Raw genomic sequence first — 72,089 nt, 5'->3', positions numbered from 1 at the left:
TTGTGAAACCTAGTATGTCACAAAGTTAAAACTATCATCGAAGAGATTTTAGTCTAGTGGTTAAGATCAAAATCCCAACAACTAGATACTCTGTATTCAAATTCTCCTTCTCCTTTTTAAATCCCATCTGTTTCCCACTAGAAAAAAAAAAAAAAAACTATGGTAAAAAGATTTGAAGTCTCAACCTTTTGGCAGGCTCAAAACTCCTTTGTGACTCATTGCTAGGCCAAACCTAAGATGAAAAACCTTATTAAATCTGTCAGCTAAGTAATTACAGAAATTTATTACCAAATTTTTGGATGAAAGAGTCTGTTTGTGTCTCTAAATGCTAGAAAACAAGTGAAAAGACTAAATCGGACAAAAATAAAAGATCAGGGACTCAAGATATTTTAGATAAAAAGTTTAAGAATTAAATGAGTTATTTTTTTCGGACATAATAGACCTATATTTACTCTATACTAGGGGGAGGGAGGACTTGAAAAGACCAAAAGAGAATTTGGATGAGACTGAATTACTACCGGCCTAGATAGGTGCCTACGCACCTGCTGACGATATTTTTAGGAAAGTTTGGATTTTTAGAATGTAAGCGAGAGGATTCCCACCAAAAACATGAATTATGTTGTATAAACTTCCTTTTTTTCTTTTTTAATTTTAGGTAATTTGTTACCGATTTCTACAGGTTGATTAAGGCCTTTTGATTATTTCAAACTACTAGTTTCTTTAAGGATTAACGATATATCAAAACAACTAGTTTAGTTGGCTATGTGACATTGAATTTTGGTAAATTGAACTTAAATGGAAGCACGACGAGGGTTGGGTTAGGTGATAAAATAGGAGAAATTGTAAATAAGAGATCTTAAATTCAAAATTTTCCACTTAAAAAAAGGTTAAAAAAAAGGAATGGAAGCGTAAATGATTGACTTATCAGAAATATACAACAATGAGTTATTGGCTTATTAGAAATATACAACAATGAGTTAGAAATCCCCGTATTATCAAAAAGAGAAACGTTGGGAATTGTATGTCCTTATCATGCATAGAGATTTAAATCCCCGTATTTCCTATTTCTTAATTTTGGTACTTGGGGACTTGCTTATATTCCAACGAGTCAACTTTTACTTGTGATCAAATGTTCTTCGATCAAAGCAAACTAAGAAAATTGATTTTATCTACAAAACAATACCAAAATTAAACTAGGGTGTAATATAGGTAGAATGTCTCTCAGAAATCAATTGTCATTTTATGCAAATTCTTAATTTGGAATAAATACGGTAAAAGTGTCTAATTAAACTTAAGACCATGTCAATTACTCCATGCACAAGCCTTGGCCACAAAAAAAAAAAAAAAAAGAGTAATTCAAACAGAGACTTTAGATTTTGCTTGGTTCCCCAGGAAGAGGGAAAAAAATTTTCCTGCAAGTTTTCAAAGGAATTTTTGGGGTCCACCACATAAACAATCGCTTCTTTCCCTGCAAATTTTTCTATAGGAATCAATATGAAAGTGAGTCATGGGAAAGTTTCAACCAATTGGATTTATTTACAACTCTTTCTTTCTGAACTATTTCCTCCATCCTAAACTCTACAAATTAGAACATCTTAGAACTTACAATTCAAATTCAAAAACATGCTTGCAATTATACCTTTTCTTCTTAATTTATCAAATTAATAAATTAGTAATTTGTTGAATTTTATATGATTTTAATATTTTTGATATGTCTTTGTATGTGTGAAATAACTTTTTTGTTTTTAAAATTTTTCTAACAAGGGAAGGATGGAATTTAAAAAGTGAAAAGGGGGTAGGGGAATTAAAAAGTAGAATCTCTATAACCTAGAGTTTGAACTTTAACCACTAGAGTCAAGGCCTTCTTGATATGTGAAATAACTTATACACACATAAATAATATAACATACATACACTTGTGTGTGTGTGTATGTACGTACATATGTACATATATGTGCATATATATATATATATATATATATATATATATATATATAAACTTATTATTAAACAATGTGATTAAATTTGAAGAAAACAACTCTTTTAATTTGCAAAACTTTATATTTGTTACATGTTTTAATATATTTTAAATAAAAGTAAAAATTTATTTTCTTGCATCATCAACAATTTATTTACTTGTATAATCAATACATTTTTCAACCATCTTTTTATCTCACATACCTTACATCAAAAAAGTGTTTCAGTATTTTTTTTCAAAAAATTATGTCAAATAATCTACTATCCAAACACAAAACATGTTGGCCAATTTTTTCGTGACTTTTCAACTAAACAAACACAAAATTTATATTTTGTGCATCATTTTCTTGTTAACCAAATGCACTTTTCCAATGACACACTTTCAAAACATTAAAAAAGTAAAAAAAAAAATTGAAAAAGTGTTTTTAATTGGTACCTAATGGGCATTTATTTGCGTGCCTAAGTTACACCTAACTTACTATCTATACTATATTAAAAGCATCAATATGATTTAGCTAATTCAATGATTTAATCTTGTCTTTCCAACAATACCTTTATTACATATTTTATTGACTTTGCTGTCCCTTTCTTCTGGATGTCTATTCAGTATCTTTCAAGGGTCTTTATGTAATGTCAAGTTTATTATTTGAACATGCGAATGAATTTTAAAAAATTTAACATTTTGGTTACTCAATAGTAAAATAATTTATTAGTACTAAAAGAAAAGGTGCAACTACGGAAATTAGTGCTAGATAATATAAATGTTAAATGGTTAGAGAAATTAGTGGGATGCTTTTCTTATGGACGCCGATTCAATATCTTTTGAGGTTATTTATGTAATATTGATTTTGACGTTATTTTAGGAATAGAATTTTGTTAGAGTGAATTTTTGAATTTGATTTGGAACAGGCTTGCACGCGAATGACTTTTGGAAAATTTAATGTTTTATTTATCCAATAGTAAAATAATTCATTAGTAGTAAAAGGAAAGGTGCAACTACAAAAATTACTGCTAAATAATATAAATGCTAAATGGCTAGAGAAATTAGTGGGATGTTTGCATAAAGATAGCTTAGCAAAGTATTCGAGGACTTTTGCCAATTACATGTTTAGCCCGTCATTTTTCTCAATTGCTTTCCTTAATATATGCTGGATAATTTGGAAAAGTTTTATAGATGGTTTTTAGTAAGTAAATTAACTCTTTTTTATAACTCTTTTTGAAGGAAGACTTATGGTATAAATATATACTTCTTTTTTGTGAATATTTTTTAGCAAATATTGGTTTATCTTATCCAGACATTGCCACTATTTGGCAACAAAAAGAGAGTAGGCCCTTTTTATTTTCATCATCTTTTTGTCTTACTTTTTTTTTTTTTCGGAGACGATAAACCTAATCTATCCTATACTAAGGGCAAGGGGGCGGGCCTAAGGAGGCCCAGGAATAAGCCGGAGGGGACTGAACCACCACCGGACCAGACGGATGCACAGCACACCCGCCTGAATTTTTTGGAGACAAGCCACTGAATTGTGGCATTTTTTGGTGGGAGGCAAGGTTCATCATCTTTTTGTCTTACAATGGATATAAAACTTCTACCATCCTTTTATGATTAAATGTTTCCTCCTTAGGCTATTTTGTTTTTTCCAAACTTCAACTTTACTGAGTAGAAAGCAACGTGGTGTCCTGCTGGAGTAGTGCTCATTCCAACCCATTTCCATATCAAACTTCTATCCACCAGCTGCCTGAAAGAGGGGTCATCCCTGAAATTACCGGTTTTCAATTTTGGTTGTTCTCCTTACTCTGCTCTCTTAGCCCATTCAAGAGCCCTACCCAAAACTCCCCTAAGTCCATCTTAGTTTAGGTCTAACTCAAAAAATTGTGTAAGTGAAGTGGAGACGGGTTGAGCTTAATGGAAGTAACTCTTCCAATAGAGCTACTGCCTCTCCTAGCCAATGATTTTAGACAAATTCCCGGGTTCTTGATGCAGGCAAGGAAAGGATATAATTCAACGGCGAAGGGTCTTTCAGGGAGAGGTCCAAGCGCTTGTTAGAACTTAGACTATTTTGTCTTTTTCCAAGCTTCAACTTATGAGTTCAATGTTGAAATTTAGAGCATTAAAAGTTTAAAGTGGAGTGAATTTTGTGTTCCATCTTCATTGATACTATTCAATGTCGAACAAAAGTTTTTACTACTACAGTTCTTTACAAATAGAGTAAATTTGCTTTATTTTTTCCCTTAAATTTTTTTGGTATAGTAAATGTATATTAGAATGCATTTATGATAAACTTTTATGGTCATTCACCAATTATATATTAAACAGTTGTTATTTTAATTGTTAAAGTATATATATATTTGATTGATATCATTCAATATTCCTTGATTGGTTATAAGATATTTTAGTGCCATAAAATGTTATTCCAATATAGAACTTCAATATTGGCATTACATAAAAATCCTCAATAATGTTAGAGGGCATCAAATTTGGAGACACAATATAATCTTAATTTATTTATGATAAGGGCAATGTTGAAAAAAAATTATAAACACTATGTACTCAAATCAAACTTGCTCTTCATTTTCCATTGTTTGATAGGCAACAATGACTAACTTATTTCAACCTTGTATTTTATTAGTATAGATTCTTTATTTTTTATATTTCCTTTTTTGGGTAAAGAAAAAAGTTTACAAAGAGGGGAAGATTACCCTATCCAAGGTATGCCATTGGTACACTTTTAGTGTTGGTAATAGTTTTATAATTAACTACCACAATTACCAAAACCTCGACATAACTTAGCATAATATGGATAGGTAACCAATAGGATTATTCATGAAATATCTTGTATAAAATGAGACAATCTGAACTCTCAAAGCATGGTTTCTGTATTGATATTATCCCCTTGATATTGAGAACGAAGAGTTGCTTAAATCGATGGCGGGCCTTAATAATGTCTATCTAACTCTGAAAATAAAGAGCAAAAAGATTCTAGATTTTGATTTAAAAGGTTTTTGAAGACCTAAATTGATCAATCCTTTGTTTTGATAATTAATAGCCCAAAATGATGATTTGGGCTAATATATTTTTGTGAGAATTTGCTAGAACAGATGTTCAAACATTTGGGAAAGAAAGGATGAAAAATAAGAAGGAATGAAAATTGTCACTCAATATTAGATGTAGATTTGGACGTATAATTACTTGATTGGACATTCAAAGCACCGCAATGGAGATATCTCCCATGATTGGACGAAGAGTCGGTCACTCAGTCACTATATCAACCATCCAATAGTTAAATGCAAAACTTGAAAAACTATTAATCTCTTTTGGACGCGTTTGTCGGACAGTAAATATTTGAATTGACCATTTGATCAAGTGTCGTACACATGTTTCGATTAGACATCTGACAAGTCCCGCGACTAGTTTTCTTAACAGCTAATTTTTTTGACCATTGGCGAGATTTTTAGGGCAGAAGTTCACTATGTATAATTACGCCTAATCAGAATATTTGAAAGGCTTTTGCCTACATCAATTACAAGATCTCTGGAGTGATTTTAACAAGAAAAATACTCTCTCTTGTTAACTTATAATTTTTGTGAGGTTGTAAAGTAAGGGTAGTACTTGATTGGTGAGCTTTTAATTGTAGGAAGTTGAGCATTGACGTGAAATTGTAAAACTCTTTGGCTCAACTAAAGTGTTTAGCGTGAGCAAAGAGTGAGTTATCATTTGTACAAGATAGTTTGCTCCACCATCAACTGAAGAAACGACTTGTGGATTCAACATCAAATTTGAAAGAAGTTCAGGAGTTGGTTTGGTTTGCAAATTTTCTTTATTTTTATTGTCCCTTTTTTTTTTACTACTTGTTGATGTGGTTTAATTGCTTTATCTTTATTGTTATTTTGGCTTGCTTAAGTGTGTGATCACTTATGTAATTTGGGTAGTTTAAATTGGGGTGAAAATTTGACATATTTTGCTTAGTTGTTCATCAACATAATTCACCCCTTCTTGGGTTATTTTGGGCCTTGCAATTGGTATTAGAATTTGGTCTCCTAGAGATTGAGCTCAACTAGTTTAGAAGAAAAGATCATAGCAACCAACTTTTTATTCAGAACATCTATAGATGAACCAACGACATTTAATAATAAAAATTATGGTGTATGGAAGAATGAGATAGGACCCTTTATTAAATCTATATATTTTGATTTATGGTACATTATTGTAGATGGTTCTTATAAAGTTTTAATCATAAAGAAAGGAAAAACTAGAGAAAAGACCAACAAAGAATTGAATGAGAATTACAAAAGAATGTTAGCACAAAATATATAGGTTATGAATATTCTTTGCAAAGTTTTGGATGAAGATGAACAAAAAAAGAGTAGAATACTATAAAAGTGCTCAAGAAAAGTAGAGAAAATTAGAAGAAACTTATGAGAGTAAAAATCTTAATTGTAGTTAAAAAAAAAAAGAAGAAAAGTTGCACAACTTCAAATGCAAATGAAGAAGAGAATGAAGATAATTTAATTGGCAAAAAGATTGTTAGAAGTTTGTATGAAAAGTTAAAAAGAGCTAACAAATTAAATAAGAGATTAAAATCTCAATTAGATGAATGTATTTTATAGAAGACACAAATTAGAGAAGAAAATGAGAAGTTAAAAGTCACTATGGATAGGTTAAAAATTTCTCACAAAGAAGTTGAATATTCAAACAAAGAATTGAAGAAAGAAATAAGAAGTTGGAAGAAAATGTAAAAGTTTATAAATCTTTACGGATTGAACATATAAATATTAAGAAAAGAATGAATAGTTTGAACTTGTATTTCATTGAATTGTAATAAAGAAAATATTAAAAGTATAAGTACAAAAGAAAGAAAAACATGTTGTAAGAATAGAAATGAATCTAAGGCATCCAAGGTATGTCATTGGTACATTTTTAGTGTTGGAAATAGTTTTATAATTAACCACCTCAATTACCAAAACCTCGACGTAACCTAACATAATATGGATAGGTAACCAATAGGATTATTCATGAAATATTTTGTATAAAATGAGACAATCTGAACTCTCAAAGCATTCGTTCTGTATTGATATTATCCCATTGATATTGAGAACGAAGGGTTGCCCTAAATTGATGGTGGCCATTAATAATGCCTATCTAACTCCCAAAAAAAAAGAGGAAAAATATTCTAGATTTTGATTCAAAAGGTTTTTGAAGACCTAAATTGATCAATCCTTGGTTTTGATGATTAATAACCCAAAATGATGATTTGGACTAATATATTTTAGTGAGAATTTGCTAGAACAGATGTTTAAACATTTGGGAAAGAAAGGATGAAAAATAAGAAGGAATGAAGATTGTCACTCAATATTAGATGTAGATTCGGATGTATAATTACTTGATTGGACGTTCAAAGCACCACAATAGAGATGTCTCCCATGATTAGACGAAGTGTCGGACACTCACTCACTATATCAACCGTCCAACAGTTAAATGCAAAACTTGAAAAATTATTAATCTCTTTTGGACGCATTTGTCGGACAGTAAATATTTGAATTGACCATTTGATCGAGTGTCGGACACGGGTTTCGATGAGACCTCTAACAACTCCGAGGACTAGTTTTCTTAATAGCTAATTTTTTGACCATTGGAGAGACTTTTAAGGCAGAAGTTCACTATCTATAATTACGCCTAATCAGAATATTTGAAAGACTTTTGCCTACATCAATTACAAGATCCCTGGAGTGATTTTAACAAGAAAAATACTCTCTCTTGTTAACTTATAATTTTTGTGAGGTTGTAAAATAAGGGCAATACTTGATTGGTGAGCTTTTAATTGTAGCAAGTTGAGCATTGACATGAAATTGTAAAACTCTTTGGCTCAGCTAAAGTGTTTAGCGTGAGCAAAGAGTGAGTTATCATTTGTACAAGATAGTTTGCTCCACCATCAACTGAAGAAACTACTTGTGGATTCAACATCAAATTTGAAAGAAGTTCGGGAGTTGGTTTGGTTTGGAAATTCTCTTTATTTTTATTGTCCCTTTTTTTACTCCTTGTTGATGTGGTTTAATTGATTTATCTTTATTGTTATTTTGGCTTGCTTAAGTGTGTGATCACTTATGTAATTTGGGTAGTTTAAATTGGAGTGAAAATTTGACATATTTTGCTTAGTTGTTAATCAACCTAATTCACACTTTCTTGGGTTATTTTGGGCCTTACAATTGGTATTAGAATTTGGTCTCCTAATGACTATATATTTTGATTTATGGTACGTTATTGTAGATGGTTATTATAATGTTTTAATCATAAAGAAAGGAAATACTAGAGAAAAGACTAAGAAAGAGTTGAATGAGAATTACAAAAGAATGTTAGCACAAAATATACAAGTTATGAATATTCTTTGCAAAATTTTGGATGAAGATGAACAAAAAGAATAGAATACTATAAAAGTGCTCAAGCAATGTAGAGAAAATTAGAAGAAACCTATAAGAGTAAAAATCTTAATTGTAGTGAAAAAAAGGAAAGTTGCACAACTTCAAATTCAAATGAAGAAGAGAATGAAGATAATTTAATTCACTACAAGAAATATATTTTTCAGTGACAAAAATTTATGTGACAACAAAAATCTTGTCACAGATAACCTAATTCAGTGACGACATTAGGTGTCATCACAGATGAGTACAGCACAAGCATAATCAGTGACAACATTGGAAGTTGTCATTCTCAACTCGTCACGAAATAGTTGGCGCGCATCTCATTTGATGCCGCGGGAAATGAATTTATGACAACTCAAGTAAAGTCGTCACAAACGCTCTCTCTACAGTGACAACATAACTTGTTGTCATTGAAAGTCTACCCGATTCCAATTTTGTGACAACTTTTTGCATCACTGTATACTACAGTATTTTCATCAACTTTCACTAATTCTACTATGACACCCTAATTTTATTTTTTAGCCCCCAATTCTTTTATATGAGCAAAAGCACCGAAGATATGACACCCTAATTTTATAATTTAGCCCCTATTCATTACGTATTAGCAAAATGCAAATGATATAATAACAAACTATTTTTAGATATTTGTAATTTTTGCTAAGTTGACATAATAGACATGTCTGAGCATAAAAATTTTTTCACGAATTGTTTATTATTCCTTATAACAACCCCCAAAAATCAATAACTGAAATAATTTGAAAAAGTGTAATTGAATATAATTTGTAGTCTAATGTTAGCACTGTGAAAGATTAGTATAACGTGTAATACATCATAAGTAATAATTATTTTCATATGGAATGGGTATATACGAAATTAAAATTATTCAGTAAAATATCTGTCGTGCAATAAGATTGAGAGTTGTAACACATTTAACAGAATATTTGATTACATGTTTCTTTTAATTTATTATAAAAACTAAGTAATAGACAAAGAGTAAGATAAGCATGAGTAAGAAGTGCTATACTGTATATAAGCAATTCTATAGTATTTTCATCAAATTTCACTAATTCTACTATGGCACCCTAATTTTATTATTTAGCCCCCAATTCTTTTATATGAGCAAAAGCACCGAAGATATGACACCCTAATTTTATAATTTAGCCCCTATTCATTACGTATTAGCAAAATGCAAATGATATAATAACAAACTATTTTTAGATATTTGTAATTTTTGCTAAGTTGACATAATAGACATGTCTGAGCATAAAAATGTTTTCACGAATTGTTTATTATTCCTTATAACAACCCCCAAAAATCAATAACTGAAATAATTTGAAAATGTGTAATTGAATATAATTTGTAGTCTAATGTTAGCACTGTGAAAGATTATTATAACGTGTAATACATCATAAGTAATAATTATTTTCATATGGAATGAGTATATACGAAATTCAAATTATTCAGTAAAATATCTGTCGTGCAATAAGATTGAGAGTTGTAACACATTTAACAGAATATTTGATTACATGTTTCTTTTAATTTATTATAAAAACTAAGTAATAGACAAAGAGTAGGATAAGCATGAGTAAGAAGTGCTATACTGTATATAAGCGATTCTATGCATGTTAAATTTTTGAAACATGTTTTATTGTGTAAGTTTTATTGTAAGGTAATTTCTTAAATAATTTGTATATTGAGTTGTCCAAACCCAAAAAGATGTATATAGACACAAACAAGCACACATATATATACATGCACAAAAAAGAAACCAATATCAAATAATTTATTTGATATTTATAGATGAGATTAAGGAAAAAAAAAGAGATTAAGTATGAAAAAAGAAACCTGAAAAAAAAATTTGGCTAAAAACAAAAGAAAAAAGATGTATGAAGCTAAAGGCGTGAATCCTGGAATCTCAAAGACGTGCTTAGATGCCAAAAAAAAAGAGCGCCAGTCTGAAATCTGAAAGAGGCGCGAGGCGGGTGGCTGAAATCTCTACAAAACGACGTCATTTTGGTTGTTCACACACAAACAAAAGTCTCGCCGCTTCTCTCTTCCAACACTTAGACAAATTTCATTCTCAGTCTTTCCTTCCTATGGTGAACTAACCCTTCCTTCCCGTAGATTCGAAATGCCGCTCGCCACCGTTAGCCGCTGAAGTCCGCCGCAATCCACCACCATCAGTCGCTGAAGTCCGAGCTATCCAGCACCATAATTTATTCTTCAGCATTTCCTTCACCACTGACGATAGCCCTTTCTCCCCTCTATTGACCCGCAACCGCGTCGAGCTCTTTAGCACCAGCTCAGGTGAAGGAAAATAGAGGAGGGCTTTGGCAGTAGAACAAAACAGAGGGAAAAGAACAAAACAAGAAAAAAAGGACAAAATAGAGGAGAAAAAAAGGGCGGCGCACAAGTGAGCAAGAAAAGTTGAGGGGGAAGCCTGAGAAAGGGCGGCTAGGTTTTAGAGGAGAAAAAGAGAAACAGAAGAGCAGAGAAGCAGCTAGGGTTCTTGGAAGGGAGGCCTTGAGCGTGAAAAGAAAAAAAACAGAGTGAAGGAAGAGTGGCGGCTGACGGGAAGATCAGGAGAGAAAGACGCGGCAACGGACAGAGGAGGAAGAACCAGGTCACCACCAGTCCGCGTCCGCTCTGCTGCTGTTTGCCATCGCCAACACCGCGCACAACCTCCTGGGCTGCTGCCGTTCTCTGTAACACTAGATGAAGGCTCTCGGACGAAGTCAGACCTAGTCATCTTCCAATTCCAACTCACCGTCTTCGGCTTCGTCATAATCGCCGTCGCCACCGCTCAAGTAAGAGCACTATAAGTCGCCCCTTTTTCTTTGAATTTCAGTTCCTTCCCAAGTCCTCTAAGCATGTCTGCCATGGCTTCGTTTATTGTAATTGCCCCGTTGATTGTTCAAATTTTAGCATGCGCATGTTATATCATGATTGAATTTGAAATCCCTTGTACTTCTGATGATTTTGGGGCTAACCGTGGCTTCATTTGAGCAAAGAATTGCTGGAATTTTTCATGTCCGTTTACTGTTTGTTGAAATGCCCAAGTGGTCTAACAGCAGGCCGTAACAGGGCATTCGTTCAATGCTCATTGCTGCATTTTATCTTTCCCTATCCCTGTCTCAAGTTTTGGTTGATGAACTTGTAAATCTGATTAGCATATCAGGACTGCCTCTGAATTTCATAGCTTTCTTTCTAATAACTACACATTGTGAGATTTTTTTTTCCCCCGAAGGGTATGACATGCTCTGCCCTACAAAATGGGAGAAAGTATCAACTTTAAGGCCACTTTTGAAGCGAACATATATATAGTTGTAATAATTTCAAGTCGGTTGCTTGCAGTTTAACATGATCACGGTATAGATTTTTGGCAACCCAAACGCCAGATTTCAAGTCGAACCACTCCACAGGCAGTTTGGGCCGGCCACAAAAGGATTATTTTAAAGTTGGGCAGTCGTAGTGAAGGGTGCATACACTTTTCAGCCAACTCATTAGTTCTGCTGCTCAATCAGTCAACCTCCAAAGACTGGCTAACTTCATTTTAAACTGTAGATAGGGTAGGTCAGTTTAAGGGTAAAAAAAAAAAAAAACTGAATTTAGATACTTATAGTACTACTGTACTCTAACATGGCCAGATTGCTGAGTTCATTACCAATTACTTCACAGTCACTACTGAGTTCGAACAGGTGCCAAAACTAGAATGTCGTCCCAGGGCATTCGTTCAATGCTCATTGCTGCATTTTATCTTTCCCTATCCCTGTCTCAAGTTTACGCATTTGAGTCTGGTTGATGAACTTGTAAATCTGATTAGCATATCAGGACTGCCTCTGAGTTTCGTGATGTTTCTGCTTCTTGGTTTTGTCTCATTGGCTGGTTTGATATTCAATCTGATAGGGAATCCGCAATTGAAAATGAAAATTGCAGCTAGTGTTGTCGAAACCTTCAGTTTGCCGAAATCTTCTTCCATTTCTTTTGCATGAAAGTCTCATAAAAAACTTGTATTCTCTTTAGTTTGATATTACAAAAGTATTTTGCACTAAAGGCTGATGTGTCTATATCTAGGACATGGATAAAACTTGGATGAAGATTAGCAATAGGAAGGACAAGGCTTATGAATGAAATAAACCATATGCAATTGAGCGCACAGAACCACTCCTACATTTCACACTTTGTTCTGGGAGCCACTCAGATCCTGCGGTAGTTTTCCATTATTTTAAAGGATTTTTATCTACCACAAGCATGGCTTTCCTTGTGCGACGTGCCAAAATCTCTCGGCCTTTTGTGTTGTATATAATTTTGTTTTAATGATTACGGAAGGTCAATCCTTGGTGGGCTGCAGAAGGAAATGATAGTGAGAAAGAATATGTTAATGCATTAATGCTACCTATTGACTGAGGAAGGATTGAAAAAGTTTTGATGAAGAACATTAGAAGCCGAGTGTCCTTTTTCTTTTGCCCTTAGTCCTCACATCCCCTTCCTTCCCGTCTCAATTAAATATATCTCAAGAAACTGATTTCAGTGTCATGTGTGTACAGGTCCGAGTTTACACCCCCAATAGAGTAATTCCAGAGCTGGAAGAAGCGAAAGAGGAATATATTAGGGCTACCTTTGGTGTTAGGAAGGATCAGAAAATCGTTTTGCCTAAACTAGTAGAGGCCTTTGCCAAGGACTCAGGTCTGTGTCCTGCTGCAGTGCTGGAAATGATCCAAAAGTCTTTACCGGAGTCTCTGAGGAAAAGCATCAAGAAATGTCCGCTTGGGAAGTCTCGCAAGTGCATTGAGTGGGTTGCGCATAATTTTGCATTTCGCACTTTTGGATAAATCACTAGTATTGTAACTGAATGGCTTATTTTGGATGGTGCATGGTTTATGACTCATTTGAGGCAACATTTATATATATATATATATATATATATATATATATATATATATATATATGTATTTGGGTTGATCTTCTATTGGAAATGAATGTTGGTTTTCTTTTCGTATGTTGGCTTTTTTTTTCTCCTTGCTACTCAATGAACGTTTTGTGATTGTTGGCAGCTATGTTGCGTAATTAACATTAGCTTATTGCTTTTTACAAAAAATAAATGACAATAAAAAAGTTGTCACTGCCAACAAGTTTTACTAGTGACACTAGAAAGTCGTCACTTTTTATGGATGGAAAACAATGACAACAAAAGTCGTCACTGAACGGAAGCATAATGTGACAACTCCAAGGGTTGACTATGACAAGAATTTAGCCAGCTTAGTGACAATAAAAGTCGTCACACAATGTACAACAATGAGTGACGACAAGAGTCATCACAAAAGCGAAATCGTTTGTGACGACTTTCAAAAGTCGTCACATGGACCCCCTTTTGTGACATAGAACTAGTGACAGCTCTGTGACAGCAGTAAAAGTCGTCACTGACTTTTTTTGTGACGACTTCTGAATTTTTAGTGACGACTTTCGCCTGTCACAGAAACGCAATTTTCTTGTAGTGATTGGCAAAAAGATTGTTAGAAGTTTGTATGAAAAGTTAAAAAGAGCTAACAAATTAAATAAGATATTAAAATCTCAATTAGATGAATGTATTTTAGAGAAGACACAAATTAGAGAAGAAAATGAGAAGTTAAAAGTCACTATGGATAGGTTAAAAATTGAAACAAAGAAAGAAATAAGAAGTTGGAAGAAAATGTAAAAGTTTATAAATCTTCAAGGATTGAACATATAAACATTAAGAAAAGAATGAATAGTTTGAACTTGTATTTCATTGAATTGCAATAAATTAAATATTAAAAGTATAAGTACAAATGAAAGAAAAACATGTTGTAAGAATAGAAATGAATCTTAAGTGCCTAGTGATAATAAGAAAAATTTTGTTGAACTTAGAATAAGTTGTTCCTCTAATATCTCTAATCATTTTTATGGAAAGTTTAGTCATTAGATTGATATATGTTATAAGAAAAGAAATTCAAATAGAGGACTTAAAATGATATGGATTAAGAAGGACAAATCTACTACTCACAAAGGAGAACAAAATGTTTATAAAAAATGATTTAAAGAAGATTTAACCAAGTTATCTCAAAGAAAATGTTAAAAATATAAGTGCAAATAAAAGAAAAACATGTTGCAAGAAAAAATGAATCTAAAGTGTCTTGTGATAATAAATTTTTTTTTTGAGTATAGAATAACTTGTTTCTCTAATATCTCTAACCATTTTTGTAAAAAGTTTGGTCATAAGATTGATACATGTTATAAGAAAAGAAATATGGATAGATGAGTTAAAATGATATGGGTTAAGAAAGACAAATTTACTCTTCACAAAGGGGAATAAAATGTTTATAAGAAAAATGATTTTAGAAAAGTGCCTCTAAGATTTAAAGTTCAAAATGATAATACAGTAAAGGCACATTCTAATTTTAATAACAAGAGAATGTCTTTCAACCATTTTAAGGGGAATAAAAAGCATTTTATGTTGTGTTTTAGTGTGTAATAATTATAGAAAAGTTACAAATATTTATGAAAATATTATGAATGTGAGATCCATGAACTATTAATTTGGTTTCTATTCATGGACATGAATGCACTTACTAGTTATCCTTATTAGATAATTGAAATGTTTTTATTTCTTGAAAATATGTATGATTGTGTATGATCTTATATGAGGAAGATTAGTTAAATAACAAATAAATACAAAAACAAATGTTGGATGAATTGATGCACTTACTTGAAATTCATGAAATGCTTATTTGCTTAATTATCTTATGAGTTGAAGATATGAATACATTGGCTAATGAATGTGGATGAAATTTCATAGTAAAAAAAAAATACTTTAGAGGACTCAAATGAGTTTTATCAATTATTTTATGATTGTGTTGATATTCTAATGTCACTGAGTTGAGATTGATGAAGAAAGGGATAAAACAAGAGTATGAAAAAATTTGCTTCGAAGTTGCAAAAAAGTGGAAGGAAAAGAAGAAAAACTGCTCCAAAACTTCACAAATCTCTTGAAATAAAAAATGATCAAAAGTGAAGAAGATGAGCAAATGAAAACAAGAACTAAACATTTCATAGTACTATATGATGAGATATTTTCTCAAATCAAGACAATCTATCCTCAAACTACTTATGGAAACTAACTACTCACAAGGTTTGATGGTTTGAAAACTTGAATGGATTGGATCTTATCTACCAAGTTCAAATTCACACCACTAACCATACAGTAGATGAAAAACAAAAAGAAGGGGTCAAACTAGTATCTACATTGAACAATAAAGATGATAACTCTTAAAAGTAGATGGAAAACTATGGCTACAATGAGCTATGTTCCCAAAAGTTAAACTATGATACTTACCTCAAATCTTGAGTGTTGCCAGGTGATGTTTCTATGTTAAGTTATATCATGTGTTCTAATTTGCACTTTTATGAAAATAGAACACATGTATTAGAATGTTTGAATTTATATTGATGTTCTATTCATATATGTCCTATGTGTGAAAAATGTTTGAATATGACAACCCCTAATATTTTTTCTAAATTAGTTTATTACTTGCAAAAGAAAGGGAAATGATTCATTTTTCAAAAGAGTTTATGTTTTTGAGAACCCTTAATGTTATCTGGAATGAATTTTATATGTGGACTATGCTAGTTATCTAAGTTTTGTCATAGTTTAATCACTATGTATGATGTGTCTTCTTTGCATTTGAGAACATTGTTACCCAAATTTAGATTAATCTAGTTTATGGTTTTATTCATTTGTGCAAGTGAAAAATTTTGAATGATGCTAATTGTCAACTTTATGTTTTAATATCTCTTTCTATATATGTTGACATCGTATTAGGAAAAAGAAATAGGTATCCATCCAGTGAATTTCATATTTTCAATCATGATTAAATAGATGAGACACACTAGCATATTCTTAGTCTTGCAATAAATGAAGAAATTGTATCACATCTGTTTAATTGCTGATCAACTCTGTCGCGCCCCATTTTTTGAAAAAATAATAAATTTATAGGTTTTTGAGAAAATTTGAGTTTATTTGAAAATGATAAGTGAAAAATGAGTTTTTTTTATTCTAGAGAATAAACAAAAGAAAAAGAGCCTAAAATGGGACTTAAAAAGTGCGATGATTTTGACCCAAAATATTAGTCTAAAAAGGATTGGATTTGTTTGGACAAGCCAAATTTGGTTTGCAAAATTTGTTTTCACAAATCCCAATCACCTTTTTATCTTCCCAATCACCTTTTTATCTCACATACATCACATCACAAAAAGTGCTACAGTAAATATCTCAAATAAATCATCCAAATAAACTCTTATCCAAACAAACTCATTATTTTTTTGAAAAAATAATAAATTTATAGGTTATTGAGAAAATTTGAGTTTATTTGAAAATGATGGGTGGAAAATGAGTTTTTTTGTTTTAGAGAATAAACAAAAGAAAAAAGGCCTAAAATGGGACTTAAAAAGTGTGATGGTTTTGGCCCAAAATATTAGTCTGAAAAGGGCTTTTAGGAAAAAATAGGAGTCACCACTTGGTATCGAGTTTAGGTGTATCAAGTCATCTAAAAATGTATTTTTAATAAAAAAATTAGATAAAACCCTTTTTAGATGACTCCAGATCTTTGAAAATAAGAGAAAAGAGTTCGGAAGTCATGGTTGAAAAAAGGGAAGGCAAAGATTTGATAGAATCAAACTTAAGGCACCATTTCAATCTAACCAAGGCTAGTTGCGAGATTTAGTTGAAAGTTTTCTTAATCTAATTTATAAAACTTATGACATTTCGATGTTTCTATATGGATGCAAATCTAGACCTAAAAGAAATCAAGAGATTCAAAATATCTCTTCAAAATTTAATTGGTGCGAATCATATTAATTGTGATGCCTAAAATGATTCTTAGAAAAGGTCACGAGTATGCAAAAGATGAGACACGAAAAAAAGAAGAATTATAATATATAAATATACGTGACCTAAAGAGAGGAATGTAACATAACGGGTACGGGGACTAAGATTCGTGACTCAATTTTCCTTTTTATAGAGGAGATATAAGCGTGCTAAGGTTAAGAAGCCATACTTGTCCATTTCTCCTATTTGAAGAGTGACTCCCCTAACCTAATCAAGCAAATAAACTAACCTTCTTCTAATTTCCTAAATGAAATGCAAATCTAATGTCATGTTTCTCACACATAGGGGTAAGGGAGATAATATATAGAAGAAATATCATGCACGATGAGAAAGACCCTAAAATGAAAAAACATGTATGAAATGCGATTAATATCACGCAAAAAATGTGATTCTATTGCGAGACGGTCTAAAGGGTCTAGCATTGGACTAACTCATTTCTATAAGTTTTCACTAGCATTGGACTAGTGAGAAATCGAGGAGAAAGGCCACAACTAGCATTGGAATAGTGTGGTGACGTCATGCATTTATTATAAACAAGTATATCATATAAAATGTAATTAAAGCAAATAAACACGTAATGCACATAGAACACATAACATATAAGCATAATTTTTAGATGCAAAACCCTAATGAAAGCGAATAAACATGTAAACACACAAGTGTGCAAGCACACAAGCAAATAAACGTAAATAAAAGCCTAACTATTACATTCAGGGCCCTAATTACAATCTAAGGGAAATTTTAAAAATAATAGCCTAACTATTACATTTATCTAACTAAATACATTTTTAGCAAAAATTAAAGCTTATCTATTACGTAGGCTAGCTAAATGCATATATTGAATGCCTATCTATTGCAATTTGACATTTAAATGACTCACAATAATCATCAAAATTAAATAAAATAAATGAAATTTAAAATGAATAATTAAAATTAAAGCACTCAAAACATGCAAGTACACATAAAAAAATACATTGGACCACATAAGAAGATTTAAACTAGTAAAGGTATCTCCCTTGAAGTAATGATTAAATGAGATTGGATTTGTCCTATTTATACTCCAAAATCAACAAAATGGTCAAGACACCAATTTAATTAACAAATAAATTATAAAGAATTGGAAATAACCATGAAATCTACCAATTAAAGCATTTAAATGAAGTATAGTTAACAATTAAAGAAGATAAACAACTCTATTTAAAAAATCAAAATTATTAGGGACTTAATTGCAAAAATCAATAAAGTTTTTGAGGTCAAATCAAATTATTATAAAAATTAGGGGTTAAAAATAAAAAATACAGTTCAGGGATCAAATTACAATTAAATTAGGAATCTAATTGAAAGAAATCAACAGTTTTTAGGGCTACAGTGAAAATACTCAAAAGTTAGGGACTGAAAAGCAATTTTTGTAGTAGGGTTCTTGGTAAAAAAGCCATTGAGCCATTTTTATTTCTTATTTGGGCCCAAAAATCCTCTTAACCCAACCTAAAGCCTTAAGAAAATATGCAGGTCAATCTGTCTTTTTAATCACTCAAGCCGATCGGAAAATGCATGGGTTTTGGCCTCCAAGCCCAAGTTAAACCCAATTAGAAATAACTAAACGCTTCCAAAAAAAACTAAACAAAATAGCCAAATCTAATTCTTCTCTATTTCACCAAAACCCAACAAATTAATAAGTCAACTAAAAATGATTCAAGTCTAATTATACTCTAAATCTCATAAATCATTTGCTGAACAAAACATTCTAAAATATGAAAAATAGGATTAAATTTAAAAAGGGGCGAAATTGATTTATTTTTCCAAGTGTTTGGGCCATAGTGTAATTAGGCAAACGTTGGGGGTCAAATATGAAAATTTCAGAAATTATCATGCAAAGCTCTCGAAGTCATCTTCTGCAACTTTCTGGGAAGACTTCCTCCTCAACAAACATTGGAAGCTCTATGGTTAAGCCTTTTTCAGTGAATTTTGAAATAGTTTTTTACATAAAAATTATTTTTACAACATCAAAAGCATGCTTAAAGTTTCAAACAAGATCTCAATCAGCATAAATATCAATCAAAATCAAATTTTGTAGTCCAAGAACAAGGCTGCAAGTTTCATAACATGTCCGCATCAAACATCAAACCAAAACTCTTATGAGACCCTATCCAAACGTATAAACGAAAAAAAAAATCAAGGGGTCTTCCCACACCCAAGAGTTGGAACATTAAGAAAAAGTTGAGATCTTTAATCTATTGAACAAGTTTTTGTTACATTTGCCCATTAAAAGAACCCAGCATGGCACGGAAATCCCACAAAACCGCATTCCAATGAAACAAATAAAGGGGCCAAAGTTTAGGAACATCTACCTGAATCAAAACGAACGAACTTTGAGGCTGCAAATTTGATTTCAAACTCCAAGAACTTCGGATACCAGGATTGGTTTTCTCCCAAATTTGGGGTTGAATTTGGTAGCGTTAAAGTTGTTTTCTCAAGAAACCTTCAACATGAAAGTTCTTCTTCTATGTCTATAGGGTATGCAGAAGAAAGGAATCGATGAAAAAAAAGCTAAAAAGAAGGAGAAAATGGCATCCAAATACGGCTACTCGATCAGCCCTGCGTTTTTCAGCAGAAAATTTTCTTTTCTTTCCTCTCTCTTTCGTTTCTCTCTCTTTTGCTGTTTTTTCTTTCCCTGCCGCCCTCACTCTTGTTTTCTTCCATTTTAGGGCTGTGTTTTTGTCCCTTTTATAGCCACAAATCCCCCCCCCCAAAACCTAGAATTAAGGGTGCAGATGATGGCTGGTTTTCTTGGTCACTTTGAGCCATTAGATTGGCTTGACTCTAGATTTTTTTTGGTGTTTTGGATCAATGCCAAGTGATTTTGTACTGGAGCGATCAAATGGAGGAAAAAACGGAAGAAAAATGAGTGGAAATGGCCAAGAAATGGCCCCAGCAAAATCCCTGGTACTATGAAGAAATTGCTGGTTTTATACCAGTTTTTGATGAAGAAAATGCGCGCGTGTGAAGAATTTTTTTAAAAAAAAAAACTGATTTTGATTTTCTTTTCTATTCTGCTTTTCTTCATTTTCCTACAAAACAAAACAAAACAATTAAAAAATGAATTCATTTAAACAACAACAGCTTCTTTTGTTTTTCTTTTTTTTTTTAATAAAACATAACAATAAAATGAATTGATAAAATTTTGGTCTCTACAAACTCTTAGTTTGATGGTACTTTTATGTATTTCTTGGTAATTTATTAATACTTTTTCGAAATATGAGGAACTTTAGTGAGAATGAACAAAAGTGTCTTGAAAATGATCTTTTACATAAATGTTCTTGTACGTACGTGATGATATGATTTGAAGGGAAGTAATTCCCTGAATTTGATTCATCCCTTTGTACTTGATTTATATGCTTATTTTAAAAGTGAGATATTTGATAAAAAAAGAAATAATGAAAATCAATATTGTCTTAATTTTAGGGGGATTTTCTTGCAATTCCTTTTTCACGAACAATATCCCTTTATGCTTTTTTGTTTTTGATGATGCAAAAAAAGGGGAAGAAGAAAAATAATGTGCTTGATCTTAGAGGGAGTTATTTGCAATTCTTTCTTTATGAGCAATTTCTCTTCATACTTACTTACTTTATTTTTGATGATGTTAAAAAAGGGAGAAAATTGAATGATTTCTTTGAACGTTGGGCTTGTACTTAGGGAGAGTTTTACTTGAATTCTATTTTGAGATAACATAGAAAAATGGGGAGTCTATTTGAATTTATTTGATCAAAAAAATCATCCTTTTGTTTGTCATCATAAAAAAAGGGGAAGATTGAAGACTTAGGTTGATTCCTTGATTTTGATGATTAACAAGCCAAAATGATAATTTGGGCTGGTATTTTATAGTGAGAATTTTGCTAGAACAGATGTTTAAACATTTGGGGAAAGAAAGGATGAAAAATAAGAAGGAATAAAGATTGTCGCTTAACATCGTACGCAATTTTAGACGTACAATTACTTGATTGGATGTCCAAAAGAGCAAATACTCTCATGATCGGACGAAATGTTGGATGGTAACTTACTCTATTGAAAAGTTACTAACCTTTTTCAAATGCATTTGTCGGACAGTAAATATTTGGATCAGCCATCCGAACGGGTGTTCGACGCATGGTTCAAATGCAGAACTTTTGGATTGAATGTCCGATAGCTTCAACAGCTAATTTTTTTATCGTTAGAGAGACTTGTGGGACAAAATTTCTCTATCTATAAATACCCCTAAGTTAGAACATTAGAAAGACTTTTGTTTAAATCAATTACAAGGTCCCTAAAGTGATTGTAGCAAGAAAATACTCTTGCTTGTTCACTTGTAGTTTTTATGAGGTTATAATGTAAGGATAGTTCTTAGGTGGTTGGTAAGCATTCAATTGTAGCAAGTTGATGGTTGATTTGAGTGAAGTTGTAAAACTCTTTAACTCAACTAAAGAGTGTTTAGGGTAAACAAAGAGTGAACTTTCATTTGAAAAATCAAAAGATGCACCAATTTCTTAAGTTTATATTTTGAAAAATATGTAGAAAGGCTAAAGATATAATAATAAACAACATCAAACACATCTGGTCTAAATCCATAGAGCTATTTGTGGCTCTTAAATTTCGTAGGTCATTATGGGCGAAAGTACATTTTTGAAAAGACATAAGTTCAAACAAAAATGACCAACAACGTGCAATGCACGTGTTCCTATACTAGTGTAATTAAGTGCACACAATCACATGTATTATATGAGCTACATTTAGATATTTTTCCAAATTAATTACATTTTTCTCAAAAAGTAGTACATGAGGCTCGTAAATGGGCACCCATTAACCAAAACCTTTGAGAAAGAATAGTATTTCGTGTATCTTTAAGTCCCCACCCCTAAAAGCCACCAATTTATTAAATTACAAGACCTTTTACGTTAGGGCGGGATCCTTCATGCTATAAATAAAATATATCGTAATGCGCAAATATGTTATTTTTGTGAAATTCGCTTCATTTAGTCCAATTTACGGTGTGTGTGATAGAACTGAAGTCTGAAAATTAAAATATGAAATCTAACAGCAAAGCCACCATGGCTATGCCCCTTTTTGCTATGTCATGCTTCAAGCTAACAGCAAAGCTATGCAAGGATATCATAGGATTGATGGCAAATTTCTAGGGGGAGAGGCAGAAGAAAAGAAAAATATGCACTAGTGCTCTTGGACAAAAATGGCAAGATAAAGGAAAAAAAGAGGTCTGGGCTTCAATACAGCACTACTTGGGAAATAGGTATGGAGGCTGATAAGAAACTCAAATCTATTGGTGAGTAGGATACTGAAAGCCAAATACTACCCAAAAGACTCCCCATTTTTTACTGCAAAATGCCTAAAAATATTTCATGGTTCTGGCAAAACATCATGTCAGCAAGGGATATAGTGAAGGAAGGACTAATGAAAGGAGTGGGCACGGGGAAGAGCATCAACATCTGGAGGGATAGCTGGATCCCTAACAATCCCCATAAGAGGCCAACAATAGTTAAACCACTGAATTGTGACACACAGAAGGTTTAGGAGCTCATGAATAATCACAGATGGAACAAGAACATAATCTTTAGAACCTTCAATAGGCAGGGTGCAGAGAACATTTTGAAGATACCAATTAGCTAGTAAGGGAAAGTTGATAAACATTATTGGATACACAACAAGCAAGGTGAGTATACAGTGAAATCTTGCTACAAAACCTTGATGAGAAAAGAAGAGGAGAAACAACAACAAGACTCAAGAATAGGAGGTACAAGCTTTGATGATACGAATGCGTATATATGGAAAACCATGTGGGAATTGAGTATAAAACACAAGATCAAGATCTTTCTATGGAAGAGAATATGCAAAGGAGATCCAGTTTGTGCAAGATAAACCATAGAACATGCATTGTTTCACTACGAACAAGCCAAGAGGGTGTGACAAATAGCACCAATCCAATGGGATAGAGATCAAAATCAAACAGATTGTTTCAGGAAATGGTGGGCTACTATAATGCATGCAAGGAGCAGGAAGGAAGGAAATGAGCACTTGGCACTAATAGCTAACATACTTTGACAAATCTGGAAAGACAGAAACAATATGGAATACAATGGGAAGCATCAGGAAGGGATCAGGACAGTGCCAAAGGCAAGGAATAAATGGATGGAATTTGGAAAGGCAACGAAAAGGAAGGAAGATAGCAGCACAATAGAAATAATCAAAGCAGGAAGAAGATTAGAGAGTGAATACCTGGAACAACATGTCATTGAGATTCAGGTAGCTACTATAGAGAATACAACTATAAGTAAGCTGGGAATTGGAGTTGTAGCTACCAAAAATGGATCTCAAACATTGGCAGAATGGGTACTAGTGGACTGAAACTTGAGTCAGAAGATACAAGATGAAGTGAAGCAATAAGGTTAGCACTAATCAAGGCAAAAGAACAGTAGTGACAAAAAATCAAAGTAAACTTGAGTAACAAATAGTTAATCTCAATGATTAAACCGGGGGGCAGCAAAAGACATTAGAATGCTGACACTAGTGAAAGACATTAATAGCCTAGGAAGTCTATTTGAATTGTGCTCTTTTTGTGTAGCAAATATCGTTAATATGGATTTATGTATTAGTATTAATGGAAATGTAGTAGGCATACTAATAGATGATGAGGGAATCTATGTCTTTTTTTAAATGTCAAGGTATACTTTTGTAAAGATGCTTGAGCCGTTGCTCAAATACCATACGGTTTTGGCTTATCAATAAAATTTCTATCGTTTTGGGAAAAAAAAAGAAATTTAAAATTTGAATCCGTTATGTTATTGAATTGTTAAGTACTAAATTTGGTATATCTAAATGTATATCATATTAAGTGATAAGTAAATGATTTATCACTTATTTTTGGGAGCAAGTTTTGTTTAGAAAATTCAATACCACTTAATTAATTTAAATATTCTATTTTTGGTTATCAGACACATCTGAATATTTAAGATCTAAACCCATCAAAATTAAGTGTTGAATTTAATTATCAAATAGGATCTTAGTTTTGTTTACATTTAGGTTTGAAAGTCATCAACTAGTAATCAAATAATAATAATAATAGTAATAATAATAATAATCATTATCATCATCACCACCATCATCATCATTATCATCATCATCATCATCATCATCATAATGATAATAATGATAATAATGATAATAATAATGATGATAATAATAATGATAATAATGGCACTGATAATGATAGTAATCATAATAATCATAATAATAATGATGATAATAATGATATGATGATAATAATAATGATAATAATGGCACTAATAATGATAATAATGATGATGATGATGATGATGATAATGAGAATGATAATGATAATGATAATAATAATAACAATGATAATAATCAGAATAATAATGATGATAATAATGATATAATGATAATAATAATAATGATAATAATGATACTAATAATGATAATAATAAAAATGATAATGATGATAATAATAATAATGATGATGAGAATGATAATAGTAATGATAATGATAATGATAATAATAATAAAAATGATGATGATGATGATAATAATAATAATAATAATGAGAATGATAATAATAATGATAATGATAATGATAATAATAATAATGATAATAATAATAATAATGATGATGATGATGATGATGATGATGATGATGATGATGATGATCATAATGATAATAATAATAGTGATGATAATGATAATAATAATGATAATAATAATAATAATAATAATAATAATAATTATTATTATTATTATTATTAAATTTATTATTAGGGTTTCTTTATGTTGCATTGTACAAGTGATCTCTGTTCCACACCAAAGTATAACTTGATTTGAGTTATGATTACTATAACTTGATTTAAATATTTTTAATTTGATTTACGCTAAAAACCATTCGACCGACCAATATCTAGGGTTTATAGAAATGGACCTTATTCCAAAAGAATATCCCCATTCCCCCTCCCAACAAAAAAGAAAAAAAACCAAAGGTGTGGTTTATAAAATTCCAAATTTTGGATTATGATATTTCCTGGGGCTTTATCAATCTATCCCTTACAAGTAAATACTTAAAAATTAGAAGGATTTTAGCAAATTTACAAAAAAAGGACTTTCTTGCAAACATGAAATTTATAAAAACCATGTACAAAAAGGATGAAATTTACACCTATACGATAGCATCTACCAAGCAACTTATTTATGCTAATGATGCAAGATGAAATATACCAAACATACTATGCAAGCATATTCGTTAGGGCACACTTCATATTTTTCAATAGAATAAATATTTGTAAACAAAGAGACAAATTTTTTTCTTTTGCTTCTTAAAAATAATTATTATTTTTTTGTTATGAATGATAATCGCATCACATATTATGCAATTTTGAAAGATACACGCATGTGAAATAACTTCAAATTTTCAACTCATGAAACAAGACTTTAGATAAACGGAAAAAGGTTACAAAATAGGTTGAATGCACAATTCTAAAATTTAGTAAAGAGGTAGGGAGTAGAGCATTCAAGCAATTCACTTAAATGAGGAAGTATCTCTAACTTGTTAGATAAATTGCCTAAAAAATAAGAAAAAATCTTTACATGGTCCCTAAGTTTTGGTCTCTATTCTTTCTCCTCTCTTAGTAATCAGCAATTCAGCATTAACTCTAACTTTGCTTGTCTCAAACCCAAACTAATTTTCCGCTTTGTTTTTGCATCTCTTTTTTTTTTGTGGTAATATATTGTTAACAAGAGGGGGGAAAACGAGAAAAAGCCCGAATTTGAAGTATGGAAACAATGCTGCACACAGACTTTTTGGTTTTGCTAATCACGGATTGAGCGATTGTCATACAAATAGACAGTTATATCTAACACGTTTAGAGTTAGCATAGACATTGTTTTTTTTAATTGCTCGTATTCAATTGTGATTTGGAGAGACTATTCAAACACTCTAGATTTTCTTTTTTTTTTTTCTAAAATTATAGCAATAATCTCTACTTAGTACTAAAGCACCTGGAAGGAAAGAAAAAAAAGGAAAGTTAAGATTGGCTGCCTCATAAAGTTTAGGAGATTTAGCAAAAATAGACCAAAATTAGTATGCAATAATATCAAGAATGTGAAGGCTCTTTATCTTCTTATAAAGTTAAGATTGGTAGCCATAACTTCTTGAAAAGAAGGCTGCCAAAAATTCCCAAGAGGCCAATAGCAAAGCCTGCAGGTCCTAAGCCAGCAAAAAAAAAAAAATGCTAAATCGTCCTCTTCACCAGTAATTTTGCACTTGAAATCTTTTCTATTTCCTGTTGGCAATTCATCTTCCAGGCAGCTGTTTGTAAGTGGCTTGCTGTAGATTCTAGTAGACATTTCATATATAGATGGATTAGTTGAAATTTGGAAGTTCATTTCCTAATGGTATTCACCCTCTCATAGATCATTGTAGGACAAATTCAGGTAGCTCAATGTCTTTATACATGACAAGCTTTGATAAATTGCACCAAAAAGTTCATTCAGGAGTAAGTCAAGATACCGAGTTTCTTCAGATTGCCAATCTTTTGAGAATCCTTTCGCTTATAGTTCCTCGCAAAATCAAACTCTATGACTCAACAATATCCATGATCTCTTCAGCGATTTCTCCAACTAAGCTATTTTCAAAAAGACTCATGGACTTGACATATATCAGATTTTGTGAAAACTTAAGTTTGTTTCCTTATCAAGTTTACAAGCGTGCTTGTTGAAAAACTAGAATACAAAAATGCTATGTGGAAACCATGTACCAATCATGCTGAAATTGTTATAACACAATTGAATAATTACAGTTAAATTATTCTTTGCTAGATTTAGCACTTGAAGGCTTGAGAATTGAAAGTTGGCAGAGTTTACGAAAAATGCCTCCTTGGAAATTATTCACCTTAAGCTTCAAAAACATTAGAACTGATAGCTTTTCCCTGATCCATCTAGTATAATATCATTTGGGTCATTTTCATAAAGATTGAGAATTTGTAAACCCGTCAAATTCTGCATTAATGATGGAAGCTTCCCAACGAATTTGTTTCCATTCAAAAGCAATAGTTGAACTCTCTAGTTTACCCAGTGAACCTGAAATTTCACCACATAGCCTGCTATTTGCCAATTTTAGCAAAGGTTAAATCTCTCATGTTCCCCCAAATATGGAGGAAGTTTTCCTGACAATTGATTGTCGGACAGATCCAATTCCACTAATGTCTCCAACATTGTAAAAGTCTTTGGGGATACTATTTACCAAAAGATTATCACTAAGTTGGAGATAAGGCGTCTTTATATTTGCTGTTTCAGTATCACCATCTAGTGAAATTTTTCTGTAAGAAAAATTTTTGAGAGACCAAGTATTTGAATATCGGGCTGAAGTGATGCTAAAGATTTCTCGAGTCTCTTGGATTGCAGTTGTATCTATCTAAGCTTTCTATTGGTTTGTCTGAAATCAAGTGTTTTTTCAATCATGTTATTATTGGAAAGCTCCAAGATATGAATACCAAAACACAAAGAGGTGTATAATGCAAGGTAATGATTGGAAATGGCCTAAAAGAAGGAGAAGGATTGTACAAGTGGAGGAGATAATTCAGATTCTGTCTAGTACTTTAATTCTAACTTCAGAATCTGATTGGCTTTATTTTTTAATTAAATTGGCTGAAATAGAAAGAAAGAGAATATAACAACCTAGTAAGACTATTTACAAGGCAAAATGAATATCCTACAGGAAATCATGTATAGTGCACACTTACACAGGAATCGACTCGAGAAGTCCCTATTCAAGAGCCATGACCAATTTTCTTTGTTCTTGGGAGTCATAGTCCATACTGCAATTTTGCTATAAATTTCTCCACTATTCTTCAAACCAGCACATGAACTCCCTTAAAATTTATTTTGTTGTGCATCCTCCTAATATGGCATACCTTAACATCAAATGTAATTCCCTTAACATTTTCACTAAATGAATTTTTCATTACATGACGACAAAGCCAATCCAGCTCCTCAATCAAAGGGATAATCTTACTCCAGATAGCTGTAGAAAGAGGGCATTCATAATAGAGATGATTATGCGATTCATCCATCAAACCACATAGCACAAACATAGGATCTTTATTAAGAACATTTCATCTATTGAGATGATTAGCAGTAGTCTAATATGACATACAAGCCACAAAATGAAAGAAAAAGATGGAACAAAACCCTCGAACCAAAACAAGCTTGCACCAGTGAACCTATGAGGGATGTGCCACAAGTTGTTAAAGTTGTGTAGCACATGTTAGAAACTTATGGAACCTTCTAGGGTATTCAAGAGCCTTGTACATAAGTTTAGAACTTTGTGGATAAGTATAGACTTGTGTAGATAATTCTAGGGTCCAAGTGTACATATAAACTTGTGTAAAGAGTTCTAGAGAATGCTTAGGTGTACACTTTGTAGAAAACTCTACAGTTGTGTTAGTTTCTTGACTTGTCTATAAATAGGCCAAACCCTTTCATTTGTAGTAATTTTTGGCAACCTTGTAATATAAGCTTTCCTTTGCCACACATACTTCTCTCCTTGCCTACTACTCTTGCACTTGCGCATTATTTTCGCACATTTTGTGTTAAGACTGAACTAGCCAAGTGTTTATAGTTTAAGACTTGAACGTGTGCTAGTGCCGCACGGGGTGTTGGATTGTAGGAAAACAAGCAACCTGTGACAAGAATGTTTTGTCCCTTTGGGGACTTTAACAGTAGAGTTGGTTGAAAACATACTAGATTTTGACTTCAACAATCAGACTGAATCAGAGATAGCAACATTAGGCAAGAAATCTATAGCAGAAATAATTTGATTAACCTAGGCAGTGCATCTCCTACCTACTGGCTAGGGTCATAAACTATAAAAAATAAGGTTAACCACCTTAGCTGACTTACAATCACTCACGTGGCTCACAACTCTATCAGAAAAATAGTTCAAAAAAAGGCCACAAGGGTGTTAGTTATCATGCCACAAAAAAATATCTGGTCCATTCCCCACCATGGCTTCTATATGAGTTAAAGATAGTGATTTTAATTGCAAAAGTTGCCTTTGAGCCCAAAAATAGTTTGTAGAAATATTTACAGTCCAAAAGCACCTTCCTTTGAGCAATGTTAAATGTATCAACACTTGATTCCAAATCTCTAAATCAAGAAGCCCCAGCCTTCCCTTATCAAATGGCTTCCTACAAATTTTAGCAGAAAAATGTGGTCTGATCTCTTCTACTGACAAAAATCAATTTAGCAATCTCTCAATCTTCTGGATAAGTTTCTCCGGTAGGATAAAGATGTTGGAGCAGTTCATGTGAGTTTCCAAGTAGCACAGATTTGATCAATTACAATCTTCCTCCATAACTAAGTTTCTTAAGAGGACATTCTTGAATATTGGTTTAAATTTATCTTAGCATAGGTTGACAACCTCTAAAAGACAATTTAAAAATGACTTAACTTTTTAGTGACAATCTGTCCATGCTTGACTTAGTTTTTAAAAGTGACAACCTCTAAAAGATAATTTACCAAGCAGAGTGTTATAACTAATCAAATCTAAATACAATGCTTGAGTTAATAGTTTAAGTCAGAATGAGTTTAGGACTCAAATGTTAGTAGAATTATATATCTTCAGTCCAACCGACATATTTGATAGATTAGGAAACTATGTATGTGCTTAAACATCAAAAGTAAGGGGTTGTAGCGACATATCAAAAGTACAAAATGATACATTAGAGTAGAAATATGAAGATCAGAGACCTGTAAATCCAGCCAATGAACATTAAATTTGTCCTTCATAAAATATGAATTCTAAATGAAATGTTGGATCTATATGCATCTTTAGCTGACTTGATTAAATTATACTTATCTACAATCAAACTTCTCCTGCATAAATGATAACACAACTATTAAAACCTTAAAAGGACATAGAAAATGACTGATGACCGGAGCATACTAGATAAGTACTAGCAAGTTATTAGTCAGGTAGAATCAACAAATGATACTGCACTTTTTCCAGTTTCTTTTCATGGAACTCTGTGCACGGTACTTTTGCAGGCTGATATCCACATAATAATCTTAGTAAATCAAAATCAATGTAGACTTATCTGGAGGTAAAATAGAAAATGAAAGGTGGAGAGAAACAAAAGGCTGTTTTTGGAAGTAATTGGCAAAATTTTTGTATCATTGCATCTAACACAACAAAATCAGATATTTTTTTCTTTGGATTTTATACTATTAGTCTTCTGAAAGTTTACAATGCTAAGTAAGCATTCAATCCATAATGCAGTGAGGCAAATTAATTGACAAGGGATTAATGAGGGAGAGGTGTTGCAGACTCATTTTCTTGACTGTTCAATCCAATATGCTATACTCCTTAGATGATAAGATGAGAGTTCAAAAGGATAAGAAATTTTGTTTTAGGATCTTCTTCAATTTTTATCTTGTTAGAAACAGGAACCAAGTTAGCAAAAATGTCAGGCCAAATTTAGTCTATGTAAAGTGTAAACAAGAACTTCAATAGACAAGAATTTCACTGTTATATTACTTCCTGAATATAATGTTGCAGGATATGGAAACCATAACATCCAGCAAAGAAGAAAGACAATTATACTAAAAATCAACACAGCACACTATAACTGATATAGAAAACTCAACCAACTATGACTAAAATAGAGTTATGGATACTATTCATATCTACATTTGTTTAGGTAAATGTTAAAGTATGGATGCCCCTAATGCTTTCTTTCCCCTAATAGTGACGACGATGATGATAATAATGTGCAGAAAATCTTTTGCATTGTCATCATCATCATCGTCAGCATCATTATCATATTCATCACGGTTCTCATCCTCCTCCTCAATCTTTTCTTCCTTATCATTTTCATCCTCCATCTCACCATTATCTCTATCATCATCTTTATCATTATTTTTCTCTTCCTCATTATTCCAATTTTCATCTTTTGATACATCCCAAGAAAAAATATTTGGAATATCCAAATTATAACCATGAACATTAAAAAAGTCTATAAAACACAAGCCAATCATACTTCCATCAGTCACTTGGCTTGGATCACGTGGCTCAATTCGTTCCCAACTTGACTATAGCATATGAACTATTACAACAAATACTTTGAAATATGTAATGAACCTCCGAGAGATCTTATATTCAGTAATCACTTCATCAACTACTTGAAAATGGACAAGAAACACATTATTGTCAGAGATATGTTGAATTTGGACCACAATACATTTCAGACTTGTCGAAAAATTTGGATCCAACTCTTTCCCACCATCTGTTATGTAGTGTGTTTCATATCCAAGACAAGGCCACAAGACATGTGCTATGGCACTTATTGGTTGGCTTCCTTTATACAATTTGCTCAACTCTTTAGCAAAACTATAATATCCAATGGAGCTCCTTAAATTCATCTCATCCAGTATGCATTCGCTACCATCAATATTTCTCTCAACTATTGGAATGGTGAGACCAATCAGTTCATTTATATTTTCTAAATCATTCTCTCCTACATCAGGTCCATCATCTCTTCCATTATCCTCATCAAGTACCTCACCCCCAAATTTCCAATGATTAGTTGAAGGACTCCTAAGAGTAAAAAATGAAGAATCCGATGGAGAATCTGTCGCCATGATACATTCATATCCTACAATACAACATAATATAATGATGAATTGTTGTAGAATGAAAACTTTAATTCCTTTGACAAATTGAGCCTATATAGTCTAGATTAAATTCTCTCATGAAAAGGTCCAGTTACTGAATCGTCATAAAATTTGACTGAATCACTTTCTCAATTTCAGTAAAAATTGAATGAATCATAATATTAAACTAAAATATACTAATATTAACTAACAAATACACAAAGAAAATCATGTTTTTGACATCACATTAAAAAATAAGAGGGAAATAAAAAAAACATTCACTATTGAGGAGCATAGATTATATAGATTGCTTAATTGTTTGATCAATAACACATATTTACATGTTAAATATCTGAAAAACAAACTTCAATTCCTTGTGAAATCTATCTTCTAAATTGTCAAATTGAGCAGAATTATACTATTATGCAGAAATTTAAAATTTGTCATTTCTTTTCGACGGTGAAGTTAGATCGAATGATATTATAGAAAAGCAGAAGTGAACTAACTTATCATCAGACTCAATAGCTTCAAAGTTGAATTCGCACTCAAAAGTAAATAATAGCAAAGTCAAACAAGTTATTTTTCTCGAAAATTCAGAAAAAATTTTCAAACCAAAGAAAATGGCGGCTAAGGCATGGTGAAGAACTAGAGTTACCAGGAGTAGTCAGAGCATGAAACAACTGATCATAATCGACGAGGTTCTTCAACTGGAACCACGACTCTCCTTCACAACTTCTAAGCTCAAATTCCATCATCACAAGAGGAAAAAGCAGGAAAAAACCAAAGAAAATTCATCAGTTTTGACTTGATTAATTATCATCTTTCATCTAGTACTAAAAATACAGAACTAGATGAGTAATTGCTTACTTGAGCAGCATCAATCCTCCTCCTCCTCCTTGCATCTTCCAGGAAAACTTAGTGTGTGTCTGCATGTATGGAATGTGTGAGTGTGTGAGAGAGAATAAAAGGAGGGAGAATTTTGAATTTGGGAAGAGAAAATGGAATGAGAGAAATGAGAGATGCTGGTGTTTGCTTATTAGCTGAGTATTTATAGTTGTAGAAAAGATGGTTTTTGTTACAAATCTAATGCTATCATGATACAAGATTTGAATTTTTATGTGGTGGATAATATGTTGAGAAAACAAGGAAATTAAAGAGTTAAGGATAAGAAAAATATAAGAAGAGAGCTATTATTTCATTCACTCAAATGAAACTTCAGTTTTCTATCACTTTGTTACAAAAGGGGTAATCCGTATTTATAGGAGAAAGTATAGCAGCTAGTTTCTTCAAGATAGTGATACAATCTTACGTTTCGTGAGACGTGATGGCTTTATCGATAATCATGCAGCTTTATAAAAAATTATAATAATTTTATTGAAAGTCGTGCCATCTCTATCATTTCGAAAGTCGTGATAATTTTATCATCTCGAACAATATGAAATATTTGTCATCATCTAGGGGATAAGACAAATGTGATTGACATTTACAATATTAAATTATTCCATAACACTTCCCTTTGAATGTCTATTACATAAAAAATATGTCTTGTTAAAACCTTATTAAGAAAAAATTCAATGGAAAAAATCCTAATGAAGAAAAAAGAGTACACTATTCTTGTGTTCAAAATTCTCCCCCTGATTTAAACATCATTTGAGATCTCTTAGTCGATGCATTCCAATATTTTTCACCAATTTTTCAAATGTTGTAGTCAGCAATGCCTTAATCAATAAATTTGCTAGATTAATACTAGATCAAATATGTTGCACATCGATTTCACCATTCTTTTGCAGATCATGGGTAAAGAAGAATTTTGATAAAAATATGTTTTGTTCTATCTCTTTAAATATATCATACTTTCAATTGGGCTGTACAAGTTGCATTATCTTCATACAATGTAATCGGAGGATTTTCTTTTTCAAAAGATAACCCACTATTGTTTTGAATATAATGGGTCATTTATTTTAACCAAACACATTTTCGATTAATCTCATGAATTGCCATTATCTCAGTATGATTAGAAGAAGTAGTTGCTATTGACTATTTTGTAAATAGCCAAGAAATATCCAATTTGAGATCTTGTTTTATGTGGGTTAGATAAATATCCAGTATCGGCACAATCCAATAATTCATGTTGAGATTTATTTAAATAAAATAGGCCAAGATCAACTGTTCTTTGAAAATAAAAAAAATATATACTTAATACCATTCCAATGTCATCTTATAGGAGAGGAAATAAATCTTACTAATAGATTTATAACAAATGATATATCTGATCTTGTACAATTAGTAAGATACATTAGTACATAAATTGCACTGAGATATGGGACTTTAGCACCAAAAATCTCTTCATCTTCCGCTTTTGGTCTCAAAGGATACCTAATGATCATCGGGGTACTTAATGAATGAATTTTATCCATATAAAACTACTTTAACACCTTCTGGATATAAGCAGTTTGGTGGACAAAAATTTCACATTCTAAATGCTCAATCTGTAAATTAAGGTAAAATCTAGTCTTTCCAAAATTCTTGATCATAAATTCTTTCATCAAATACTCGACAATCTTCTGGACGTCTTTAGGAGTTTCAATTAAATTAAGATCATCAACTTACATTATAAAATTTAATCCATTTTTTTATAAAAATATATGGACATATTGGGTCATTGGTATAACCTTCTTTAATTAAATATTCACTGAGATGATTATACCACATACATTCAGATTGTTTAAACCCATACAAAGATCTTTGCAATTTTATAGAATAAATATTTTTGGAATTTGATTTACATGCTTTAGGTAAATCCTTAAGAAATTTTTATATAAATACCGTTATTAAGATTCCCATATAAATAAGTAGTGACTATATCCATTAGGCACATATCTAAATGTTCATACATTACTAAACTCGTAAGATATCTGAATGTAATCGTATCCAGGTGAATATGTCTCATCATAATCAAATTCAAGTCTTTGTGAAAATCATTAGACTACAAACCTTGCTTTGTATCTCACAATTTCATTTTTCTTATTTTTTTTCTTTAAAAATATCCATTTACACTTTCAGGTGTTCGAACGATAGGTTCAAAAACTTTTCTTTTAACTAATGAGTCCAATTTGGACTGAATAGTTTCTTTCCATTTCGGTCAATCATTTCTTCGCTGACAGTCATCAACTGATCGAGATTCATGATCCTCATCTTTTTTTCATAATTTTAAGTGCTACACTATATGTAAATATCATCAATAATTATTTTTTTCGGTTCTAACTTTTTCCTGTAGTGACAAAATTTATTAATATTTCAATAATTTCATCCTCGTCAGGGGTCTACTCTTCCGGAGCTAACTTTTCAGGAGGTTGAATTTTATCATTTGTAGTATTTTGAAGTCTATGATCAATTAGTGACATCTCAATTTTATTGTTATTTAATTATCCTTTCTTCCAACAATTTTTATCTTTGGAACCAAGAGATCTTCCACGCTTCATGCGTGTTTTAGATTAATTAACACTTGTAATTTGTTCTTTTGGAATATCAATTTTAATCGAAATATTTTTTGCAGGAATATATAATTTAGTAACTCTTCTGACGTTACTAAAAGCATCTGATAATTGATTTGCAATGTTTTGCAAATGAATAATTCTTTGAATTTTCAGTTTATATTATTTTGTACAAGGATCAAGGAAATATAATGATACTTTTTAAATAATTTTCTTTTTTGATTGATCCTTTTCTCCCCTTAATATCGAAAAGGGTAAAAAACAAAAAAACCACCCTGTGATAAACCTAATACACAGAAAAGTCTCCCATAGTTTCAAAATATACAACACAACTCCTCATGCTTTGAACTAAATTGTAAAGGTAACGGAATCCGTTAAACTTGACGGAAATGAACAAAATGACCAAAATGCCCTGATATAATAAAGCAAAAGACAACTCAAAAAAATCATTTGTTTTATTCTCTAAATAGAGAGAATTAAGGGTTAAGGGGTAGAATAGGTATATTTGATAAAAATTAGGTATAAAATTTTTTTTTTAGGTTCCAATAAGTCATTTTCGTTAAATTTAACAGATTCCGTCACCTTTACAATTTAGTTCAAAACATGAGGTGTCGTGTTGTATATTTTGAAACCATAAGGGGTTTTTTTGTGTATTAGGCTTATCATAGGGGGTTTTTTTGTTTTTTACCCTATCGAAAAATATGATTCATCAAAATGACAATATACAAATCTTGCAATAAATAAATCACCAGTTAATGGTTTAACATATTTAATTGTAAAAGGTGATTCATATCCAACATATATTTTCAATTTTCGGCCCAATTTACGTATGTTAGGGGGGGTACAATTGGAACAAAAACTGCACAACCGAAAGTTCTCAAATGAGAAATATTAGTCATATCACCAAACGCCAATTGTTGGAAAAAATAAGCATTATAACTTGTCGGTCTAATTCTCACAAGTGTTGCTGCATATAATATGGCATGCCTCCAAGTAGATAGAGGGAATTTATATCTCATTAGTAATGATATAGTAATTAATTTAGCCATTTAATAAATAATTCGATTAGATCATTTTGTATATGAACATAAGTTACAGGATGCTCAACAGCTATTTCAACTAACATGCAATATATAATCGTCTAAAGTATGTGACGAATATTTACCAATATTATTTAGATGAATTATCTTAATTGGATGATCAGAAAATTGTGCTCATAATATGAACATAAGTTACAGGATGCTCAAATATGCAATAATCGTCTAAAGTATATGACGAATATTTGCCAACATTATTTAGACGAATTATCTTAATTGGATGATCAGAAAATTATGCTCGTAATTTAATTATTTGAGCAAGCAATTTCACAAACGCCTAGTTGCGAGTAGATAATAAACATATATGTGACCATCTTGTTAATGCATTAATTAGTACTATAAAAAATCTGAATGATCCACATATATCACTATGAATTTGTTTTTGAAATGTAGGAGATTTAATTCCTACTTTTGCTGGTGATGGTCTAATAATTAATTTTCTTTTGAGTACAAACAACACATGAGAATTCATTAGAATTTAACACTTTTTGACCTTTTACTGAATGGCCATATGAATTTTCGATTGTTTGCCTCATCATTATAGAACTAAGATGTCCAAGGCAATCCTATTAAATCATAAAGTTATTGGGAATAGTAGACTTCTGATCTATTAGGTGATGTATTTCAGTTGTACTTATTTTTGTATAATATAAGCCTGAGGAGAGTGAAGGTAGCTTTTCTAATACATATTTCTTTCCAAAAATAATATTTGTAATTAATAAATATTCACTATTTGTCTCATTCATGGTCTCGATATGATATCCATTTCGGGGAATGTCTTTAAAATTTAACAAATTTTTTCGAAACTTAGTAAAAAGTAGTGCATTATTGATTGCAATTTTAGTTCTTTCAAGGAAAAATATAATGGCTCTTTTGGATCCTTCAATCAATTTGGCACTACCACATATAGTATTGACATTTGTTTTTCCTACATCCAAATGAAAAAAATACTTTTCATGTTTAAGTATGGCGTGTGTAGCTGCATTGTCAATGAAAAAAATGTCATCATCACCATTATTTAATTCAAAGTATTTGGCATCCATTTCTTCTTCAGCAAGAAATAAGCAAGGAAATAAAAGTAAACATTAATAAAGTCCATAAATTACATAACTCATAAAGTAAATTATATAAAAAATACAAAAATAATAAAAGAATAAAATTTAAACACTCATTGGGTATTTGTCACATCATTTTGCATCTTCAGGATGTGCAAAGAAATTGACAACGTCAAGATGTGTTAAATCAATATAGATATCATCATCATCATAAATATTCTTTTGATCGAGGAAATTTGTCTCAACATTTTTATTTTTTCTTTTCAATCACTTGATAAAGTTCAACAAGATACTCCACTGTACAACAGTTACTGGACCAATGGTCTTCCATGCCACATCTGTAACTTTTATTTTCATGATTTTTCTTCTCAACCAACTTCTGGCGATTATTTTGTTTCTTGCCATGGTTATGATCATGGTGGTAAGACATAAATTTATCACGATCACGCCCATGTTCTCGACCGTGGTCACATTCACAGCCTCTTCCACAACTACTGCCATGTCTAGAATGTGAAGATTGTGTCACATTTACTTCAAGGAACGGACTAACACCTGTTGGTCGGGACTTATGATTTTTCAATAATAATTCGTTATTTTGTTCAAACAACAAAAGACATTCATTAAGTTTAGAATATTTTTTAAATCCTTTCTCTCGATATTGCTGCTGCAAGAGCACATTCGAAACATGAAATGTGAAAAATATTTTATTCAACATATTCTCATCAATTATATTTTCACCACATAATTTTAACTGAGACATAATTCTAAACATGGTTGAATTATATACACTAACGGTTTTGAAATCTTGCAACTGTAGATGAATCTAGCCATATCTAAGTTTGGAAGAATGACCAACTTTAGGTAGTCGAATCTTTCTTTTAAATTATTTCAAAGGTCCAGTGGATTCTTGATCGTCAGATGTTTAGTTTTTAGCCCTTCATCAGGATGGTAATGAAGGAATATCATAACTTTTGCACGGTCTTGGCTTGTTGCATCATTATCTTTGGCAATGATTTTTCCATGACCCATGGATTTAAGATGAATCTCCACATCCATTGCCCATAATAAGTAATTTCTTCCAGAAATATCAAGAGGAATGAACTCTTGTTTTGTAAGGTTAGCCATAATCAAAATTGAAATGAGTTAAAGATGAGAAATATTACCTCGAAATTTACTAGAGGAATTGCCGAAGAAAATGCCTATTAGTTGGCTTGACACTGGCAGAATCTCGTGCTAATAACGTGTTATAAAACTAATACTATTATGATATAAGATTTGAATTTTTATGTGGTGGGTAATATGTTAAGAAAACAGGAAAATTAAAGAGCTAAAGATAAGAGAAATGTAAGAAGAGAGCTATTATTTCATTCACTCAAATGAAATTTCAGTTTTCTATCACTTTGTTACAAAGGAGGTAACCCTTATTTGTAGGACAATGTACATCACCTAGTTTCTTCAAGATGGTGATACAATATTCTCATAAGACGTGATAGTTTTATCAATAATCGTGCAATTTTATCGAAAGTCATAATAGCTTTATTGAAAGTCATGTCGTCTCTATCATTCAAAAGTGGTGATAGATTTATGACCTCAAACAATGCAAAATATTTGTCAATATTTAGGGGATAAAACAAATGTGATAGATATCCATAATATTTAATTATTTCATAATAGTCTTACACTTTTGCCAATTTTGTTTATTTATTTTTTTCTCGACTTTTTTTTTCCTTTTTCCAATTTTCAATGGTTATTCTAGTGATCTAGTTGCGTAAGATAGTATAGTCTATTGCTTTCTTTTGTAATTTTTTTTTTTCACATGTAAGGCCCAAAATTTTTATTAAATATTTTATTCAGTTAGTAAAATTTATATTCTTATTAAAACATTTTTAATAGTATGAATTTGGAATTTTGGATCGTAAAGTTGGATAACAAGTTTGGATAGAGTATTATTTGAAATATTATTTGGAATAATTATTGTAGCACTTTTTATGATGTGATGTATGTAAAATAAAAATATGATTGAGAATATAAAAATGTGAATTGGAAAATGTGTTTATGATGCAAGCAAAATATTATTTGAAAAAATTTGCTATTCGAATGCTTCAGTGTTCAACTTTGACTTGTTCATAAATTGAGCCAGATTGAAACGAGTTTTCTTCGAGCTATGCTCTTTTGAGTAGATTGAATTTTGTTTTATGTGAGCTTCAATTTCATGCTCAACGAGCTAATTTCAAGTTGAGTTTGAAACTTTACCGAATAGAAATGTTATCTATTTTTGACTTTGTTAGTTGGTAAATAAAAGTTGGGTAACAAAATGATGAAACTAAACGTGAAACATTAGATTTGGAAGGTAAATGAGTTTAATTAAATCGAATACTCTACTGTTCAAGATAAATTTGTTCATTTATTGAGCCAAACTCAAATGAAATTTAATCAAATCGAACTTGAATAGCTTGAATTTTTCATATGTAATGAGCTTCAATTATCTTGTTCATGTTTCATTTTACCAGTTGATAAATCAAATTTGAATGATCCCTTAATAAATAAAACTCAATTCAATAGAGCTTAGTCGTAAGCTTAATAATTCATTTTCAGCCCGACATTAAATAAAAGCTAATGAAAAGTTTGGAACCGTATGAGTGACAAGGATTAGTCAAAATAAGAAAAGGTACTAGAAACTGGATAGCTTTGTGTAGCCATAATAAAATTTTATTGGGTTAAAAACAAAAAAACCCCTGTGATATACCTAATACATAGAAAATTTCCCATAATTTCAAAACGACACCTTATGTTTTGAATTAAATTATAAACTAACAGAATTCGGTAAACTTAACGAAAATGATGGTTTCGACTGTTAAACTTACCGGATTTTATTAAGTTTATCTGATTCCGTTAAGTTTTTCGTTAAGTTTATCAGATTCCATTAAATTTACCGAATTCCATCAATTTTACAATTTAGTTCAAAATATGAGGTGTCATTTTGTATGTTTTGAAACCGTGGAGGGCTTTTCTATGTATTAAGTATATCACATGGGCTTTTTTGTTTTTAACTCAATTTTATTCGTTCGGCAAAACATTGAATAAACTAGCTTTAATCAGCTTTATTGCCAAGGGAAATTTGCTAAACAAGAATTATGCAATACTGAAGAATTTCCATGAATTTATTCATTCAAGCCGACTTGGATGAGCCTGTGAGTTGCATATCAATTGCCCCTGTGAAATGGCCTAAAGAAATGAAAAACTTTGATTGTCAAATATAATACATTAAAATTGAGGGATATTTCAGGATCAAAATCACAAGCATTGATTACTTAGAGTTGTTCTGATGTACGGTACAGAGCCTAAAAACAAGCAAATATTCCCCAAAATAAAAAACTTGCAAAAGCTTCTGTAGACTCTATTTAGTATCTCACAAACTGCCGCGTATTATCTTCAACCACCCTCCCATAAGGGTTGCTTTTGCTGAAACTGTGCCATTTTCCCACAATTCTGCGCCTTTTACTCCAAAATTTTAATGCGTTGCTGTCTATCTTCAGATTTACATTTGGAATCTTAGATAAACCAAATGAAGCAGCCACAGCCTGCAGAAGTTAGATGAGCATTGAAATGTAAGCATTGTGAAAAAAGTAGTCCTGCCTCTCTTGCATGCTATTTTGCACGCTTCTCAAACTTTGTGTATACCCAATTGCAATCTGAAAGCACTTTTCACATGCTTTACAATCTTTTCCATAGAAGTTAAGGGGTCTTATCCTTTTATGCAATACTTTCATCCTATTATACAGTATGCAGTCTGCCCTTAAGACGGTGATCGAGGTTAATCCAGAAATTGAAACCTCAGGCAACTTGTAGCTAGTCAGGGTTCTTGTGCAGAAAATTTGAACATTCAATAGTGCTTGTAAATATTGGTATTTATAACTATCAACTTAGCTTAACAGGAACCATATGGTAACCAAAACCAAAATCCCAATTCAGGATAAACTTGCATGGATCCAATAGCTTAGAGTCACAATGACTTGGGATGAATAACATGATGACATTCCACATTTATCTGAAGTACAAAATAATATGTTGGAGCAAGGATACCAAGATCAGATATCTGCAGATTCAATCGATGAACATTGAAGATATCCTTCATGGAATGTGAGTGACAAGCAAGAATGTAGGATTTATATGCATCTTTGGCTGACTTGTTTAAATAATAGTTGTTTGCAATCAACTTCTCCTGCATAAACCACCACAACACACTGATCAAAGCCCTAAATGAGACAGAGTATGACTGAGGACCTGAATACTGTGTAGGTCCTAACAATTCTTGAAACCTAGCTAATCAGAATTACCAAATGAGGCTGCACATTTTTCAGCTTCTTTTCATCAAATTCGTATTCTGTGAGTGGTACTTTTGCAGCCTCGTATCAAATATAATGACTTTAGTAAGTAATGGTTCGAATCAAAATCGATACAGCACTTTCATAGGGAGCGAACAAGAAGATGAAATGTGGGAAAACAGTGAGCTATTTCTGAAAGTAACTGGTAATGTTTTGCATTGTTGCTTATGAAACCTAATATTTTCTTCCTTTAGATTTCTCTACTAGTAATTTTCTGAAAGTTTAGATTACTGATGTAAAGCAGTCAATCTGTGGTACAATGAGCCAAAGAAATTGGCCTCGGACGGGGGCCGGCGGGCCGGGGGGGAGCTTTGCTTTAACTGACTCTCCCGTGTCTTCACATATTCCAAAAACATGAGAAACTAAAAAGACTGGATTTTGGGATCTTGTTAGACCTCCATCTAATATGAACTAAGTAAGCCAAGAGATTCAGTCCAAAATTTAGTTTACCTATCTCAAGTCACCCTTGTGGTTGATAAGATTTTAAGTTTTTGGAACAAGTCCTACTAAGAAAACGCTCCCATGTTTATTGAGGCATTCATCAACTGTATTCTAGTTCAACTTCCAAATTAGAATTTAGTGGGAAATACAGTTATAATATGCAGCAACACCTTTAGCTGGCACAGAAATTGCAGTTCCTCTGGAATCAAAACAAGTAGAGCATTGCCTTTTGCACCTTCCCCACGTGCTGTTCGACCAACCCTGTGAATGTATTTCTGCATAAAATGACATAAGAAACTCTTAAGTATTATAAAAAAATGAAGCTGCCACAATTAGAACCATTTCAAAGAGTCCTGAACACCTTTGGCTCCTTTGGGGGATCATACTGCACAATCCAATCCTACAAGAAGAAAAAGAAGACTATGCTTAGCAATAATTCCTAATATTACTCTAGTCAATTGCGATGTGCCAGCTGTAGACTCGCAAGCACTCTCTCCCTCCCTCTGCCCCCCTTCCAGGCACGGATTTAAGGGGGGGCTGGTGGGGGCTTAAGCCCCCCCCAAGCCGCCGGAAAATCCCCTATATATAGGGGATTCCGGCGGCCAGCCCCCACCAGCCCCTACCAGCCCCCCCTTAAATCCGTGCCTGTCCATGTCCATGGCTCCATGCCTGATGCCTCCATGAATGCTGCAGAGGACCTCAAGAATAGCTGGGCCTGGAAAGCCGCTGCCAGCACTGCTGAGTCTGCTGACTGCTGAGGTCCGAGGAAGAAGATGACCCAATTTATGTTGAATTTTTTTTTTGCCCTCTAAATACAAAACGACGTCGTTTCACTTTTAGTGGAACGATGTCGTTTTGTATAATGAGGGAAAAAAAAAATACATCAGATGAAGCCCTAAGGCTTCATCTGATGCAAAAGCACGCCGCGTCGCCGCCAATGCCAAAGGCCAAAGGGCAAACAACTGAAACAAGACTCCAAGTCTCCAACTCCAAGAAGAAGACGCCACTCACGCCAGGCTCCAAGAACTCCAAGAAGCTTCAGTTGAGAACTTGAGATTCTACCATCCTGCTTCAAGCCTTCAATTCAAGGCTCCAAGACTCCAACTCTCCACCATTCCATTCACATAAATCTTTTAGGTTAGTTTTTTGGTTTAAATTACAATATTCATCTTTATATTTTTGTTAATTATATGTTTAAATTATTTTTGAATTTTGAGTATCTTGATATTAATTTGATTAAGATTAATTTTTATTTAGTTTATGTTAATGTAATTTAAGAATTTGAAAGATTACATTAAAAAATTTAATGATATTAAATTTAAATTAGAAATTAGTTTAGAAATTGTATAGATTTTAGGTTGTATTTAGTTTTTAAAATTTTGTTAGTTTTATATTTGAAATTTTAAGAATTAATTATGTGAATTAGAAATTTTGAATGTAAATATAAATTCAAAATTTTATGAGATTGAATTAGAAATTATATGGGTATTTAGTTGTACCTTATTTTAACTTTTTGATAATTTTATATAATGAATTTTATAAATTGAGAAATATAAGTAATATGAATTTATTATTAAATTAAAGAATTATTTATATGAATTTTAAATTAATTGATTATTGAATTGCATAATTTTATTGAATTTAACCACAATTATTTAATTGTGACAGAAAATGGAGAGATTCTTTAAACCTAAACGAGTCCGTAGTGGTGAATCTTCAAATGAGCCTAATATTAGTGAACCAGTTCAAAATCAATCTTGTGTGGAATTGAATTTAAATGATATTGTTAGTGATCCGGGATTACGAAAATCAGTTGAGAAATTTGATATTTCTCTTCGAGACCATGTCCGAAGAGAGTATTTGACTAGGGGACCTTGCCAACCGATTGGCCATATGTATCCAAAAACATCATTTGGTCAACAACATAGAAGTTTCCAAGATATTTGGTATCAAAAGTTTGTATGGTTAGAGTATAGCATATCGAAAGATGCGGCGTTTTGCTTTTGGTGCTTTCTTTTCAAAACACAAAATAAGGGAGGTCGATATGCAGAGGATGCCTTTACAAAAACGGGATTCAATAATTGGAAAAAGGCAATGGAAAGATTTAATGAACATATTGGAGCTGTGAATAGTTGCCATAATGATGCTAGAATACAGTTTGAAAGTTTTCAAGATCAAAGGCATAGTGTGTCAAATGTGCTACGATCTTGTGGGCGCGAAATAGATATTGCATATCGCACCCGTTTAACTGCTGCTCTGGATGTGACCCGCTTTCTTTTGAAGCAAGGATTGGCTTTTCGTGGAAATGATGAGTCAACTAGTTCTTCAAATAGAGGCAATTTTCTTGAATTGTTTGATTGGTATAGCCAGCGAAATACTGAGATTTTTGAGGTTGTAAATCAAAATGCTCCTGCAAATAATCAACTAACTTCTCCAATGATTCAAAAAGATCTGGCACATGCTTGTGCCTCAGAGATCACAAGTGTTATAATCAATGATATTGGAGACAATTATTTTTCCCTAATAGTTGATGAGTCTCGAGACAGTTCAGTGAAAGAGCAAATGGGAGTTGTTTTGAGATATGTGAACAAAGAAGGGCGTGTGATTGAACGTTTCCTTGCAATTGTACATGTGTCTGACACCACATCTCTTTGTTTGAAAGATGCAATTGATTCTTTATTCGCGCAACACGGATTATCATTATCCAAATTGAGAGGTCAAGGATATGATGGAGCTTCAAATATGCGAGGTGAGTTCAATGGTTTGAAGGCCCTTATATTACAAGAAAATCCCTATGCGATGTATATTCACTGTTTTGCTCACCAACTCCAGTTAGTTATTGTTGCTGTTGCTAAGGGAAATATCATTATCAGTGAATTCTTTGTCTATGTCTCTATGATTGTCAATTTAACTGGAGTATCATGTAAAAGGAGAGATCAATTAAGACAAATAGAACATGATAAGATTGTTGCACTTTTAGACAGTGGAGATATTATTAGTGGAAAAGGCAAAAATCAAGAAACTAGTTTAGCAAGACCAGGGGATACTCGTTGGGGATCACACTATCTAACATTACTTCGTCTATCCTCTATGTGGGCTTCGGTGATTGGAATATTGGGAAATATACAAGATGATGCCTCCACTTCTGACAATAGAGGTATGGCCAGGGGTTTGATTGATAGAATGAATGATTATGAGTTTGTTTTTGCATTGCACCTGATGAAGTATTTATTGGGAATCACAAATGACTTGTCACTTGTTTTGCAACAAAGGGATCAAAATATTGTCCAAGCCATGAGTTTGATTGATACTATGAAATCTCAATTGCAAGACTTTAGGGAAGAGGGATGACAAATAATTTTAGATGAAGTCAACAATTTTTGTGAGTTGAATATGATTCCCGTGATTGATATGGAAGACAGTATAGCAATCCGTGGCAATGCCAGGCGCAGTCGCAGAGGTCAAACCATCACTAATTTTCATCATTATCGCGTGGAAATTTTTTGTGAGGTATTATTTTTGAAATTATTATTTCATTACATTTGTTACTTGTTAGCAGATTTTCTTAGTTATTAATTTTATTATTGTTGTGATGTCAGGTTGTTGATTTAATTATACAAGAGATGAATAATCGTTTCTCGGAAGTTAGCACGGAATTGCTTAGTTGCATAGCATGTCTTGATCCAAAAAGTTCTTTCTCTCAATTCAATGTGCAGAAACTACTCCGTCTTGCTGATTTATATCCTGAAGACTTCTCAAGTAACGATTATTTATATCTTGAGTCTCAACTTCGAAATTATATTTATAATGTGCAACGCGATCCTCAATTTTCAGAAGTTGGAGATTTGGGAAGTCTTGCTCAACAAATGGTTAAAACTGGTAAAAATACAGTTTTTCCATTTGTTTATCGTCTGATCCAGTTGGCATTAGTTCTACCAGTTGCGACTGCTTCTGTTGAAAGAGTATTTTCTGCAATGAATATTGTCAAGACTGATTTGCGCAACAAAATGGGAGACGAGTGGATGAATGACTGTCTGGTTGTATACATCGAGAAGGATATTTTTGCAACAATTGAAAATGAGCAAATATTGCAACGTTTTCAACGGATGAAGACTCGCAGAATGCAATTGCCTCCTCTTCGTTATTCGAGTGCAACAACTACCAATACTTCAAGTGTTAATCAATAACAAATTTTTGGGTATGTATAATTATATGTTTTTATTATTTTTATAATTATTGATTCTAAATTTTACTTATTAAATATATTTATTTCGTCACAAAAAAAAATTTTTAATACACTTCAGCCCCCCCAAAAATAAATTTCTGGCTCCGTCCCTGCCCCCTTCAATATATGTAGTGTTGAAAATCAGTAGGAGGGCTGAATGTTCAGACATGAGGTGTGGTAGCAAGGGTCAGTAGAGAATCATACCACGGCAGGGATGTCCAGACCACGTTCAGCAACATCTGTACATAACAATATCCCTTTCTCTGCTTTGCGAAAGTCATCCAGAGTGGAGTTTCGTTTGTGCTGCTTCTTCTTTCCATAAATATCATGGCAATCAATGCCTATGTACTTGAGAAGATCAGAATAGAACTTGACAGAATCACATGAAGAAAAGAAAACCATCACTTTCTTTGATGAATTCCTCTTTAAAAAGGAATAGAGAAGAGTAAATCTCTTTTCACTTGGAATGACACAATATCCTTGCTTCAGACCATCATTGGTGACCTAAAAGTCCAAAGTACGTTAATCTTATTACATCATTAGTTTCCTACAAATGCTGGAGGAAAAGCACAACGTAACTTACCTTCTTCTGTTCATCATCAACACCAATGTAGATGAGGTTCCCCTGAAGGGATAAGCGTGCGAGATCATAAACCTGAAAAATGTGTACTTGTTATTTAAATCCAACTAACAGCAAGGACAGAGATATTGTTGTTCCTTGGCAGCATTCTACAGATAAAAAAATATAAATAAATGCTTCAAAAATGAGAAAATTACTTCTGCCCATTCAGTTTTTATCCTTTCATTTCAGCATAGGAAAAGGTGAAGGTAAAATCTTATTTACTTTTGAAGGTACAGAATTCGATGCTTAAATTCTATCCTTGAAACACATAAAAGATGAGACCATGCAAATTATGGCAGTGATTGCAGTTACCTTCACTGTCTGTGTGGCAGAGAAAAGAGCTGTTTGCCTTTTCTGCATTCGAAGTAGGATGTTATCAGTTGAAGATTAGCACAAAGGCTAACACAAATATCAGCTAGCTTATAGTTAGCCATCTATGCGACTGAAAACAATTTCTTTCAAGAATATCACAGAGCTCATTTGTAAAAAGTTGCCATAATGGCTGCATAATGAAGTACATGCTATATTCTACCACATCCCCGGTGAATAACTATCTCAAGCAAGTTCAACCAACCAGTAACTAAAAAATGTTCCTCTAGTCCTTTCTTTCTTTCTTGTTCTTTTTTGTTTCATTTGTAAACCCATGGACATAAACTTCTAACTTGATTAAGAGTGTCTGGTTCACGCAATTATACCTGTGGCAAGATATTAACAATTTTCCTTATTTCTTCTTCAAAATTGGCTTCCAATATCCTATCCGCTTCATCAACTATGAGGAACTGCAAGTAAAAAACTAATCAAGAAGTTAGTATACCCAAAAATCATTAATACGTGATAGATAGATAGGTCTCTGAAAAAAAACCTGCAGTTTTCATGCCAAATAGGCAGACTTGAATAACATGCATGTGTTCAGGGTTGACAGTAAAAAATTGAAGATGAAAAAACTAACAATCGTAAAATCATGTTGAAGCCACAGAAGATAACAACAATCCATCCTAAAATCATATAAATATGCACTATCTGCACATCAAAATTACATATACTCATCAGTTTCTGAAGCAGCATTCGAGAGTGTAACCTTGAGATATTAGCTTATAAACAAATCTAAAGTAATCACAAACTTCTGACACTCAACAACACACAAAGAGTGTGCAGCAGTAGCTGCAAATTGCTGTGACACAATTAAGCAATTTTTCAATTCAAATTCACAGTTGATATCTCATCTTTCAGAAAGGTAGTGCATTTTGTAAAGATAAGTAGATACGAATGACAGCATCTATTCATATGAATTAGTTGAACCTTTAGATTTCTGTATGTAAAATCCTTTGTGTTTTGTAGATGATCTAAGAGCCGACCAGGTGTTGCTATTAACAGGTTCACTCCTTTTACAAGACGTACCGCCTCTTCCTTCAGAGACGAACGACCCAAACCTCCAATTACCAAGCCAAGAGTCTGTGAATGATACTTGAGAAGCTCTTTTGCAACAGTGTGAGTCTGCTATTCATAAACTAACAGTTAGAAACCGAAAATCTTTGGTGAGGAAAGCCATCAAATTCAAATCTTGGTAAGAGCTTGTTGATTTGGTAGAAAAGTAATGCTAAAGTGCATTTAATGAACAATCAAGGTGCTGATTTCCAGCAAAAAACTTTCTTTCTTAGGTGGTTTTGTTCTAGTGATTGGGTACTATCAGTTACATTGAGAATAAACTAAAGTTGAAACTGTTATTTTCGATTAACTTTAACCTATGTTTAATTTAGGGTACCAATACCATAGAAAGAGAGAAATACCATTCACTCATTTCCTAGTTGAACCACCAAAACAAAAGGATACAGGAGATTTTAAGCTGATAGCTAGAAAATTATAATAAGAAAGAACTGTGGTCTGCCACATAGAGAGATTCAAGTTTCAATTTATTTTCATAGAATAGCATAGCTAGGAATATTCTTCACCTGAATGGCCAACTCTCTGGTGGGACATATGACAATTGCACCAGTCCCTCGGTGAGGAGTAAATTGAGTTTGATACAACAACTCCACAGCAGGTATCAAGAAAGCAAGTGTTTTCCCAGATCCTGTTCTTGCAGCTCCTAGAACATCTTTTCCATCTAGAAGGGCCGGAATTGCTCTTGCTTGAATCTTCAATTACAAGAACAAAATAATCCAAATTTGAGAGAATCTTAGTTATTTAAAAACTGAAGATCAGAAAGGAGAACACATAATGATTTTGAGTAGGGAGGTACAGAAAACGAGAACGTAGTGGCTAATACATATGTGTAGTCGTCCCTATCCAGATAAACTAAAGACTATTTAAGATGACCATTAGACAACGAAATATGGCAACTATGAGCCACTCCATCTTTATGGTAAATCCATTGACAACCATGAACTAAATTAGAGATGAGACAGAGATAAATCTCAAGTGCCAGTTTGCTAGCAAACTATTCATGTTACACTCTGTCATCCAACATCAATCCCCCTACAAAAACACACCAAATACACAAACCTGCCCTGTTTAATTAGTCTTCTTTACTCATTCACCATATTCAAATACACAAGGCTGCAATACATTTTGTGCCTGTGCCATCAATCTTAACCAGCCCCCAATTTTTTTAATTATTTTTTTAGCACTAAGCCCCAGTTTCAGTCTGAATTCGGCAAAAATATTTTAATTCTAGCACTAGTTGTGATATGTACAGAAACGAAACCAAGTATATAGATCAGCCCTGATCAATTAATCTTCTTTATTCATTCACCAAAGCCATTTTTTCATTTTTTTGGGATTAAAGCCTCAAAGAACAACAACTTTAACGAATGCAGATAGATAATCTAGCAAAAATAGGAGTTAAGGTTTATCTACCTGAGTCATATACTTGAAACCCATGTCAGCAATAGCTTTCGTAGTTGATTCTGCTAATGGCAACGACGTAAACAAATCCATGCTCATAATGTCTGACTCTTTCTTTTGCTCTTTACCCATCTCCTCCACTTGATCCTCACTAATTCTTTCTCCTTCCCCGTATTTTCCTGCTTGGTTTTGCTTTCTCCAGGTTTCTCTTTTGCGTAACGGGGTCTTTTGCGTTTCTTCATCATCATCTTCATAGCCACAACAGGACCAACTCCAAGAATTCGTGCAACTTAGTCTGTGGCCGCTCTTTCCTTCTTGATTCCGAGAATATGTATACATGCACATATATACATGTTACGCACGGGTGAGGGAAAAAAAGGGTTCCCTTGAGCTTTAAGCAAATTACAATTAAAGCCTTGAGGTTTGCAAATATCAAAAAAGGTTCCCCGTTATCATATACTATTTGTGACAGAGGGATAATATCATAAACCTCCCTTGAGGTTTCTACTAATATCACTTGGCATTTTTGAGATTTTAAAAATATCACTTACCTCTCCTGATTATTACAAAAAGACTATATTAGCCCTTATGATACATAATTCACATGTCAAATAAATCAAACTGAAAAAAAGTCACTTTCTTCACTTTCTTCTTTCTCCAACATTTTCTCTTGCTCATTTTTTTGGAAGTCTATGTGATTTTTTATTTGTAAATTATAGTACATTTAAATTATGCGTCTTTTGCTTTTTATGATTGTGATAGGGTGAGGTATAATTTCATTGTTTATTTTGAGTTAACTTTTATAATGATTAGTACAATTTAAAGGTTTGAACATGGGTTGAGAAGAATTTGGAAAAAAAAATATAAAGTTCATAAAAAATTTATTTTGAGCATATAGAGTTAAATTGGTGATAGTGTATTTCTTTGTAAGTATCTTTTTAATTTTTTAAATATATATATTTTTGGACTATACTATTGTGATGTTTTGGCAGTACTACTAGAAATTGTTTTTTTAAGCGATAGTTTTCTTCAAGTAAACAAAGTGGCTTTGGAGTATTTTCATTTAGTAAGTAAAAGGATAGTTTAGATGATATTTTGTTTCTAATTCACCTACTTAAAATCGTGACCCAATCATTTATACAAGTAAAAAAAATTATACTTTGAACCATCTTCATAATCCACATTAATAACATGCGTCGATAATCCCATTGACCATAGTGAATTACATTTCTTGTATTTGGAAGCCATTGAAAAAGAAATGAAGCCCAAGCTAAAATGTCCAAGAAGAGCAAAATAAATGTCTGGTAGATTTCTAAATTTGTGGCCATCCCAAAATGAAGTTAAAAGAAAAAGTACTGCGGATTATGCTGATTTATTTACATACAACGCCACTTTCATCTTTTCTGTTTCAGAGTGAATATGGCAATATAATATATTGCACCGACATCTACAAGAAGCCAGCTTTCAATCATCCCGCTCTGAAGAATCACAAGATCCAGGTTTGTCTAGTATATCTTGTTTGTTCTAGGAAGTCTCGATTTATGAAACTTGTGATGGTTATATATGTGAGCCAACTAATTATGCCATTTCTCCTATTCAGATGAAACCGAGCTTTGTACCAACAAAGGCCATAACCGCAGTAGCAAATACAACTAAAACGCCTGAACAAGGAAAAACAAACATTTCCACGGCTGAGACAACACAACTGTAGCAGAGAAGTGGAAGTTGTCCCAAGCGGAAGGTCCCCATTCGGCGGATGCCAATATACAGTGCATATGAAGCAAGGAAGCCTCGGTTCTGCAATCAGAGTGAGCAGTGCACCAATGACACAGCAATCAAACTTCTTGAGAAGAACCGCCCGGTAACGCAAGTTTTAACTCTAGTAATAGCTAGTGAGAAATGCACCAAGAAAGTATATATGAATTAAGTGAATTCATTTTAATTTCATATATAATGCACATAACAATTGATCAGCATCTGCCCAATGATTTATTTTAATTGAATTGTCAAATCAGTTGGCAGTGGTGCATATGCATGTCAAGGAGCATACGTATATGAGGATCCATAGAGCTAGAGAAGGTCCAATAACATCCCACGTATATAATTAATGTGATGATCCATTTTAAGTTATTATTACTGAATGGATGGATGGTGGATTCTTGGAGTATATTACTAATAACCCTTATAATTTTGTATATCATCACACTTCATTTTTAACTTAAATATTCACATAACCTTCCTTATAATTGTATGTAAATCAAATCAGTTGGCAGTGGTGCATATGCATGTCAAGGAGCATACGTATATGAGGATCCATAGAGCTAGAGAAGGTCCAATAACATCCCACGTATATAATTAATGTGATGATCCATTTTAAGTTATTATTACTGAATGGATGGATGGTGGATTCTTGGAGTATATTACTAATAACCCTTATAATTTTGTATATCATCACACTTCATTTTTAACTTAAATATTCACATAACCTTCCTTATAATTGTATGTAAATTAAAAAATGGGCGAAAATCACACTTCTTTTTTATCTTGCATATATACATGAACTTGCTTATGATTGTATGTAAATTGGAATTTTGGGCAAAAAGCGCATCAGTTTACAGTGATTGATCTAGACAAAGCTATGAATATGCACATGGTAAAATTATAACATCCATAACCCTTTATGATTTTGCATAATTCCCTATAATTTTGTACATATCACATAATCCTCCAATAGTTTTATGCAAAATAGTTAGGTTCTCATTCTGTTTAGTATTTAAGTAAGGATAATATTCGCATTTTAAGTCACCACATTATGTAGGTTATTTTTTGTTAAATATCTACTTTACAGAAAATCATAAGGGATTATGTCGATCTCTGAAATGTTAGGGTTTCATGCGGTAATTAATGTATGAAATCAGGGGTCATTAGTAATTTACCCTAGATTCTTGTTTTTGTTAAGCAAGGGAATGCAACTTCAATTACTATTGCTGTAGAAACTAGAAACTTATTTTATGAACCGTCAACGCAGTTTTCCTGAAGAATTATGCCATGTGAAATTGTTAATTGACTTTCATCCAACAATCAGTTGCTAGGCAAAGTTCAAATGGAACTATTTATATGGTCATGTTTAGGCACCCGCCCAGTGGGGGGCTAATGGGGAGGGGGTTGGGGCGGGGGGTGGGGCGGTGTGGGGGGAATTTTTTGCCCCCCGCTTAGAAACGGGGCTGGGGGGGGGGGCGGGGGAGTGTACCCCTGCCCCGCCACCCGCTTTAAAAAAATAAATATATAAAATATATATGTATATAATTATATATAATATATAATTTAATTAGTTACAAATTTATGATAATGATATTATTAGTTATATGTACTATATAATGTCTATTAGTATATATAATATAATTGATATTATTAATTATACTAATAATTATATATGTGTACTAATACAAATTATTAATTGGTTATACTAAATTTACTAATACATTTATACTAAATCCCTAATTACACTTAATACAATAACATTTTTTTCTTAAAAAAAACACAAGCACAATAATGAATTAGTGATTGTATTTGTGCCAAAAGTGAAAACTTGACTACTTTAGTTATATTTATTTCATCATGTTGGATTGTATTCAAATAATTTTTATTTGATTGTTTTAATAAGTTTCAAATCTAAAATTACAATGAATAATAATTTGATGATGTGTTGATATTTTAGTACTTTATTATTTGCTAAAATTTAACCATAATAAAATTATATAACAAAATTTAATTAGCCCCGCGAGGGCACCCGCGGGGGAAGCGGGGCGGGGTGGGGACGGGGCGGGGGGAGCGGGGGACGGGGGATGGGGTGGGGGCGGGGGGAGTTTGTAGGCAGCAGGGCGGGGGATGGGGGAGGGGTCCCCCGCCCTAACCCCCCCCGGTTGCCATCCCTAGTGATGTTCCAAGTTCGTTGGGTAACCGGAAAATCTGTGTCGTCGTAGTTAAATGGGAACAAAATACCTAATGTTTCTAAGACATACAATGGAATAACATCCATTGTTGCATGTGTTAAAAAAAAAAAAGAAAAAAGAAAATCCATTTGTTAAATTGTTTCTAAACTATTGAATTCTTACAAAGCTCAAGTGTTAAACCTAGCCAAAAAAAAAAAAAAAAGATCAATGAATTGGATGCACTACTTAATACTATTTTAAGTTCTTCTCCCCATACTACCTTTATTAAAATCCCAGAAGTTTATAACCTCGAAAATGATCTTAGAGTTTGGAACTCTCTTGTAATTTAGGTAAAGACAACGGTTAAAGATGGTAATGTAGGTCAGGACAATCAAAAGGAACAATCTTACCTGTTAATGATCTCTTATCTCCCTTTAACTAATGCTGTCTAATCTGTTCATGCATGTTTTTTCCCCCGGTTGATAAGTTTCTAATCAACTACAAATCTCAGTCTTCAATTTATTGTCTAGTAATTTCGACAATGGATAGTAACTACCAGAGTTTCATCAGACTGCCTTCAAGAACCCGACTTGGAAGGTTAGTATTTTTAACATATTCGTCTTGCAAATTTGCCCTTTTATTTTGTTTCCTGTCAATAGATATGCATATTCACTCTTTTGTAATGCAGGTGGCTTTGGTTACAATACTAGAAATTCAAAAATTTAGTGAAGAATTTGTAAGCATGCTTGAAAGTGAAAATTAAAAGAGAGGAGTATTGGTTACTCTATTCATTTACAGTGCCCAAAGTTACAAATTGAAATCTTAATTTCCAGCAGGCCTTTTAGCAAGCTGTTATGGAGAATAATGCGCAAAGTAAAATGAAAACCAAATGATCAAGGAGGTAAGTCATGCATTCATCAATGTCTTGGCTTCTTTTAAGTACCATGAATCCCATTTGTCAACTTCTCGAATAGATCTGAGAAATTTGTGAGAATTCTAATTCAGGTGAAGATAAATATTAAGGAAAAAATCTTCCTTCATTTTCTGAAAATCTGAAACTCCTTTAGCTTTCTGTTCACTGGTAATGGGGATCAAGTTGATGTCTATCCTAATGCTGCAAGTCACTTTGGTAGCAATAAGCAGAGGGGTCCCAAGGAATGGTTCCAGCTCGAAACAGAATTTTGGTCCCAAGTTTGCAGTAAAAAGCATTCAGGTAAAGCTTCATATAGTCTTCTCTTTTTCTTCTTTACTAAAAAATTTTTAATTAACGAAGAGAAGCGATTTCTTGCAAATGTTTCACAAGAGTTCTACGTGATAAAGAATACAGAATTGCTGAATTCAGTACCCTTCATTCATTATTTTCCAGAGCGAAGATGGGGATGTAATTGATTGCATTGGCATTCACAACCAACCTGCTTTTAATCATCCTGCGTTGAGAAATCACAAAATCCAGGTCTGTTTTCCCATGTCAAATTAATTAGTCTCGACATTGTGATTCATGAGTCTTATGAAACTCCTTTTTACACATTACTTCTGATCAAATTAGAGCAATTTCCACTTCCAGATGAGACCAACCTATGATCCAATAATGGTGACAAAAAATGAAAAAGAAACCCGGGAAGCATCTGATCATAAAGGAAACAGAGACTTGTATATTACCACTACAGCACAGATATGGCATAAAAGTGGAAGCTGCCACGAAGTGACAATTCCCATCAGGAGGGTGCCAAGGAAAAACAAAAACAAAGTAACTACAGTTGATGGTCATGCAAGAAAAAAACCGACTATCTCCCCTTACCGGTGTAAGGACAACAAAAGTATGAACCTTCTACGAGCGAACCACTCGGTATGCAGGCTATTTATCTGATGACAAGGGCATAATGCATACTTATGTGAACTAAATTTGCTGCATGTTGATTAAAATTTAAATGTAAATGGCTTCAGTACTGAATCAAATAACCATCATGCATGAATGACAATCTGATTTTTTGACATCAAAATAGTTGGCAATACTTCACACTGACGGGTATGCATATTTTGGAGCCAAAGGAGATATTAAGGTCTGTTATCCTTCTGTGGAACTGGATGACGAGTACACTACTTCTCAGGTTGCTCTCAAAAGCGGCCCTTACAACCAGTATGAAGCCATAGAATCAGGACGGGCGGTCAGTATCAGCAAACAAAATGTCTCGTCTCCATGCAGCTTTTATCCTTTCAATATTTTGTCAAATTCCTGTCTTAATTCCATTTCTCTAGTCTGAGACGATTACGGAAATTTGATAAGTTAAAATCTACAATATTGCAGGTGAATCCAAGTGTTTATGGGGACAGACAAACAAGATTTTTCACATATTGGACGGTGGGCTTTCCTAATTTTGTTATCAAAACCTACAAAAAAAAAAAAAAAAAAAAAAAAAGAACCTTGGAGTTCCAAAAGTTTAATGGAGAAAGAAAGCAATCGGTTTATTTTTGTAAATTTTTTTTTGTTGATATCTATACTTGATGTGTAACAAGAAAGCTTTCTGCTTTTTGTCATCACTGTGTTAGATTGATGCTTCAGTAGAAACTGGTTGCTTTGATGCTACTTGATAAGTTAAAATCTACAATATTGCAGGTGAATCCAAGTGTTTATGGGGACAGACAAACAAGATTTTTCACATATTGGACGGTGGGCTTTCCTAATTTTGTTATCAAAACCTACAAAAAAAAAAAAAAAAAAAGAACCTTGGAGTTCCAAAAGTTTAATGGAGAAAGAAAGCAATCGGTTTTTTTTTTGTAAAATTTTTTTTGTTGATATCTATACTTGATGTGTAACAAGAAAGCTTTCTGCTTTTTGTCATCACTGTGTTAGATTGATGCTTCAGTAGAAACTGGTTGCTTTGATGCTACTTGCCCTGGTTTTGTACAAATTGGCAAGGATATAGCACTTGGTGCTGCAATATATCCCATATCAAAGCCTAATGAACTTCCATATCAAATCACTATCTTCATCTTTAAGGTAAATGTGATACAAATATTGAGGCAAATAATAAGAGAAGCAAAGGACAAATGTTTATTTCTTTGTAAAACTCACACAACTTATAACATGAAATTACTCTATTTATAGAGTTTAAACCAACTCCACTAACTATCCCACTAACTCCACTAACTATCCCAATAACTCCACTCACTCCACTACTAACTCCACTAACTCCACTAGGTACTCCACTAATCCCACTAGTTATTCCACTAACTCCACTAATTAGGTAGCATAAACAAATATGATTAATTAACAACGGTAAATACTTCTAACAATTCCTCCCTTAAACTGAAAGTTTATCAAACATTCAGTTTAATATGATTTATTAACTGCACAGACTCCAAGCAGCTTCCTTAATTTCTGAAACGTGGATAACTTCAATGGCTTGGTCATTATATCAGCAATCTGATCTTCACTTTTGCAGTAGAAAAAATCAATTATTTCATCCCTTGTGAGCTCCCTTAGAAAATGAAACCTCACATCTATGTGTTTGGTTCTTCCATGTAGAACTGGATTTTTAGAGAGCTTGATGGCAGAACTGTTGTCACAATAAATTGTAGTAGCTCCTTCTTGCTGGAAATGCAACTCTTCAAGAATATTCCTTAACCAAATTGCTTGACAGGCACAGGCGGTTGCAGCTACATACTCTGCTTCAGTTGTTGATAACGTAACAATTGGTTGCTTTTTTGAACACCATGAAATAGCTGCTGAACCCATCATGAACACATACCCAGACGTACTCTTTCTATCATCAGAATCGCCTGCATAGTCACTGTCAGTAAAACCAAACAAATCTGATTTTTCACCATTCTTGTAAAATAATCCATACTCAATGGTTCCCTGCAAGTATCGAAGAATCCTCTTGGCAGCTAGAAGATGTGTCTCCCTTGGACTTTCCATGTATCTACTAATAAGACTTACAGCATGCATAATATCAGGCCTAGTTGCTGTCAAATACATCAAACTTCCCACAATTTGCTTGTAAAGGGTGCTATCAACCCTCTTTCCTCCTGGTTCTTTGATGAGTTTTAAACCCACTTCAACTGGCGTACTAACAGAATTACAATTCGACATTTGAAATCTGTTCAGAATTTCTTGCACATATTTTCTTTGAAAGACAAAAATTCCATCAGCAGATTGCACCACTTCAATACCCAAAAAATAATGCATCTTTCCAAGATCAGACATATCAAATTCAGCCATCATAGATTTCTTGAATTTCTCAAACATGGCACTATCATTCCCAGTAAAAATAAGATCATCAACATATAAGCAAACAATCAGCAATTTACCTCCATCTCCAATCTTTATGAAAAGTGTATGCTCATATGGACATTTCTTAAATCCCTCAGAAAAATAAGCATCTATACGACTATACCAAGCACGCGGGGCTTGTTTTAATCCGTATAATGCTTTCTTGAGTTTGTATACCTTATGTTCACTTCCAACCTTCACATAACCAGGGGGTTGATCAATAAATACATGTTCCTGTAAATCACCATGTAAAAATGCTGATTTCACATCCAATTGGAAGATAGGCCATGAATTTTGAGCTGCCAATGCTATCACCATCCTAATCGTGTCATGCCTTGCGACTGGAGCAAAGACTTCTCCATAATCCACCCCAAACTCTTGCTTATAGCCTTTAGCTACCAGACGTGCCTTGTACTTGTCAACTTCTCCATTCTCCTTTAATTTCGTCTTGTACACCCACTTGACACCTATAGATTTTTGTCCTTCTGGAAGATTGGTTAACTCCCAAGTGTTATTTCGTTCAATAGCTGCAATTTCTTCATCCATTGCCTTCTGCCACTTCAAATCTTTGACAGCTTCTTCAAAAACTGTAGGATCACAATCGGAAAATAGTGCAAAATATGTAAGTGGGTCTTCAGATTGATCAATTCCAGTTACCTCATAATCAATCATCCATGCAGGTCTTTTTCTAATACGTTGAGGCCGTCCTTCATCTTCTGCTACTGTTTGGGAATTTGATACATTATCTGGACCATTTGATGGAATTTGTTCTGTCAACTGCTGCCTTTTTCCTTCATCAACTCCTGTGAAATCAGCGGGTATTTGTTGTTTAATAATATTGTTGCTCCATGGCCAAAAATTTTCCTCATCAAAAATTACATCCCGACTGATGACAATTTTCTTGGTGATAGGATTATAAAGCTTATAAGCTTTTGACTGATCACTAACACCAAGAAAAATGCATTTCTCCCCTTTGTTGTCTAGTTTTGTCCTCTTTTGCTCTGGAACATGAGCATAGGCAATGCATCCAAAAATTTTGAAGTGATCCACTGTTGGTTTCCGTCCGCTCCATGCTTCCTCAGGCGTCATATTTTTAACAGCAAGTGTGAGACTTCTGTTCAATATATGAATGCTCCAGTTGACAGTTTCGGGCCAAAAATTTTTTGGAACACCACTTTTTGTCAAAATGCTCCTCACCATGTTCAATATTGTACGATTCTTCCTCTCTGAAACACCATTCTGCTGCGGTGTATAAGCGGTTGTAAGCTGCTTCTGAATTCCATGCTCCTCACAAAAATTTATAAATTCTTGTGAATTATACTCTCCACCACGATCACTGCGAAAATTTTTTATGAATTTATCTGCTTCCTTTTCGACAAGAGTCATGAAATTTTTGAACGTTGAAAATGCTTCAGATTTTTCCTGCAAAAAATAGACCCAAGTTTTTCGACTATAATCATCAGTAAACGTCATAAAATAACGTTTTCCACCATTAGATAACGGATTTATGGGTCCGCATAGATCAGAGTGAACCAGCTCCAAGACATTTTTTGCTCTCCACGATTTTCCTTTTGGAAAGCTATCTCGATGTTGTTTGGCAATAACACATTCTTCACAAACTTCTGAAGGAGTTGTGATTTGAGGTAAACCAGCTACCATATTTTTCTGTTGCAAAGTTTTCAGTCCACCAAAATTCAAATGTCCATAACGAAAATGCCATAACCATCCCACATCTTTCGATTTTGTCGAGAAACATGAATGAGTCAAATTCTGCAAATCGAGTGGGAACATACGATTTGCCGTCATCTTAACTTGAGCAATTAAGCCCAACTTTGCATCTCGAATCTGACATACACCACCCTTGATTGAAATCTCGTACCCTTTTTCGAGCAACTGACCCACGCTAAGCAAATTTGTCTTTAAGTCTGGAGCAAAAAGAACATCAGTAATAGTGTGGGTAGAAGAATTTTCTTTAGCTTGGATAATTACCCTTCCTTTTCCCATAACAGAAATTGTAGAGTTATCACCAAACTTGACAGTGCTACGGAATGACTCGTCCAATTCAGAGAATGCCTTCTTATCTCCACACATGTGATTGCTGCAACCGGTGTCTAAATACCATGTGTTTTGTTGAGTTTCTTCACTCATGTGGCACACCATCAAACGAGACACTTCTTCTTCTTTTTCTGCAAAATTAGTCCTTTCTCCATTTTGTCTATTCAAATTAGTTCGACATTCGGACTGATAATGACCATACCTATGACATTTGTAGCATTCAACATTGGACTTGTCTGCTGACTTTGGCCTTTGATTTGTTAATGAATAGCCTCCTCGTCCTCTTCTTCTTCCTTGAAATTGATTTTCTTGGTGCTGGTATTGTTGTTGTTGGTTGCCACGATCATTATTTCCTCTACCTCTGCCTCTGCCTCTGCCTCTGCCTCCTCTCCATGTTGAGTGAATTTCTGCTGAAGCCACTAGTGCTTGCTCCTCTTTCTCTTGCTGGTTAATTTTTTGCTCATGAACCAACAAAGAACTCTGCAACTCATCAATTGAAATTGCATCAATATCTTTCGATTCCTCTATACAGCATACAACAAAATTAAATTTTGTTGTCATTGATCGAAGAATCTTCTCGACAATGGTGACGTCCTTCAAGTTTTCTCCATGGATCCTCATCTTGTTAGCGATTGCCATCGTTCTTGCGAAATAATCAGTGACTGATTCACTTGACTTCATGCGTAAAGTCTCAAATTCGGTCCGAAGAGCTTGAAGCTGCACCCGCTTCGCCTTTGCATTTCCTTGATACTTTTTCTTCATGGAGTCCCAAATTTGTTTGGAGGTATCTTTGCTAAGAATTGTCTCCAAAATGGCTCGATCAATAGCTTGAAAAAGATAATTTTTGGCTTTAAGATCTTTCAGTTTCAATGCTTCCAACTCCATTTTCTGCACCTCTGACAATATTTCTCCGGCTGTTGGCTCTGCTACTCCAGATTCGACAACCTGCCAATACTCCTTGGATCTCAAGAAGTTCTCCATTAGCATACTCCAATGATCATAGTGACCATCAAAGCGAGGAATTGCTGGCTGCACAAAATTGTCAGTGGCCATCGTAATTTACAATTCTCACAACTCGCTTTTGTTTTCACTCACTAGCCTAGCTCTGGTACCACTGATACAAATATTGAGGCAAATAATAAGAGAAGCAAAGGACAAATGTTTATTTCTTTGTAAAACTCACACAACTTATAACATGAAATTACTCTATTTATAGAGTTTAAACCAACTCCACTAACTATCCCACTAACTCCACTAACTATCCCAATAACTCCACTCACTCCACTACTAACTCCACTAACTCCACTAGGTACTCCACTAATCCCACTAGTTATTCCACTAACTCCACTAATTAGGTAGCATAAACAAATATGATTAATTAACAACGGTAAATACTTCTAACAAAATGTTGGCCCCTTTTTCGTTCTAATACTACCTTAATTTCCATATTGCTCAGCTTTTAGAATCTTCCAATCACTTCTTTCCTATTTTCTTTTTTTTTCCCCTTTTCGAGGACCCATTTACTGGAAACTGGTGGGTTAATTATGGAGAGAAGGTTTACATAGGATATTGGCCTGGTGAACTCTTTGACAAGTTATCTTTCAGTGCTGAAATTGTTCAATGGGGCGGCGAAGTTTACAGTGCCAGAGTTGGAACTTCTCCTCACACTGCAACACAAATGGGCAACGGGCAATATGCTGACAGGCATGCAGGAACCATAAGAAGGATGCGCGTTGTTCAGAATTCTCTAGTTATAAAATTCCCAGACTGGCTTAATTCTTATACCGATGAGTACAATTGTTATGATGCACGCTATAGATGGACATTTTTGCCAGAACCTGAGTTTTATTATGGAGGGCCTGGTAGAAGTTACATGTGCCCTTAGACAGACTACAGCAAATTCACTGACAGGTTATAAGAATTATTGTTTTCTAGTGAGCAAATGTTGGCAATGAAGGCCTTCTGTTTATCAGTTCAGGCATTATCCTGATCCAGCATTACAAGTTAACATCATTTGAGGTGAAATAGATGGAATATTTTGTGACAGACATCGCAGGAAAAGACTGCATTGATAACTTTATTTTGATATGTACATATCTCTTTATTTTGATAGGTCAATATAAAAAAAAAATCTAGAAGAAAATTACAAATATATGAGGTCTTATAATTTCCTCTTTTGTTTTTTCCCCTTATTTGTATAGAGCATAAAATGCTGCTAGGAAAGCACTAATTCTTTTACATCCACCAGTATACATAACCAACCTGAAGTGTTGGAATTGGGACTTGGATTTATACAGCAACAGTTTTTTATTTCTCTGTCAAGTTAACATATTCAGCTGAGCATATGATTACTAATTCTCAAGAAAAATAGTCGTTTCCATATATATATATATATATAATCTTTACGTGTTTACACTAGATTGCGAAACAGTGTACTTTCAATTGTTGGTTTAACCAGTAATAAATTCCTATATATGCCAGTAAACTATCTACATTTAACAACAATCTAGCAACAGAATTGAAAGTACATTTCTTACATTGAGACTGAATATTAAAACTTAATATTGAGTGAATGAAAAGTTATAGCACTTCAATATAATCTCAAAGTCTGATAAAGCAGACAACGGTTAATGATAGTAATTGAGATGCAGACAACTAAAACAACAATCCTACCCGTAAATAATCAGTGTGGCCCCATATCTGAAATAATAGCAAAATCTGTTCTTTCTTTGTTTAATGTTGTCTTATCTCTTCCTGACTGTTTTTTCCGAGGGCGATATCAACGATAAATCTCAGTCTTGATTTTGTAGTCTAGAATTTTAGACAAAGGAAAGTAAATGCCAAAGTTTCATCAGACAGCCTTCAAGAACCTGATTTCAGCAGCCAAGGTTTTCAGTAGTCCTATAATTTAACAGTACCAAGAATTAAACTAGACATCTTAATTGCCAGTTGGCCTTTTTGCAAGCTATTATAGAGAACATGTGACAATGTAAATGAAATCCAAATGATCGAGAAGGTAAGTCAGGTATTCGTGAATGTAAAAGATCCTATTAAATGCCATGAACCACATTTGTCTGCTTCTCCAATAGATTTGATGAATTTCTTAATTAGAATTCTGATTCAGGTCAAGACAGAATCAAGGAGACAGTCTACCTTCAATTCCTGAAAATCCAAGATTCCTTTCTCTTTCAGTTCACAGTGGTAATGGGGATCAAATGGATGTTTGTTCTAATGCTGCAAATCACTTTGGCCGTAATAGGCAGGGGAGTTTTAGAGAAGGGCTCCGGCTCAATGCAGAAATTTGGTCCTAAGTTTGCAGTAAAAAGCATTCAGGCAAGGCTCCATATTCCACAGTCATTTTCATTCAAATTTTTTTCTTTTCCTAGTTAAGGCTTTAATTTCAGGACAGAAGCAATTCCTTGCAGCAGTTCCAGAAAATTCCTAATTGATAAAAATTGAAACTCAACCAAAATCAGTCTTTATTATTTTTCAGAGTGAAGATGGGGATGTAATCGACTGCATTGACATCTACAAGCAACCTGCTTTCAAGCATCCAGCCCTGAGAAATCACAAAATCCAGGTCTCTTTTTCTTGTGTGAGATAACTCGACAATGAGATTTTCTTATAAACCTATTTACACATAACATTGATTAATCCAGTGCATTTTCCACTTCCAGATGACACCAGCTTATGATCCAACAATGGTGACAAAAAATAAAAATGAAATTTTGGAACCATTTAGAAATGGAAGAGAAAAAGACTTACACGTGGATGCCACACCACAGCTATGGCAGAGAAGTGGAAGCTGTCCTGAAGGGACTATTCCCATCAGGAGGATGCCAAATAATAGCAAAAGCAAAGAAACTCCAGTTGATGATCATCTAAGAAAGAAACCAAGTATCATCCCTGATCCCTTCATGGAGAGCAAGAATACATACATACCTTCTAGAAATAAATCGCTCAGTATGGACGCCATGAATCTGATAAATGTGTTAACAGTATCTATTTGTGTCTTCAATTTGTTGCCTAAGGCATAAATGACTTGCTAATTGACAGAACCATAAATGGCAAATCTAACTTTTTGACATCAATGTAGTTGGCAATATTGCACGCCGAGGGATTTGCATATTATGGACGCAAAGGAAATATTAAGGTCTGGAATCCTTCTGTTGAACTAGATGATGAGTACACTACTTCTCAGGTTGCCCTCAAAAGTGGTCCTCGAAAGCAGTATGAAGCCATTGAATCAGGGTGGGCGGTCAGTTTATGCTTCTATCATCTTTTCCAGATTTTGTGAAGTTCTTCTTTTGTGTATGGTTTAATTTGAGAATATAATGTGTCTCAATCAAGTAAACATAATGCTGCAGGTGAATCCAAGTGTCTATGGGGACAGACAAACTAGACTCTTTACATATTGGACGGCAAGTTATTGTACTTTTGATTCACTAACTATGGGATGAAAACTGTAGAGCATTAACTATATCCGCCCTGTTATGTCACGTTGCTAATCTGATCATAGTTGCCATACTACGAGCACTTTTAATCTAAGATGGGATAATTGGCTTAAGTTCTGTAAAACTTTTTCTCCATAGATCGGTGATGTGTATCAGCTGAAGTCTCTATTTCTAATCATCTGCTAGGTTGATGGTTCCGTCAAAACTGGTTGCTTTGATGCTACTTGGCCTGGTTTTGTACAAGTCAGCAAGGATATAGCACTTGGTGCCGCTATATATCCCATATCAAATCCTACCGGACTTCCATCTCAGATAACTATTTTTATCTTTAAGGTGAAAATCTGACCCTCTTTTCATCTGCTTTTATCTTAATTTTCACAAAGCTTAGTTTTCATGATCTTCTTATCTTTTCTTCTCTTAATTCAGGATCCAAATACCGGCAACTGGTGGGTAAATTATGGAGAGAGTCAATATAGGATATTGGCCTAAGGAACTCTTTAATTTGTTATCTTACCATGCTGTAACCGTTCAACGGGGCGGTGAAGTTTACAGCACCAGAGTTGGAACTCATCCTCATACTGCAACGCAAATGGGCAGCGGACAATACTCTGACTGGGTATCCGGCAACTCAAGCTACATAAAGAGGATGCGTGTTATTGAAAGTTTTGGAGCTCTAAGATTTCCTGATTGTTATGATACATCTTATGCTGATGAGTACGATTGTTATGATACATTTTATATCAGTGAATCTATAGCGGATCCTGAGTTTTATCATGGAGGGCCTGGTAGAAATTACCGGTGCCTCTAAACATTTTAGAAGTTTTCATTGAGGGTTTATAAAAAATGAACTTTGGTCCTAATTTTGCAATGAAAAGCATTCAGGCGAGGCTTCATATTCTACAGTCATTCTCATTCAATGTTTGGACATTTTCCTAGTTAAGGCTTTAGTTAGGACAGAAGCGAAATCAACATTTGGTTTAGGACGTCTGGAATTTAATAGCTCCATTCTGCTCTGAGTTTGGGATCTTTGCAACCTGTGTCGCATTGTAGTTTACTTGTTTCTTGCAGACTTGGCTGTTGGCACTAAGATTGATCATTTCCAGAATTATGTTGCAAATAGTTTTAGGTGGACGAGGTTTTTAGTGGGTGCCAATTCTAGTTGTGAAATTCATTGGCAGTTTTCTCAGCTGGGACCAGAAATAATAGTTTTGCCAGGATAAATATAACTGAGGCACATTTCAAGCTTGGCCAAGCCTTAGCCCCCCTTCTTATGATAACTCGAGAAGGCCAGCAAGAGGCAGGCTGATTGCAGATGTCCAAATAATCCCTTTTCGAATAGATTGTGTTTTCGTGAATAATGGAAATGTGAAAAGTTTGCGTCCAATGTATATTTTAACTAGTCCTCATGAAACTGTGATCCTATGTACGAATTTTTTGCCTTCAAGCCAAACCAATAAAACATCTGTTTCACAAGTTAGTAACTGATAATAATACTTGGTCAGATTACATTTTCTTACAGAAAGTTTCATTTTTGCCTTTTTCACTTTTACCCAGATCAAATCAAATGCAACTCAACCAAAACAAGAAGCAACGAAAAGAACCCGCTTTTTTCCAGGCAGAGAAATAAAAGAAGGTACTAAAGTGCAGCATCAGAAAGCAATTGAGCTAAAATGCTACATAGTATGATGAATTAAACAAAACAGGGGATATGCAGAAATTTTATTCCTAATGTGCAACAAACCGATAAAAAAGGCAAAAGTAGCTAAGCTCCCAAAATCGACAGTACAAATGATTCTTCACTGATTAACAAATGACAACCCTTTTCAGTTCCGGACCTGTCCAACCCGCATCTCAGGGATCTTGAATCTGAGGTATAAATGTATAAAGTTTCAGCAACCATAGTGACTGCTAGAATTACAAAAGGCATAGTGCATTTACACACTGTTTTACGTAAAAGAGAGAAGAAGTTCAGGAATTATATCCAATACAAGTTTCTGAAGAAGGGCTGCTTTTGGTACTGATCTGCTGCTCTTCAATCTTCAAAGCTGAAATTTGTTAACAACAACAAATCTGGCACAAGAAGAGAACTATCATTAAGAAATTCGATATATATATTGCAGTAAGAGACTACAGTAATAGCATTTGATGCCATCTACCAACAAATGACTAGGACTTGACAACCAGAGTGAACTCTAGGAAATCCAGTCTCGTTGACTAGAACAGCGAAAAAATGTCTTTTCCCAGTCAGTAAGTACAAGAATCTGAGAAAAGTCAGCACAATGTGATGTGTGCACGGACCTTGGCCCACCAATGACCCAGTTCAAGTACCATTGGGCCCAGTCACATGTGCACGGGCTAAGCAATTCAAGGAACGTTCAAGACCAACATGGAGTTCACTAAGATATTGAGGGCTTGGAGAGAGACAATCGAGTCGTTTACACCATGATCCAAGTCCACGAAGAGTCAAGCGGGCCACCAAGCGAATAAGGCCTTAGGCCCCATCAATTAGTTAGCAATTAGTTAATGATTAAGTAAGAGCATGGGCCGGCCCATCTTGTTCCAAAAACATGGGCCGACTTTTTCCTTTTCCTAGCCTTTAGGGTTTTAGTCACTTTAGCCTATAAATAGGCTTGCTTTGTAAGGTTTAAGGGAGACGTTTTATCAATAAAGTTTTGCATATTTTCGATTCTTCTTGAGAGAGAGATTCGACCCCTTTACTTGCTTTGGCAAGGGTTTTGAGCAGTCTTGCGTCCTGTCCTAGATTGTTCTACCGACCTATTCCCCTGGAGTATTCACCTTCATTGGAGTGTCGTCTACCGTCTTGAATCAAATCGTGTCGTCCGTTTGGTTTTAGACCCCGCAACTCCAAGCGTTGGACATCCTCGCTAGATCCTTGGGCAAACGTGCTACGTGTCTCGAAACGTGTTGATCGAGGAACGTATCAGTTGGCTTCAGAGCTTTGGTGGAGGTATCTTCCGTTATATCTGTAGTCTTGTCCTAGTTTTCCTTATTTCTCCGCTGCCTTGTTTTATAGAAAAAAAAAAAAAAAAACGTCACTGTTCATCCGATACTGTTCACCCGCTACTGTTCATCCGACACTGTTCACACCGCTACTGTTTATCCGGCACTGTTCACGTTACTGTTCATCCGGCCACAAAATCTGTTAGTGTGTTATCTCCTTTGTGTTGTGTCTAGTTTGTTGATAATTTCTGTCCACAACTTGTTTCTTGCGTTTGAGTCGTTTGTGCATCAAAAAAATTCTGGTTTGTTGGTGTTTCAACGTTGCTCCCAAATCTGTCTCGTTAATTGGTTGTCGCTTGGGCAGCAAGAACAATAACGTGACGGCTGCTAGGGTTTCCTTATCTTGCTAGGGTTTTCTTCTCTTGCTAGGGTTTTCCTTGCGGCTAGGGTTTTCTACTTGCGGCTAGGGTGTCTACTTGCGGCTAGGGTTTCATTTGCGCTAGGGTTTCTTTGTTTTCACTTGGACACTCTCCTATATTTTGGGGCACTCTCCTACATTCTCTCTTATATTTTAGGAACACTCTCCTACATTCTCTCATCCATTTTAGGAAACTCTCCTATAATCTCCCATCCATTTTAGGAAACTCTCCTATAATCTCTCATCCATTTTAGGAAACTTTCCTATATTCTCTCATCCATTCTAGGAAACTTTCATATATTCTCTCATCCATTTTTAGGAAATTTTCCTAAACTCTTTCATCCATTTTTTTGGAAACTTTCCTAAATTCTCTCATCCATTTTTTTTGGAAACTTTCCCAAACTCTCTCATCCATTTTTAGGAAATTTTCCTAAACTCTTTCATCCATTTTTTTGGAAACTTTCCTAAATTCTCTCATCCATTTTTAGGAAACTCACCTAAAATTCTCTCATCCATTTTTAGGACCTTTCCTATATTCTCTCATCCACTTTAGGAAACTCTCCTATATTCTCTCATCCACTTTAGGAAACTCTCCTATATTCTCTTCCTAGATTTTAGGAACACTCTCCTACACTTTCTCCTATATTTTCTCCTAGTTTTTAGGAACACTTCCCTACACTTTCTCCTACATCTCCGTGATTACTCTTGAGGGAAAAGTCGGTGACGTTTATTGGACTTGTGCGGCATTTCTCAACTACCCAATCCGACAAGTAAAGGAATTTTGGTAAGCTTATTTGAGTGCTTTGAGTGATACACGAGTGATGAGTACATACACGTGAGCTTGTGTGTCGTGAGGAATCTCCTTTTCTTTCCTAACCATTTTTGCAGGTCACGTAATCATGCCAAGGGGAGTTGCCTCTTACTCATACAACCCAGAATTCTTGGAGAATGAGCCTCTCAAGAGGAGGGGTTCCAAGCGGCCTACTCCCAAGCACAGTTCCATGGAATCTAGTTCACAACGTGAGTTTCGCTCACTCCGGGAGGAGATGGAACGTTACCGTGCTTCGTGTGTATATGAAAGGTATAAACGAGATTGTGATGAGTATGAGAAGGAGCAAAGAAGTTTGCACCGAACATCTAAATTGAGATCAACCTCAAGCAAACAAGATTCATCTACGAAGTGCCTTGACAATCAAGGCAAGGCGTTCGCGAACTCTCGAATTGAGGCAAAGCTTCGTGAATCAAAGGATAAATTCCAGAGTCGGACTGAAGCATTGATTGATGATATGATGGAAAGACTTAGCCAAGTGTTGGATTCACACTTGGATCAACTTACCCATGTGCCAACTGGTGGTGATAAGGGGAAAATTCAGTCTAGTCCCTCGTTGATTGAAGAGCCATGTACGAATGAGTTGCCACCGAGCCATGAACAAGAGCTAGCCAATAAAAATCCGAACTCAAGTGCAATAAATGAACAAATGTCCAAGAAGAATGAAGTGGGAAAAGGCAAGAATAATTTGGCCTTATTGCTGAGTAAAGAGGAGGAGTTGGCCATGTTCGCAAAAGTTGAAAGTGTGGACGTTTTGTTTGCTAACAAGCTAACATGTGTTGTGTTTAGTACCTCTTCTTTTGTGCAGATTAAACAAAGTCAAGTAGAGTTGGTCATGGCATGTTCCATTCCGAAGTCACTTGGACACTTTGCGAGTTTCCATGGAGTTTGTCTCCTAGGAGCTAAATCTCTTTGGTATCAATCCATGGAACAATCTCCATTCAAACCTGTCCGCGCCATGGGAGGAGTCATTCGAGCCCATTATTTTGACGAGAAGTATTATAAAGTTATCCAAAATTTTCCAACTACGACTAAAGAGTTGCAGCCTGATTTCATGCTTGTTCCAACTGCGTGTTACGCGAATGCATGTGATTCGTATGGGGTGAATTTCACTTCATTCTTGCCGCTTATGTTGGGTGATGCCCGCAAGGGTGTCAATCAAGATCCGAGTGCTGTTCTTACCTCACTAGTTCGTGTTTCTATGGATGTGCAACACGGGTGGCTCAGTGTCCCACCTCCAGAGTGGCAAGTTGTGCCGATTCAGTGCCTGGGGCTAAATTACACCACCTTGCACAACCAGGTTCGAGGCTTTTCTAGTTTCAATGAATATCGTTATGAAGTGCATGTGAATGTCCGGGTGCGAAGGCTAATTAGCGAGCTTTGGGTTGCAACCTGGAACGTTCACAAGCCTTATACACGTTCCTTCCTACCTTGGAGAATGTCCTTGTTTGAGAGCCTAATGAAGCTGACCAAACGACATTTAACTTGGCTCGTGACCTTTCATTTGTTCCCAACGTGGCTGACTTCCAAACGCACTATCGATTTGAGTTGTCATACTACTAACTCTTGTTAGTATCTTCCATCCCCATCTAGATTTGAGGACAAATCCTTCTTAAGAGGAGGGGACTGATGTGTGCACGGACCTTGGCCCACCAATGACCCAGTTCAAGTACCATTGGGCCCAGTCACATGTGCACGGGCTAAGCAATTCAAGGAACGTTCAAGACCAACATGGAGTTCACTAAGATATTGAGGGCTTGGAGAGAGACAATCGAGTCGTTTACACCATGATCCAAGTCCACGAAGAGTCAAGCGGGCCACCAAGCGAATAAGGCCTTAGGCCCCATCAATTAGTTAGCAATTAGTTAATGATTAAGTAAGAGCATGGGCCGGCCCATCTTGTTCCAAAAACATGGGCCGACTTTTTCCTTTTCCTAGCCTTTAGGGTTTTAGTCACTTTAGCCTATAAATAGGCTTGCTTTGTAAGGTTTAAGGGAGACGTTTTATCAATAAAGTTTTGCATATTTTCGATTCTTCTTGAGAGAGAGATTCGACCCCTTTACTTGCTTTGGCAAGGGTTTTGAGCAGTCTTGCGTCCTGTCCTAGATTGTTCTACCGACCTATTCCCCTGGAGTATTCACCTTCATTGGAGTGTCGTCTACCGTCTTGAATCAAATCGTGTCGTCCGTTTGGTTCTAGATCCCGCAATTCCAAGCGTTGGACATCCTCGCTAGATCCTTGGGCAAACGTGCTACGTGTCTCGAAACGTGTTGATCGAGGAACGTATCACAATGCTTTGCAAATTTGTATCTCATCCAAGAGATTCCAGACTGTCTTTTTGACTTCTCAAGTAGAAACTCCTATAAATTCTAGTCTGAGGAAATGGACACCAGAAGAGAAAAAAAAATTGGACTTCACAAATTCCACTGTTACCTGGTGTCAGTAGTCATCAAGCACAAACCTATATTCAAGCCTTCAAAGATCAAAAGTAAAGGACTTAATTTCGGGATCATAACTGTGTCAAGTTAATGCACCCACCAAAGTCAGTAGTCATCTCTGCACAATTATTAACTTACCAATCTTTATATTCTTTGGACTAGTAGCTGCCGTATAGACCTGGAGCTCAAACTGATGTCTATAATCAGAAATAGAGCATCAACTTTTTCATTGCACCCTACCCTTACCTTCTTCTCCGTCAAAAACTATGCGCTGCTAAATTAGTAACTGATTTATTACTCCATAGTCCATATACTATGATCAATCTTCTGTTAAATGTCAAGTTTCTTTTATGCCATATTTGTGTAGTACTCGAAAACTAATAAAGAAAATAAACCAAACGCATCGATGCCATCAAGATCCAAGTCTCTGTTTTAAACTATCAAGGAACCCGGGAAAAAGGATTGGCTTGAGAAATCATTCAGAAATTTACTCATAAATTCGTGATGTTTTTTGACTAATCATTCACAAATTTCCAAACAATCAAAATATAATTAGTTTGTTATTTTCAG

At 33.9% G+C, this 72,089-nt stretch overlaps 4 protein-coding genes and 1 pseudogene across 5 annotated transcripts; 3 read left to right on the top strand and 2 right to left on the bottom strand.

Moving 5' to 3' along the window:
* Positions 1-31,277: 31,277 nt before the first annotated feature.
* On the bottom strand, positions 31,278-33,243 carry LOC140038726 (uncharacterized). 2 transcript variants are annotated; one of them, XM_072084009.1, is made up of 3 exons: positions 32,864-33,243; positions 32,652-32,731; positions 31,278-31,998 (listed from the first exon to the last, which is right to left on the bottom strand). In XM_072084009.1, exons 1-3 carry the CDS (start codon positions 32,926-32,928, stop codon positions 31,436-31,438), a joined length of 708 nt encoding a protein of 235 aa, XP_071940110.1. In that variant the 5' UTR covers positions 32,929-33,243; the 3' UTR covers positions 31,278-31,435. The 2 variants fall into 2 exon arrangements, with proteins under 2 accessions (XP_071940110.1, XP_071940111.1); XM_072084010.1 differs by having other exon boundaries at positions 32,652-32,728.
* A 7,800-nt stretch (positions 33,244-41,043) lies between these two features.
* LOC113737599 (ATP-dependent RNA helicase HAS1-like) lies at positions 41,044-50,504 on the bottom strand. Its single transcript, XM_027264804.2, has 12 exons — positions 50,172-50,504; positions 49,265-49,450; positions 48,615-48,809; positions 48,011-48,094; positions 47,628-47,669; positions 47,277-47,348; positions 46,898-47,197; positions 42,830-42,868; positions 42,639-42,743; positions 41,980-42,048; positions 41,747-41,864; positions 41,044-41,231 (listed from the first exon to the last, which is right to left on the bottom strand). The coding sequence occupies exons 1-12, from the start codon at positions 50,502-50,504 to the stop codon at positions 41,044-41,046; spliced, it is 1,731 nt and encodes a 576-aa protein (XP_027120605.2).
* On the top strand, positions 43,119-46,793 carry LOC113737177 (uncharacterized). Its single transcript, XM_027264439.2, has 3 exons — positions 43,119-43,605; positions 44,137-45,978; positions 46,068-46,793. The coding sequence occupies exon 2, from the start codon at positions 44,140-44,142 to the stop codon at positions 45,817-45,819; it is 1,680 nt and encodes a 559-aa protein (XP_027120240.2). The 5' UTR covers positions 43,119-43,605; positions 44,137-44,139; the 3' UTR covers positions 45,820-45,978; positions 46,068-46,793.
* A 4,642-nt stretch (positions 50,505-55,146) lies between the features above and the next one.
* Positions 55,147-62,304, top strand: LOC113737598 (protein neprosin-like). The gene is made up of 7 exons (XM_072083862.1): positions 55,147-55,304; positions 55,458-55,544; positions 55,656-55,937; positions 56,095-56,256; positions 56,397-56,450; positions 56,943-57,089; positions 61,933-62,304. The coding sequence occupies exons 1-7, from the start codon at positions 55,176-55,178 to the stop codon at positions 62,302-62,304; spliced, it is 1,233 nt and encodes a 410-aa protein (XP_071939963.1). The 5' UTR covers positions 55,147-55,175.
* A 1,319-nt stretch (positions 62,305-63,623) lies between these two features.
* On the top strand, positions 63,624-65,699 carry LOC113737597 (protein neprosin-like; annotated as a pseudogene).
* Positions 65,700-72,089: the final 6,390 nt, after the last annotated feature.

This window comes from Coffea arabica, chromosome 3e (genome assembly GCF_036785885.1).
Source record: "Coffea arabica cultivar ET-39 chromosome 3e, Coffea Arabica ET-39 HiFi, whole genome shotgun sequence".
In the NCBI taxonomy this organism is placed as follows: domain Eukaryota; kingdom Viridiplantae; phylum Streptophyta; class Magnoliopsida; order Gentianales; family Rubiaceae; genus Coffea; species Coffea arabica.
Note: the sequence above shows the minus strand (reverse complement) of the source record. Positions and strands in the feature narration are given on the sequence as shown.

What these genes read in the sequence shown, in the direction of transcription:
- LOC113737598 (XM_072083862.1), top strand. Translation starts at nt 55,176, where the DNA reads ATGGGGATCAAGTTGATGTCTATCCTAATGCTGCAAGTCACTTTGGTA. An exon ending in CCATAGAATCAGGACGGGCG is followed by an intron (nt 56,257 to 56,396) that starts GTCAGTATCAGC and finishes ACAATATTGCAG; the next exon opens with GTGAATCCAAGTGTTTATGG. An exon ending in TCACTATCTTCATCTTTAAG is followed by an intron (nt 57,090 to 61,932) that starts GTAAATGTGATA and finishes CCCCTTTTCGAG; the next exon opens with GACCCATTTACTGGAAACTG.
- LOC113737177 (XM_027264439.2), top strand. Translation starts at nt 44,140, where the DNA reads ATGGAGAGATTCTTTAAACCTAAACGAGTCCGTAGTGGTGAATCTTCA.
- LOC113737599 (XM_027264804.2), bottom strand. Translation starts at nt 50,504, where the DNA reads ATGTGCATGTATACATATTCTCGGAATCAAGAAGGAAAGAGCGGCCAC. An exon ending in GTCTGGACATCCCTGCCGTG is followed by an intron (nt 42,869 to 46,897) that starts GTATGATTCTCT and finishes TTCTTCTTGTAG; the next exon opens with GATTGGATTGTGCAGTATGA. An exon ending in AATTTCTGTGCCAGCTAAAG is followed by an intron (nt 42,049 to 42,638) that starts GTGTTGCTGCAT and finishes ATTTGATACGAG; the next exon opens with GCTGCAAAAGTACCACTCAC.
- LOC140038726 (XM_072084009.1), bottom strand. Translation starts at nt 32,928, where the DNA reads ATGCAGACACACACTAAGTTTTCCTGGAAGATGCAAGGAGGAGGAGGA. An exon ending in GGAGGATTGATGCTGCTCAA is followed by an intron (nt 32,732 to 32,863) that starts GTAAGCAATTAC and finishes ATTTGAGCTTAG; the next exon opens with AAGTTGTGAAGGAGAGTCGT. An exon ending in TCATGCTCTGACTACTCCTG is followed by an intron (nt 31,999 to 32,651) that starts GTAACTCTAGTT and finishes GTTGTATTGTAG; the next exon opens with GATATGAATGTATCATGGCG.